Genomic DNA, 72089 nt, shown 5'->3' with positions numbered 1-72089 from the left:
TGAACTGAATTTGAAATGCCATAATACACTCACACTTTGTACCGCCAGGAAAAGTCATTGACGTGTGCAGCTTGAATCAATGTTCTGGTTTTAATATTTGCCAAAAAGCAAACAAAGTTATGGCTGCTTTCAATTTTCATTGGGAAGAGACATTCTTCTGAGGTTTCACCTGTCCATGGTACTGAAAAAATATATAAATTCGGATGTTTGCGCATATTGGATGGAGCAGAAGTACATATTATTATGAGAATGCGTCTTCCCAACTTTTGTCATGCAACTGGAAAGTACAGTATACAGTATATATTGACATTCTCCAAATATCAGTGTGTTAAGTTTACTTTGTCTGAGGTAAAAAGATTATTCACTATGCATTTATGTAACTTCAGAGTGCTGGTTGTTGCTTTTGTGTGACCATTGTGACACAATGTCAGACCTGAAGAGAGGGATTGATTAGTCAGCCCCAATTAATCACAGTCATGTCAGCTGCAAAGTACAGTTTTGGTGGCCATACATATGAATAATTATTAATAATTTTTAATGCAAATTTAATCACTGTGAATTTACTTTCCTACTACTGTATACATTACAACGTAGTGGAGTATATTAGTGGGGTCTATTTACTAAGCCAGGGTTGGGGAAGCCTTTTTCTGCCGAGGGCCCATTTAATATATATAACATTATTTGCAGGCTTGATGCTGGCCACGCCCCCTCCATGTGATGTCACATGGAGGCGGAGTCACAATCGCTGTTGGTTACAGCAATGCCCGGAGCATCCTGAGGATGCTCCGGGGAGCTGTAAGGGCAACGGTGTGACCTTGTGAAGCATGCTAAGGTTGCTAGAGGCAGCACTGCTGCATAGATTCTAGGCTGATGAGGCTAGCAGAGAAAAACTCAGAGGGCCAGACCAAATGATTACGCGGGCCTTATACGCCCCCGGGCCTGAGGTTCCCCATCCCTGTACTAAGCCTTGGATGGAGACAAAATACCAACCAACTTTCATTTTTCAAATCACTTTATCTCCATCCAAGGCTTAGTAAATAGACCCCACTGTATTCCTTACATGCACTAGGGTTGCTATTAAGATTAGTTGTTGTTTACAAGCTGGTGATTACTAAGGGGCCTATAAATGATGTTAATTATCGAGGTCCGAACGGCCCCCGATAATTAACAAACTGACTCGTCACGGAAGCCGGAGGAATTCATCAATTCTCCGGTGCTGAGACAGCTGATCCGAAAATCAGCTGTCCCAGCGAGCGACTTCACTGCTCCGGAGAGCAATGTGCATGCGTGACCTACAGGTCACGCATGCGCACAAGAGCCCCGACGTCCGGCGGAAGGAGCCGGAAAGGGGCGGAGAGATCCGAAAGGATACCGGGTAGCGGTAGCAAACGCCATCTGAAGATGGCGAATGCTACCACAATCAAGCTCCGAAAAAAATTTGTCCTCATACTAGTGTATAGGACAGCGGGCAACTCCGCCATAGGATGGTAAGTAGGAGATATCTGTGATATCTCCTGCTTTACCCTCATGATGAATGGCCCGTTAACTTAAATTTTTCATTTGCAGATGAAAATGTTAATTTTCACCTGCTTTTGTTAAAATTAAGTGATAATGAATAGGCCTCTAAAACATACACTGCACAATTAGATGTAATCTATGACACTGCGCTCAGCTAAAGTCTAAAGGAAGAACATTAACACACATTTCTCGATGGATTCCCATGCTTTAAAGTTTTCCTTAAGTATGCATATTTTCATTAACATTTTCTTTAATTAAATTATATTTATCGGGAATATCCCACAAGCTACCACGGGAAATCCCCAAAACATGACCTGCTAGGATAAATGAGGATATTCTGAATTGAGGATATCATATGTCTTCTTGACACTTCCATTCATTATATTGGCCAGATAAGAAATATACTTTGCACCTTTTTTAATAAATAAGGTCAGCTAATGTTATTAGTGTAGCCTACCCAAGGCAATGTAGTTTTTCCTCCTGCAGTTATTACCTTGCGGAAATTGATCTGTGAACGCCTGCAGGAGCACACTGTGACTTAGCCCAGCCTATTGTGTTTTCTTCCAAATGAACTTTGGGCCTGATTCAGAGCCGGACGCTCTGACCAGAGCGCTCGCTCGGAATCAGGGCCCTCCTACATGAAAATGGAGCGGCCTTATGGACGCTCGCATAGCTGTGGGTTACCACCCACAGCTTATGCGAGCGTCCATGATGATGGTCGCGATGGTCAAGCCCATCGCGACCATTGCGACAGAGACCCTGCGGTAGGGTCTTGCTGCCACAAGCCCTGGAGTGATTTTGGCTCTATCAGAGCCCAAATCACTCCCACTGACATCACTAGTGATGTCAGTGGGGCCGGCTTGAGACGGTAGGCGTTCCCATGGGAACGCCTCCGTCTGGTGGCCACGCCCCCGGCACGCCCACCAAAGGGGGCGTGCTGTCAATCAACATCGACAGCACGCCCCCTTTGGTGCGAGACGCGGAGCGACGGAGAGCCCGTCGCTAGCCGGGTCTCGCGCATGCGCACGACGGAGCTCCCTCCGTCGTGCGCATGCGCAGTGGGGCGACATCGACCCGCTTGCGAGCGTCCTGCGCTCGCGAGCGGGTCTGAATAACCCCCTTTGTTCAAAGCTATGAAGGAGACCTGTGGTCAGTCACCGCTGTTACACTGGGCTTGTAGTCATTGCTACATTACAGTCGCTACACAGTCTTTCCTCAATATATATTAAATACATCAAATGTTTATTGTCCGCTATCAGTGTGTAATGGTAACCTAAAATAAAGCCTCCGATAGGTAGAAAACTATGATGGTAGCAGTTCTCTAATTTCAAAAACCCCTCAGCCAAATGTAATGAAAGAATTACCTACCTGGCTTATTTCTGTTAAGGCTTTCCAAACATTAACAACATTTGCTGTTAGAATGAGGCTGGTCAGAGTAAAACATTGAAGAAGATGAAATTGTTTTGGCCCAATTCTTTGGAGCCTTTAATGATTTTGACCTTGGAAGTGTAATAATATCGTATTTCAAACCAAAATTTACTATAAGTTTTATTTGATCTCAAAAAACAAGTACACTATTCGAAGATATTAGTGCTGGTGTGAGCACAACGTTAGTCTGCGTAGCATAATTTGCATGTTTTTGCTCTGCGCAGGATCAGATAAGTGAGTGCAATGAACATGCGCCCATGATTGATTCTGTCACTTACGCCTGTTTATGCGGCACAGGTGCACAAAGGGTGTATTCGTAGAATTAGAAACACATGCAGACCAGGAGAGACACACATATACTGTATGTGCCTGAGAAAGTATATTGTTTGTGAAACGTCAGGGCTAGGTGCAAACAGTGGGTGATGACTGACTGTTTAATCAAAATGTATTGATGCCTAAAATAAAATGTTAATAATATTAAGTGCATGTGGGATGTGTTTGTGACGGTTTTCTGGCATTAATCAGGGGCCTATATACTATTGCTGCTGACAGGCATGCATCGATAGTTGCTGCTTTGCATATGGCCGCAATTGCGGCTTTTTTTAATGAGCGCAAACTCTGTATGAGCCCTGTTTGTTTTAAATTCCACAAATGGAGTAAACTAGCTTCTTCCAGCTTTATTTGTTTATCCTACGTCCCCATTTATGGTTCAAAGCAAAGTTTAATTTCTTCAAAAGTTGAGCCAAATTGACTGTGCAGCTACGGAGGCCAAACAACACATTTCACTTGCTTTGATTTATCTAAAGCAGTTGCTGTTGATTTACCATAGAAACATATATACTGTAGTTCATTTTCCGGATAGTTTGCTATAAAGATCAAGTTGACCTCAGCCCCCATGCCGGGTGCAACACATCTGTCTGAAATTGACGTCCACTAAGAATATGATGACACTCCCACAAGAAGATTCTCTTCTGTGCACCCGCCTATTTAACATGGTAACGTTGTGATATTTAGTGTTAGGGTTAGGTTTATGGTTAGGGTTAGGTTTAGGGTTAGGCTTCAGGTCAGGGTTAAGGTTAGGGTAAGCCTTAGGGTTAGGCTTAGGTTTAGAGTCAGGTTTAGGGTTAGGTTTAGGGCTAGGTTTAGGGATAATGTTAGGATTAGACTTCGGGTCAGGGTTAAGGTTAGGGTAAAGCTTAGGGTTAGGTGTAGAGTTAGGCTCCGGGTCAGGGTTATGGTTAGAGTAAACCTTAGGGTTTGGCGTAGGATTAAGGTTAGGGTTAGGCTTCGGGTCAGGGTTAAGGTTAGAGTAAACCTTAGGGTTAGGCTTAGGGGGAAAGGTTTAGGGTTAGAAGTTAGGCTAAAATAAGAAAAAAACAATATGTCAACATTTTGGTGTTGATATTCTGCATGTGTGGACATTTTAACCATGTGGACCTAAGTGTAGGTCGACATATTAATTGTCGACCTAACATCCATGTAGACATTCTGAATGTCGACAAGTTATACCACACCCTAAATGTATATAAAACAAGAAATGCATCATATTTGGGTAATCAAGCGAATTGGAATTGTGTCTTATAATATAATAATGTTTAAACTTGGAGATTATGGGGGGAGATGTATTATAGCGGCACATAACGTGCCGCTATAACGCTTCCTGCTTCGCCTCTTTACCTAGGTGAAGCAGGAAGCACTAACTATGAGATGTATTAACAGCTCATCGGCCAGAGAGGGGGAGCAATAACCCCCCCTTCCGGCGATCCCTGCTTGAGGACGCAGCGCATCATCTCCACTGAGCATGCGTGGGGTCTCGCAAGTATCGTGAGATCCCGCGTGCAGCCCTGGAGCCGGCAGCCACCGCGGCAGGGACAGCGCTGTCCCTGCTTTGGGGATAGGGCATTGCCAGGCTGCAACTGTTGATAGCGACAGCTACAGCGGGAGGAACGGTCAGGCGTTCTGACCGTTCATACATGTCCTGCCGATCAGCGCTGCTATCTTGTAAATGGCAGCGCCGATACCGCGCAACCCCCCAATCATACATCAGGGGAAGCGGTATCAGCGCACATAACCTGCGCTCATACCGCTTCTACGCTTCTTACATCTCCCCCATTAGCTCATAGATACCACCTATCATAGAACTGTAATACTGTATACAAATTTAAACTTAAATCAGTGAAGCAGCAACACCCAGTGCTCTGGAGATAGCAGTAATCAGATCCATGAAGTTGATGGGGGACAGACGTTTACTGTGATATTTAACATTGCTGGATAGGTAAATATGTAAATAAAAATGACGGGTGTAAGCATCAGAAGCTTTATAGTGTATATGCCATAACTTTCTTGATATTAATCTACAGCAACTGCAGATGACACTTATATTTCTATATAAATACACTACACATGTATATGGAAGTATACTGTAGTAGGTTAGAAGGGCTTTAAATTGTTAAGGCAGTCAATATTTTTAGTTCTGTAAACCTACTTGATGGGAGGAGTTCAAATGTTTTTAGGTGCCTGAAGCATTCTTCTAAAGTGACAGGAGCTATTTCATTTGTTTGCCCAGCTGGGAGCGAGTGCCGCAGAGGCGCATTCATTGTTGCGAATATCTGGGCGCAGCCTCCTTAGGTGCGAGCAGAAATCCACCCAAAGTAGGGTGTTTGGATGCCTTATCCGCATTGTACCCGGCTTTTGGACACCTTCATTGTCTCTTTAGACTGAATTAGCCGATTTTATGTGGCTAACCCCTTGCATTTTGGGCGCAACATCCATAGTGATTGGCGCCTCAAAAATAATTGAATAGCTCCCGTCACTTTAGATGGCAGCTGTTGGCGTGATAAAAAAACTTGAAGTCTCTCCTATAGTTTGTTCCAATAAAAAAACCTATCATATACTATACAGAAAAAATAAATGAAAACATTATACATTGAATCAAAACACAAAGATTTCACTTTGTTTCTGACAATTTAACAATTTGTATAAATGTATTAAATATTGAACTTGTATAATAAATTTTTTCAGCATAATATGTACTTATCTTAAATATTTTCTTATCGTAATACAGAGTTATTGTTTCCATCAGGTTAATTGGTTGTTTAGATAATTTGAATTAGAAATTGACATTTTGGATAAAAGCAGCCGAGCAGTTTATATGGGCTCTGTAAAGTGCTTCTACAATGTGTTCTACACAGCACAATCTCATCTCACATTTGCCGTCATCACCTAAAATAAGAATTTACATTTGTGCAAATTGGAATTTCTAGTTGCTTTCTCTGCTGCCAAGTCCTGAGCTGTTGGAAAGATGATAGGGGACAGATTATTGTTTGAAAAGTTTTGTTCTGTCTTGGATTTTCTGCAGGGAACCAAAGAAGCAGATGTAACTATTAGTTGTCAAGGAGAAAAAATATAACTGGAAAGAAACATTTGCAACATTATTGGTAAAGTTAACTTATAAGTGATGGCTGAAAATATAGATCACAATAATAATTTAGAAACTCTACAGTGTCATTTCTCTCTTTTTATAGGTAATCTATGTGAATCCATCCATCCATCCATCCATCCATCCATCCATCCATCCATCCATCCATCCATCCAGTGCCATAAATGTGCAGAGCAGTAAAGAAGAATTAACCATTTCAAATAAATGTATATTTTTTGAGAATTCAATAAGAACACAATGCTGAACACTGGAGAGTTAAGGTGCCTACACACTTGGCAATGTGCTCACGATCCGATCGTGTACAATTTCCCTTGAATTCTCCCCGGGAGCTCCCCGACAGTCGTGGGCACGATTTGGTCTAAAAGCTGCCAAGTTGATACACGATCTCACGATCTATCGTGCATCGTGTCGGATGTCCAAGTCGTGAGATCGTGCACGATAAATCGTGAGCTTACCAAACAACACACGAGGATCATCACGACTGCATGGAAATTTAAATAATGGGCGGGGCTAGCTAGGGGGTATAAAAAGCAGGCACCATTTTAACTCTGTGCAGCTCTGCTATTAGTGAAGCTAGGTGTATACCTGCTGAACCCTGTACATTGCTACTGTGCTCTGCTTTGTATTTGGCTTGCCTTTTACAAAGTGTGTTCTACCTGCAAGTGTGTGCTACCTGCATTCTATCCTGTTCCTGAATTCTGTGCTGATGGAGCCCTATCGGTATAGAATGTTGGTCGCCTATGATGGGGTCAAGGGGATGAAGAAGAGGGCCCAGTGAAGGACGAGAGCATGCTGGACCAAGGAGTGGCTGCTGCAAAGGGATACTAGCTCTCACATGTCCCTGCTGATGGAGATCAAGGAGAACAACCCGGACAACTACCGCAACTACCTGCGCATGGATGACGACACCTTCCAGTGTTGCTGAGTATGGTGGCTCCCCACGTCCGGAGGCAGGACACAAGGCTGCAGAGGGCAATCCCTGCTGAAGAGAGGCTGGTGGCTACCCTGAGGTACCTGGCTACAGGAAGGTCACTGGTAGACCTGAAGTTTGGGACCCTCATCTCCCCTCAGTCCTTGGGCGTCATCATCCAGGAGACCTGCAAGGCTATTGTTAAAGTGCTGCAGTACCAGTATTGCAAGGTAAGAAAAAACAAACACAATACACATTTGTGAAAGAAATACTTTTTTTTTTCACTCTGTAAATACCAATATTGTCAGCCAATAAGGCTGCATTAACAACTTGGCTGGGGGACCTCACAGAGGCAGTTTGGGCAGGTGAGCACATAAGAGGGTCTGCTATATATGTGGAAATATGCAGATTAGAATTTAGAGCCCTAATCAGCAACTCATAGACCAGTCTCTGGAACTCCCTCTGTGTTTGCCCTATCATTTGGTGCATTAGTGGAAGAGCATTGCTGAAGAGTTTGAACAACGTTGGAATTTCCCTAACTGCGGAGAAGCCATTGATGGAAAACATATACACATCAACCCACCTGCCAACACTGGATAATATTACTACAACTATAAAGGCTTCTTCAGCATCGTTCTCATGGCAGTGGTGAATGCCAACTATGAGTTATGTTTGTGGATGTTGGCAAGAATGGCCATGCTTCGGATGGTGGGTCCTTCAAACAGATGGCATTCTACCAGAGACTCACCAACAAAACCCTCAACTTGCCGTCACTGGACGAGACAAAGCACGGCCTATATTACGTTTTCGTCGCAGACAAGGCTTTTGCTTTACATGAACATGTGATGAAGCCATTTGCACAGAGAGGCCTGACCAGAGAGAAGAGGATCTACATCTATCGTCTATCCCGGGCACGGCGCATTGTGGAAAATGCGTTTGGAATACTGAGTAACCGGTTCCACATTTTCCACACCACCATAAACCTACGTGTGGACAAGATAGACTGGGTCGTAATGGCGTGCTGTGTGCTGCATAACTTTTTGCGAAGAAAAATTACACAATGGGGATGAGTCACAGCTAGGCCAGAAGATGCAGGACTCCGGAGGAGATTGCCCAGTTTACATCAGTGTCTGCACCACCAATTCAAACAACATCAACAGCACTTGCCAAAGAAGTGAGGGAGGAGTATATGGCCTATTTCAATGGACCAGGGGCCTGATTCAGACCCGCTCACAAGTGCATAGCACTCGCAAGCAGGTCGCTGGTGTGCCAGTGCGCATGCACAGCGCGAGCCCCAGCCCACAGGAGCCCGGGCACTCCAGTCCGGGCACTCCAGCCCACAGGAGCTTAATGGCATCCTGCTGCTCGCCCATGTTCCCCACGCCACCACCGTACTTCATATACGGCCGCCGGGCCGGCCACTTCATGATGTCATGACGTAGCCGCGTCATGACGTCAGTATGCCATAACGCAGCCGCATACCAAACCCGTTGTGCTTTGCGCCTCCCAGGAAGCGGTGCTGCCAGCTCGGTAAGCCTACGCTCTGCCTCTGCTAGACCGGCCCATCACGCCATCGGCCCTTCTGGCATTTGCCAGAAGTGCCAGATGGCCAGTCCGGCCCTGGCCAGAGGTGGTTCTGGGCACAAGGAAACCCCCTTAAAAGCACCCTTGCAAGTGGTGGTCAGGTAATAATACAATAAAAGAATAAAAAAATTCATGGACAAACATAAGGCAATGTCTTTCAGATCTCTAATAGTAAAAAGAAAACTAATAAAGAATACTAAATAAGTAATAATAAAAAAACCATATGCTTGAAAGTACCACTTTATTTAATAGATAATAAAAATAATAGAATTATAAAATAAAGCTCAATATACCCTGATCTGTAAATTGCAAGTATGTTTAAATCATCAAGGAGTTCCATGTCCATGTAAAGGCATTAGGCCATAAGTTGGATCTCCATGGTAACAATAATTCCCATTGTAATTTACACTTAAGCTGGGTACACCTGACAGATATATTGGCCAATCAATTGATCGGCCAATATATCTGCTGTCCGTCGGCCAGTGTGTACACACGATATGCCTGTGAACTGCGTCATTCACAGACATATCGCATTGGCTGTGCTGCCATGCCGATGGACAGATATGTCTGCAGATATTTCTGTCCATCGGCAAGTGTGTATGCAGACCGCCCGTACACGCACTGCGGCAGCCATGTGGTGGGGGGCGGGATACGCCCCCGACCTGCCCACCGGCCGCCGGGTCCCGTTCGTTCAGTGTGTATGAATGACCATCATCTGCAAATATATCTGTCAGGTGTGTACCCACCATAAGAGACATGCTCTGTGACCCTGGTCATCTGGTGTCTGTAAAATGATAGATGCCAGTTTACAGTGCACATAGAATGCTGGGGTCGCAGAGCATGAGCCCGGCAGTCAGCTGACCGAAGTCACAAAGGAGCTCACTGTATGACCGGTCACTGGTCCCTGGGTTCAGGTAAGCATTTTTTTTTTCTTTACATTTTTTTTTTCACAGTGATCAGCTTGTGGTCTATTTAGACACAAAGGGGGCGATTCAAATGTTTGACCGGCGGCTTTTTTTAAGACGCCCGACAGAGCAATTCAATCTTTGCTCTATCAGGGGACGATAGCCACCGGCGCCGGCATTTCTGCACGCACTCAGGAGGGCGCAAGCAGAAATGTGTGTGAAACACCCTGGTTAGGGTGCGCTAACCACATATAGCGTGCCCTAACCAGAAAATAAGATGGGTTTAGCAGTTTTACACAGCTAAACATGTCTCATAGTCGGCGAAGAGGGCGATAATTAATGAGCGCCCAGAACAATTGAATAGCAAACTGGGAGCTCTTTAATTATCACGACCAAAAAATATTTGAATCGCCCCCAAAATGCTGATTACAGGCATCGGGACCCAGCTGTGCTCTGCCTTTCAGAGCACAGCAGGAGTTGGTAAAACAGCGGGAAGCCCTAATAATGCCATCTCCAGGTGCCTTTTGTTATCACAGGGCTCCCCCTGTTATTTTCTTACAGTTTTATTTTAGTAAATTTGAGAAGATCACATTTCCCATTATAAGTTTGGGTAATGCGATCTGATTACTAAAATATTGCGAATTTAAGGACTTGGAGTAGTTTTTATAAAAACTTCACCAAAGGCCCTTTAATACATTTAAGTGATGCTAAAATAATGTAAAAAGAGTGTGAAAACACCAGTTTATTTTAGTAAGAGTAATATTGATAAATATCCCCGTAAAACATATAGTGCCCCATTTAATAATGAAACATAACCCGCTCGCTAATGGGGTTATGTCATCCATTCTGTATTCAAAAACAGTGGTAATCTAAGATTACTGCTTTTTGACACAGGATTGTTCTCACCATCTTTAGAACGACAACAGATGTAGACAGACAATATATGGTTGACAATGCAAATGGTCAACAGGTTCAAATGGTCGACAGGGACAAATGGTTGACACACATATGGCTGACACTTGTTTTTGTAATTTAAGCCTAATCTTTACCCTAACCCTAGTGATAAAGGCTAAACCCCCCTCCCCGATGCCTAACCCTAACCTTCTCCCAAGTGTCTAAACCTAACCCTAGCCTTATCCTAACCCTCCTCCAAGTGCCTAACCCTATCCATCTCCTTCTGTAGCCTAACCCTAGCCCTCCAGCAAGTGCCTAACCTTAACCTTCACCCTAACCCCTAACCCTCACCCTATCCCCATACCTTAAAAATGTTGAAAAATCATGAAAAAACATGTGTTGAACATTTTTATGTTGACCATTTGTGTGTCGACCATTTGTACCTGGCAACCTTTTGCACTGTCGATCATTTGTCAGTCGAACTTTTGTACCTGTTGACCTTTTGTCCGCGGCGAACTTATGCCTGTGTCTGGTGTCGACCTACTAACATTGTGGTTTGTGATCTGCCAATTTGGAAAAATGTAACTTGAAATATGACTTTTAGTTTGAGCAACTGCACAGTTTGAGGCATAATATGTCGCTTTTTAAATTGTGGGCAGGAGAAACTGCACTTGGATCCACCACGGCAATAGCTGCTATTTGCTAGTGAAGGAGTTAAGCCTGATCATTTTGTTGCTGCCCTAACAAATAATTTGCCTTTGCCTTTTTGCATTTTCATACATTAGGTTGAAGAGCAAGGCACTAAACAATCAGAAACAGATGTCCAACTCCCGAGTCATCTACATAAGGCATGAGTTCAGTTAGCATGCAAATTGCCATCTCAGAACTCCCCTACTGAACCGTAGGAGCAAAATAAAAGCCTGACCTTGTATAAATAGCTAAAGTGATTGATAAATGTGCCGGATTAAGTCAAATGTTTAATTACAACAAACCACAATTATTGGTAGCCATTACTATAACATCAATATATTGAATATTTGAGAACAAGTACTTGACACAGAGCAGCACTTGACAAGAGGTCTTTGTTTGATCAGCTTGATCAAAGGATCAGTCAAAACACAAATAAACAGATCTGACACTTAGCAAATGAAATGATTTATGTGGGATTTGTGCAAACACGTTATATGGACTTTTCCCATTGGACAGAAAATCTGCATATGTTATCATGATAAAGTATTTATTTTTTCTGAAAGCTTAAGTGTAATGGCTCTTCCACCTTTTTAATTACATGTTTTTCCTATGATCCCATCAGAATTGTTTCCATGCAGAAATAACAAAGGTATTATTACGGAGAAAATTTTACTTTTTACTGACTTTAGAAGCGTAGGAAAAACAAATTTGAATAAGTGGTTTAGAAAGATTAAAGTCTAGAATCTCACTTGATGGAAGGATGTGTGCTCCACTTACATTTTTCACTAATGTACCTGTTTTTATTGCTGTGATAATATTACACTGGAGGCATGTTTGCAATCAAAATAAAGTGCCCCCTTAGAACAAGTCTATATGGGCGTCTTAGTCACTCAGCTAATATCCCAGGAATTGCAGTTCCTGCGCTAGAACAGAAAGGCTTAATCTTAAAGGACCTATTTAAAGATCAGGTCCTGATGACAGTTTAATACAATAATCAGTTCTAAATAAATCTGTAATAACTGAATATTTTTAGTGATAATATAAGTTGTTGCTGTTTTATGGCTTATGTTTATACCTATTAATTTATTGTCATTCATTTCCAAACAGCGACTTTAACTTTACATTACTTTGGGATGTTACAAAGTCAGATAGCGACTATTTTACTGCAGGTGCCTGTCCTTTGTTTTCATTTTTTATGAGCCAAAAAAGGTGTAAACTAATATTAGCGGCGCTGATTTCTGTATAAGTTACGTTTTTTAAATAATACACACAAAGTTTATTGCATCTCTATTGCCAACAAAAACCAGAGCACTGTCATTTATCAGATTAAATTTTTTTGCCTTAATGTTCAAATTTGTCCTTTTTTACTGTGGCTTCAATAGCGCCAAATAGCCCCTCTGGGCGCACCAGGTCGTATGCGACTAGGCAGTACCATGCAACATTTTCACTCAAAATGTGCATTTCATTTACAGTAATAAACAAATGGAGCAACAGAGCTGCATTGCTGCTGTACGCTGATCAGTGGGGTATGGGACATTTGTATGGGGCTCCGTCGCTAGGGGTCTCGTAGCAGATGGGGGCGAGCTGTCGATGTTGAGTGACAGCTCGCCCCGTTTGCTGGGCGGGCCGGGGGCGTGCACGGCCAAACGGAGGAGTTCCAGTCGGAACGCTTGCCGTTTGGGGGCGGCCCCACTGACATCATTGATGATGTCAGTGGGGAACTTCCTGCTCAAACAGAGCAGGAACTTCCCTGGGGCTTACTAGAGCCCAGACCCAACCTTAGGGTCTGGTCGTAAGCCCCGATGGTTGCGATGGTGATGACCATCGCGACCATCACCGTGATCGCAAGCTAGGGTTAGGCACCACCCCGGGAGTTTAGGGTTAGGCACCCCTAAGGGAAGGGAGGGTTAGGTGACTTACCTGCCGCTGTCAGGATTTCCTCCTGTTTGACTGGCGCTGTTGGGATTTGAACCGACAGTTAAACAGCCGCCGGCATTTCAATCCCATTTCCTTTACTCACCCATCTAGGGAGAGTAAATATGTATGTATCTGGGAGGAGCAACAAGAGTGTCATAGAATAATAAAGTACAACTGGTAACCTTATCATTAATAACCAAATGCTTATGACATAACCCAAACAGATTTAAAAAATGAATTATTTATAAATGGCATTTTTATAGTACATTTCTGTTCTGTCCTGGACAAATGTTTTCACTATAATAAAACAGTTTTCGCTATAACAGCCAGCCAGTATGCAGCTAAGTATAAAATCATACAGCATCAAAAAATAACATATCGGCATAAAATCATATAGCCTAACAAATAAAATAAAGTAAAAATAAAACATAAGAATGACATAAAATATTTCTCACTGATAGGTAAAACTGGATGTGTTTTATGGCTCTTGACGGCTTCCTCAAGCAGTATAAGAGTGATTGAGAGTAGTGAGAAAGGACCTAACGTATTCTTCTAGGGGTCCCACTCTAGTATGATTTTTCCTGCCTATTTTAAAAATAGTTTCCATGTAACATATTCTGTGATCGATTACTCTAGTCTAATTTTTTCAATTAAAAGTCCTAGTCAGGAACTTTCTCAGAACTTTTACTGCTTGAGGAAGTGGCCAGGAACCATGAAACGTGTTCAGTTTTACCTATCAGTGAGAAATATTTAATCTTATTCTAATGCTTTATTTTTTGGTCTATATTATCTTATGCCTATATTATATTTTGTATGCTGTTGGATGTTTTTTTAAATAATTGTTATACTTCCAGTAGTTGCATACTGACTGTTACAGTGAAACTTTTTTTTAATATAGTAACACGTTTATACAGGACAGAACAGTAATATATAAAAATGCCATTTATAATTAAATAATTCATTTTTAAACCTGTTGGGGTCATTCCTATGCTATAAACATCTGGTTATTTATTCTGAGGTTACCAGTTCTACTGTATTAATCTGTGATATTCTTGTGGCTCTTCCCAGATACATGAATATGTGCTCTCCCAAGATGGGTGAGTAAGGAATTTAATGTACTGCTTATCTTTTCTGTTGGCAGTTTTCTGTTAGTGCCCAACATCTGGCATTCTAGTTGTTAGTACTGCTATATTTTTAATAGTTTCACTTGTTTATGGTGATTAAATCAATATATATATATATATATATCTTGACAAAGGTCCATTGATAGGACCGAAACGTCGATCCTGTAAAACAGTGTATATTTCCTGCTGGTATGTAATAAATTGATTTTATTAAGAAGACTGGTGAGTGCACCCCTTTTCCATTTTTTTGTGTGCATGGACCAATTGATCCTGCTTGGGTAGACACCCCAGCAAATATTTGAGATCTACGACGTGAGTGTGGACCTCTTTGGATTTATATATATATATATATATATATATATATATATATATCCAAAGTCCTAGGAAGGAACAAGGCGGCACTCCAAATCCAAATGTAAACAAAGTGTTGTATTGAAAGCATTACAGTGATAAGAACATCATCGACGTTTGACTTTTTCTTCAGGATGTATCACACAAGATATCAACAACAAACAAACATTATAGTGTAAGTGTCCTACCTTATATGTGCACACATCGCGCCATATCTTCTCTCCACGCTGCACTGTCAATGGAAGAGGGGGCGGGGCCTCCGCGATCCCGAAACAGGAAGTGATGCAGGCAATGACAATACTGGTTGCATAGAAACCTCTGAAGCCACTGCTCTCCACACAAGCAGCTCAGCGCTGAGGGGATTAAACAATGTAAACATAAAACAGTGTGTAATAAAATAAGACCATGTGTACCAGTCACATGGTGAATAGTGTTACATAAGTGACAAGTGTATGTAAAACAAAGAAAATAGAGAAAATATCCTAATGTTGACAATACTACAATATGAAATATTAAATATCAAATCTAAAAAAAATTTTTTATTAAATGACTAATAGTTTATATTAAAAATGAATGCATTACCACAATTAATGCTATGTGCTTTCTTGATTACACTCCTTTGGAAAGCTGCTAATGATAGCCCAGCATGCTGAGCTATCATTAGCAGCTTTCCAAAGGAGTGTTATGCCAAATTGGTTTTAGAAACACCTGGTCAGTGGATCTGCAAGCTAAGTTTGCTTACTCATTACGTTCCCTACTAGCCGAGTACTGTGCTGCGGCTCTTCTGGTTAGCATTAGGACTGTAGACTCAGTCATATGATGATATACCCCTGATGAAGTCCTGGCTCAAGGACGAAACGTGTTGGGTTTCATCTGTTTCTGTGATTTTACAATTGATGTAAGCTACTCCATATGGAATTCATCATTTTTATAAAATAAATATTACTTCATTTTAATACAGTTGTGGAAGTGTTTTATCCATCACTGATAGTGGCCTTTTGGCCCTTTTTTTGGGTGTATATTTGGTGTGAGGGTATCTTTCAGCCACGATTGAAGGAAGGAACATACAGTATATCCTGAAAAACTGTGTTTTCATCATTCCATAACATTCAAAGATAGACAAGATTCCAAATTCTAAAACATCTTGGAAAAGGAAAGAGAACCCACTATCTGTATATACATCTAGGACTGATTATTGGAGTACCAAGATTGCTGATAGTATTGTTTATACTTTATCTAAAGCACGCAGTTAATTGCTATTATTGATTGTTCTACAATATATACAAATTTACAGTGTCAAAACGAGCGCCCTTTTTCTCTTTTTTGATATATATATATATATATATATATATATATATACATACACACACACACCATTTTTTATCCTATTTGTGTCAACTGAAGACACTGTTCCAATAGTGATCCAATCAGAGCAAACAAAATCATTCTTTCAATTCATGTTAACATTGCAAATTTGTAGCATAATACAAACAAAGCCGCGGAAATGCTGGTAACACACTGCACTGCGGTGATCCAGTTACAGTGAAGTCTATTCCATCTGTAGAAACATAAGATTAAGAAGAGCAATATGACTTACTGAACAGCAATAGAAAGTATTATTAATTATATATATATATATATATATAATATATATATATATATATATATATATATATATATATGTCTTTATTTCCTGTGAAATCCCATTTGAAATTAGCAGCTGTGATCCTCGAATGAATAACGGCTCCCTGCTGATCACTTTCCATCAATTCTGAGTTTTCTGTGGTGTAACTGGATACGCGATGACCAGACAGCGGCGCAGCTCTGTGCCATATAGTTCTCAAATATCAATGTCCTTTTCTTGAAGCACACTCACATGCTTTAGCCATTTCTTAAATTCTAATGTGTACAGAAACAAACTGGTAAACAGTTACCCGCCAACAGCTTCTCAGCTTCAACAAAAAGTCATGAGCGTGTTGCTGCTTGTTTGCCTGCCTTTCACATACCTCTACTGTAGCTATTTATACTCTTGTTGTTGACGAATACTTTCTAACTATGAAAACCCCTCCATGGCCTGTTAGCTACGGCCTGACATAGTGGTACTGCTAAGTGAAATCCATTTATATTTATTTACAGTATGTATAGAAGTTGTTTCTCAACAGGCCTATCATCAAAATGTAGGAATCTCTACAGTCTAAAGAAAAGCTAGATAAATGGATGTAATGTACGTGTACAGCAATGTAGTTATTTATCAACGTGTAGTCAGTCTGAAAAGTTGTAAAGTTAAAATTCAGATAGAAGCACATTTCCAACTATTCTGAGATAATTCTTGGGATTTATTTATTAACAAGTATTTATATAGCAGAAGGATAAAATCTGCAGCACTTTAAAATCTTGATGAAACATAGTAGTGTTTACCGACCGGCAGAGAGGTAAGAGGGGCCCATTGCAAGCTTGTAATCTTTGGTGCCAAGAAAAAAGAATACTACTGTACCTTTAGCGTAGATCAGTTGTTACAATCAAGTTTTAGAGCCGTTTTCAATTTGAGGCGAAAAGTCAGTTTTCGCGTGTTTTTGGCGGAAACTTTTCGCCGATGGCATCATTTTCGCCTGTTTTTACTCCGTATTCAATTTGAAAGACTTTCCGCCTCAATGCAATGTAATAGGCGGAAAAGTTTCACCTATGAATAGGAGACGGAAAAATGTGCAGAATTGAGGTTTTGGGGTGCAATGTTGCAGGAACCCCAGTGCAGCCTTCAGACAATCCCCCAAAGGTAATCTGTGTCAATTAAAAAAAAAAAAAAACACTTAAGGACACTCCAAAAAATCACTTTGAATTTGAGGGCGAAAAAAAAAAAACGTTGGGGGACAAAGATAAAAACTTGCGAACTTGACTCCGGGGGGGTGTTTTTTTCATTTCAGGTGCTTGCGGCAGGTGGATTTTTCACGTTTTTTTCAACTTAACTTTATCAACTTTAAAATATGCTGGCCCCCATTTTCAAGTACCCCAAATTTGCAAAAAAAACCTCCAGAATACTATTCTGCACCACTTATACAAAAATGCTATTTAGCAGCTATTGAGGCCGTTTAAAAACACCAAATACCTTCAGCAAGCCAAATCAGGGGTAACAATAGTGAACCCCTATGTCAGAGCATGTTTTGGGGGGTCTCAGGCTGTTTTCCCCAAATCTGACAGTACTTTCCGCTTGTTTAAGTTTCGCTGGGTCCCGTTTTTGCCTACTGTCAAATTGAATACGGGGTAAAGCGGCCACGCGTGCCATACATTTCCGCCTACAAAACACGCGATGTAGGCGAAAAGTCTGGGAGGCGGAAAAGTATCGCATGTACGCTCAAACGGAATACGGCTCTTAATGGGTTGGCTTTGATATGTTGACATGCAGAATGTTGACATTCGTTATGTCGACGTCATAATGATGACATGTTCGGAATGTCAACATTCAGCATATCGAGAGATGACATGTCAACTGATGACATGTCGACATCCACTATGTCAACATCCTCTAGGTCAACAGTGACGTAATGTTGACATTTTTAGAATGTCGACAATGTGATGGCGACAGTGCTATTTTAATCTAAAGCTAACCCTAACCCTAATTGTAGCCTGTGACTGGATGACCTCACTCCGCCAGGTGATCACAGAGTTTTGACACTGATAGGATAGAGGGTGGTTGCACGTTCCTGAGTAACCTGAGTGGGCTTACATCACCACTCCTATGGGTTCCCTCTCACCATCAGTAACCACCTGTTACTGAGATCTCCCACTATGTAGTGGGCAGGTGACTTGCTGCTGCCACCAGGCTCTAACACAGGCACCTGGAACTGCTTATTCCACCTAGGCTCCCACACTGGCACCTGGAACCACTTCTCCCAGGCACCTGAAACTGCCTACTTCTGGGTATATGTGGACATGCTGCTGCAACACTTTCTGGGTAGTGTCGGCTAATTCCCATTGGTTCACCACTAAGGACCAGTCTACATGGTAGCTGGCAGAGGGTTCCAGCTTGGAGACATTGGGCTCAATCCAGAACTGCCAGATAACAGAATAGTGTTTTGTGCTATTCTGGTGGTCACAGGATACAAGCAGATGCAAGCAAGATGTTTCTTAAAAAAGACAATTACCCTTGCTGAAGGTGGTTGGGGTAATCACAACATACATTACAGAAGTACAATCCATTTTGATGTTCTAGAGGATACACATTCAGGGCTCATAGGCCCTGTTTTTATACAGTTCTAACATGCAATACCATAGCGGGTATGCCCGTTTTGGGTCTCTTAACCAATCAAGCTAAGTGCATGTGCCGTGCATGCACACATTTAACATTGTCCTTCATGGACAGTGAGGAGTGGTCACTCCTCTATGTCTGAGACCACCTGGACAGTTAACTGCAGCCCAGGTGCCGGCAAGTCTGGAGGGGGGAATTGTGACCTCCAAAACTTTACTTCCAGAATTTTGCTAGGGGACCTTATCACCTTCTCTGGCTATATTTGGGCTCCAGAAGCAGGGATAAAAGATCACCAGGCAGCAGTCTCCTGGCCTCTGAGTGTGAGCTCTCTGGATTAGCTGGCTATGCTAGTCAGCTCTCTCTGCATCTCCTCATACCAATCTGATGCAGGAGGCTGCCAGCGAGGGCAATCCAATTCACTGGGAGAGAGCTGGGAAAACCAACAACCCATGGAGGGCTTGATATCCCTTAGATAATCATGGAAGAGATAAGTACACATTTCTTTAAATACACATTTCATATTAAACATAAATGCATTAAAAAATGTTAACACTGTGCCTGTGCAAAGCATCAGACCTAACACACTGCAGCACTGCAGCTTGGGATCTGCTTTCTCGGCTCAGTGCTGCACATACATTATAAAACATAACGTTTGCTAACACAGCCTTGCAGTCTAGGAACATGCCCTGGCTGCAGTGGCTCTTTATTTACACTTAATTTAACTGCAGACTGCTGCATGAGTGCTACAGCCGATGCACTGTCCCGGTCTTTGTGCTGGGGTACCAGAAGCTGGTACTCTCGGTCACCCAGTGTTAGGCCACTCAGCCGCCCTGTACTGCTGGGGCACCTGGAGCTAGGCTCCCGGTCCCCAGTGATCGGCACACAGCAATGCGGCCCAGACCTATGGCCCAGCTGCAGTAGCTCTTTGTGTACAGTCCCTTTATGCAGTAGCAGCCGCCATCTTAGACACATGGGCCGACCAATTTAATGATTTGGGAACCTATGCACATCAACAATATCTTGCATACACACATACCAATCGGCAGCACGATATGTCTCTTCAGAAGAACCCGTTTAAATATGCCTGCCCAGTTTGGATGAGATTTCCAACATATGGTAGTTGTCTGTACACACAACAATATGTGGATGACATATCTATATGATATATCGCGTTTTCCTTGCAGCACGGCCAATGCAATACTGTATATCAGTAAAAGACGTCATTCACAGATGTATTCTGTGAACACACTTACAGATGGTACACTGGGCCTCATTCAGACCCACTCGCGAGCGGCTGTCCGCTCGAAAGTGGGTCGATGGTGTGCACTGCGCATGCGCACGACGGAGGGAGCTCCGTCGTGCGCATGCGCGAGACGCGACGAGCGAAGGACTTTCCTTCGCTCGTTGTGTCTGATCAAAAGGGGCGTGCTGTCGATGTTGATTGACAGCACGCCCCCTTTGGTGGGCGTGCCGGGGGCGTGTCTGCCAGACGGAGGCGTTCCCAAGGGAACGCCTACCATCAGAAGCCGGCCCCACTGACATCACTAGTGATGTCAGTGGGAGTGATTTTGGCTCTGATAGAGCCAAAATCACTCCTGGCCTTGCGGTTGAGAAATTCAACCGCAGGCTTCTGCTCGCACTGGCGATGGTCGCGATGGTCAAGACCATCGCGACCATCATCCTGCACGCTCGTATAGGCTGTGGGTGGTGACCCACAGCTATACGAGCGTCCAGGAGGACGCTCCCTATTTATGGAGGTGGGCCCTGATTCAGAGCGAGCGCTCTGGTCAGAGCGTCCGGCTCTGAATCAGGGCCACTGTACGGACAATATATCATCTAGTGTGTACCCAGCATAACTCTAGCCCTAATTACAACCTAATAACCCTAATTATAGCCTAATCCTAAACATAACTGCATGTGTCGATATTCACAAAGTTGAAATTGTGAACATGTCGACCTTATTGTATGTTGACATTGTAGATCTCGACGCATTATCTTTCGACAATCATATAAATTCACCCAGCGCTTAGATTGTACTTCAGATATATAGATTTATATCTGCTACAGTTAAAGGAGGTGTTGCCTACCTCACATTAAATCGCATGGCCAAAGAAAAATGGCTGTGGTGATATAACCTCTTGTGTTCAGCTGTTTAACCAATGTATGTTTGGTGCTCAAAAATTAAAAGATTCTGATACTCATCAGTTACAAATATGCAATTAAATATTTAGCACACAATATAAATGAACATCAATTACATCTGATAAGTACCAGACTTATTCATAGATATAGCAATACAAGGAAAATAAACTATTTTGCATCAGTGAAAACACATAATATCAATCTAGTATTGAAAATATTTTCATATAAATCTGTATTTGTTAACAGTACACAAACTTGCATTATCAGCAACATGGAAGAAAAGTTCATAGACAATGCTTTGGTATTTTTTAAAAAGTTATAAATCAGCAAAATCTTTGTATAAATCAGCAGTAATCACCATTTATCTTCACAGATATTAGGAAGGAGATTCAATGGATGTGCACAATACCGTGCTTATTCCACAAACATAGGCAGCTGAACTCAACAGATTTTTGGGTTTATGTACTAAGCCTTGGAGAGAGATAAAGTGGACAGAGATAAAGTACAAGCCAATCAGCTCCTAACTGCCATCTTTCAAACACAGCATGTAAAGTGACAGTTAGGAGCTGACTGGTTGGTACTTTATCTCTGTCCACTTTATCTCTCTCCAAGAGGCCTATTCATCAACACTAAAATAACGTTTTTAAGGACATTTTCCTTAATTAACTTTATTTTAGTATTCATAACGAGACTTAACACAGGAAATATCACTGATATCTCCTGGTTAAGTCCCCCTGCGTTAATTTCCACACTCCCCATACATTAGTATGGGCATGTGGAAATTATGGTATTCATCAAATTCCGAAATTATGTATTTTCGGAATTTGAGTCACTATTCGCCACTGTGAGGTGGTGAATAGCAGGTGACACTTACCTGCTTTCAGCTGGACAGGTCCCCCTGCGTCTCCCTCCGTCGCTCTGGTCCGTCCTCTGGCTCCAGCGGCTGCTCGGACACTGTGTTCTCCCAGCAGATCACAATAAAGTTTAGAAAAAAAAGTGTTTTTTCTTTCTTTCTCTAAACTGTACAGTGTGCTGGCGGGAGACCACGTGTCAGCATAGCCACCGGAGCCTGTGGCGCTGCAACGGGCAGGTAATTGTGGGAACGGGGGGAGGTGAATGGAGGGGAGAGGGGGGGTGAGGGGGATACAAAATTACCACAGCTGTTAGGTAGTGCTGCACATGTGCTGGTTTTACAGATGTAACAGCGCAAGCGCAGCACGGATTCCAGCTGCGGTAAGTTAGAGCAGGCAGGGAAAACTATCTATTTTCCGAAAAGCTGTCATTGCAAATATGTCAGCTATTCTAAATAGATAGTTATGGAGAGGAGGAATGATGAATTCCTCCGGTAATTAGGTAGAACTCCATGCGAGTTCTAAACCTAATTACCTCCATCGATTTTTTAGGTATGATGAATAGGCCCCCAAGGCTTAGTACATGGACCCCTATATTAGTGAAAGTACATTTACCACCTGTCAGTCGCTTCAGTGGTCAGCAATTCAGGGTTAAATGCCAGGAATATTCTGATGCCAGATGCCAGCTCCCCCGCTGTCAGTGCTTACTGTGGACAGCTACTCCTAAAAGGTAGCCAGTGTTCCTAGGAGGTGGGTGGTTTAGTGGTCCATGCACTTGCTGCTGGATGACAGTGTGTGCTGGATGGACTCAGTAGTTGCCAGGAACTGGATACTACGTTGGTTGCCAGGCACGCTGCTGGATATTGTCAGGCTGAAGGCAGGTACACACTAGACTATGTCTATTGTGTACTGACCTCATTAGCGATGCGACCAGGCGGTGTGCCAGCAGCGGCAAGTACATACACACTTGCCAATGCCGGCAGCAAGAGCGGGGGCCATGCTGCATTCGGCAGCATGGCCCTCGCTAACGATGTCAGAGCATGCATCGTCAGCGACATAGTGGGTACACACTAGATGATGTGCCCAATATGATGTCCAAACCGTCTGGATCGGATGACATATTGCCAAGTGTGTACCCAACATACGTCCTCTGCCAGGACAATAAAAGCTAACTGACCTCAACCCATGAAAAAAGCATAGTTTGTGAATAAAGTCTGTGTCATTTTATAATTGTTAGGGATATAAGGATTTTAAATTTTTTTAATAACCCTAACATGTTCCTGGATCCCCAAGTTTAGTGGACGTTTGGCTTTCCCTACATATTAGAGCCCACTAGGGCACTCTAACATATATTACACACAAAGTATTACAATTCATAAAATACTGTATTTAATCATAAAACTTTTAGTATTCACAGCATTTAAAAAAACTTTGTCAATTTACATATGTTACATTGTCCACCTTTAAAAAAAAACAAAAAAAAAACCCCAAAACATTTTCTACACCATAGATTATTGGCCTCAAATGGTTTAGATCTGAGCATACTAAATGCCAGGATATCCTTAAAGTTCCTGGGTTTTGTAAAAATAATGAGGTTTTTCTGGAAAAAAATTACAAAGTAATGAGTCTGTCTTCAAAATGTCTTTGAGCCTCACGAAAGATTTTCTAACATGTTTTTCTTGGTTATTATAGGCCATAATGAAACTAATATTATCTTCTCTACTTTCCCTTGTCTTGTATTTCTACCATTCATTTCTATCAGTATCCCGAGTTTTGTGCAAAGCCTGCTTAATTAATTATTGAGGCTACTCTCTATGAACTTGTTAACATATATTTCCAATCGATCTTCACATGTTCTCACGTCACTACGATTTCTTTTAATGCTGCAAAATTGGGTATACAGATACCAAAATATGTGTAAGCAACCTGCGCCCTGAGACTGCTGTTTAGTCCACACTCAGGAGCACCACCCCTCCAAATACACAAACAGAAATATGACTGGTCCAATAAAATGCGCAGTCCCATACATGGAATGTAGAGATCTTCAATTAAGATCACTTGGTGATTAAAATTAACAATAATGATATTGTTCAATCGCTCATTAATCGTGCACAAATCAGGCATGAAAATGTGGGAAAAGACCAGCGATGCGCGCTCCCGCTGGTTGTTTCCGACATCAACCATCGCCTGAACATGCTGGCCAATCTGCCGATAATGACAGATTGACCATGTTCAGGGATGAGGGAGGATGCCTACACTGAATGACATATCGTTCAGTGTAGGCACTGCAGGGGAAGAGGAAAGACTGTAGGATTACAATGTTGTAAACATACAGTCGTTCCACTCTCGTTTAGTGGATACGCACTTTTAGATCTAACATCCCTGTTGTTGGAGATAAGACATACACAGCATTCAATAATTCCACACAGTACATAACGACACCACAGTATGGTAACAATCCTTTCCAAACTCACCTAAATAAGGTGAGATGCATTCACATAAAGGTATCTTTAATGCTTCAAAAACTCATTATCTAGTTCTCAGATCGGTCTTGTTGTGAACCAGTATAGAACCGCTTTGTATATATAAACTCACCTGGGTACAAGTATAAATGTTCCTCAAAAGGTTTGTTTTAGACCAGGTCACAACGTCACAACTGACAGGTCCTCATTCAGGTAAGTGAGCACAGATGACATCAACAGGTTGGATTTTCTTATATCTAATATCTGTTTGGAACAAAATCAACCTGTTGATGTCATCTGGCGTACTCAAGACACACCCTGTTGCCTCCCCCAAATGCTCCCTGGCTGTCAATCACACTGGCTCCCTGGCTGCAAGTAAACACTCGGTAATGTACCTTGATGCACGCGCAGTGCGACTTAGACGCATGCTCAGATGCCAATAATCGCTCAACTGCGAAAACATCGACATAGCGTACAACTCTGAACCAGGGCCTGATTCAGAGTTGGGAATAGAGAGAGAGATAGCACTTAACTGTGTACCTGGGAAAACCATGTTGCAATGCAAGGGGTGTATGTAAATAAATAATTTTTTTTGCATGTAGTGTAAATACTGGCTGCTTTTGCATGTAGCTCACAAATACTGCACAGCTTTATTATTACACTGCACTTTAGATGTCAGTTTGGACACGTCCCTCCCAAATCTAAATCTCTCTGCACATTTTAAATCTGCCCCACCTGCAGTGCAGCATGGTTTCACCAAGATGATCAGTTGAGAGAGATATCTCTCTCTATTCCCAACTCTGAATCAGGCCCTCAGTTCCAACATGCAAAGGCAGCCAGTATTTACAGTACCCCTAAGAAAACTCACGCTCCAATCCAGTGGTGCTGCAATAACTGCTAGGGTGGTCACTAACACCCCTTTAAAGATCAAAATATAAAATACAGTCCTCTGAGGAGCGCATTTGACTGCAGCCAGTATTTACCCGGAATGTATAACAAAATCCAAGTTTTTGCATCCTTTGCACTGCTATATGGTTTTTCCAGATACAATTACTGAAATTTGCTGCCGAAGATTCTGAAACTGAAATAGTATTTTTGGCACTGATAGGCAAATTAGTGAGATCCATGTGAGATCAAAATAAATATTCTATAATCTTTCCACTAATTATCAAAAATGAAATAAACAAAACAGAAATGATTAATGTAAAAAGTACTTTCTAGTCATATTTGCACAGTTGCAATGCATTAGCTAAAAAAAGATCACACAAATATTTTCATTGACTCCTCTATGTAATGCTGGGCATACTGTACACTCTACAATCATCTGTCAGATATCTGTACAATCTGTCTGGTGGGAAGGAAAACCTTGTCCATTTTCTAGTGTTTGGGAGCAAATTTATATTGTTATTTGCTCCCATACATTACCAGGTTTTCACTCCAACCAGCCAGATTGGACAGATATCTGACAGATAATTGCATAGTGTATGTCCAGCATTAGAAATTAGTGGATCACCTGCTGTCAATTTATTAGTTACTATAAATACCCATTTCTTTGTGAGGTCCTACGGGAAGGTAGAGAAATTCAGACCCGCTCGTGAGCGGCAGTACGCTCGCAAGCGGGTCGATGTTCCCCCACTGCGCATGTGCACGACGGAGTGAGCTCCGTCTTACGCATGCGCGAGACCCGGCGAGCGACGGGCTCTCCATCGCTCTGGGTCTCGCACCAAAGGGGGCGTGCTGTCGATGTTGATTGACAGCACGCCCCCTTTGGCGGGCATGCCTACCGTCTCAAGCCGGCCCCACTGACATCACTAGTCAGTTTGATAGAGCCAAAATCACTCCAGGGCTTGCGGCAGCGAGACCCTACCGCAGGGTCTCCGTCGCAAGTCCGATGGTCGCGATGGTCAAGACCATCGCGACCATCATCATGGACGCTCGCTATAGCTGTGGGTGGTAACCCACAGCTATGCGAGCGTCCATGAGGACGCTCCAAAAAAATGTAGGAGGGCCCTGATTCAGAGCGAGCGCTCTGGTCAGAGCGTTCAGCTCTGAATCAGGCCCAGTGTTCCAAAGAAGTGAGAAATCTGATTACAGCCAGGCATGAATCTGGAGGAGGAAATAAGGCCAGTGTATAGGCACTGGACATCAATACCTCGGGCAGGAAGTAACACAGACACTATAGAGGAATGGAGAGTGTGTTTGTAGCATATGAGAGCACATGAATAGATCATAATAGTAGATTCCATGAAAAACACAACTTTTTTTTTAATGTAGGACTCGTATTTGATTAACAGTGGACTTGGCTCAGAAGCAGCTTTTACTTGGGACTGAGGAAGGGCATGGAATAATTCACTATGTCGGAAAGTCCATATAATACCCTTTCAGTCCTGGACATGTTGTAAATTCTTCACTTGGCATAAGGCACAGTAGTTATCCTTCACTTAGGCAGGATGCCCAGTTATCTCTTCAGCTGTCAAACTGTCTGCAGCAATCCTTATTAAACTTTTACAAAGGTATCTTATTCATCCTATATAATACTCCAGGGCTTTCATAGTGGGGGAATAGAGGGTACATGGGTATTGGGGACCTGACCCCTGTATCACAATCTTTTGACAGTGCTGGGTATTGCCAGGAGCGTGATGCAACTGTTAAGCTACCATTTCCTCCTTGTAAGTAGTTATGTCTTCTATGTAAAAATTGTCAGCAGTACAATTCTGGGGCAGATTCTCAGAGGGAGTTGTGTATGGGATGCCGGGGTTCGGGATCTCGGCGGCCAGAATCTCAATGCCGGCATCCCAACTAGCTTGGCATCCCATTGGCTCAACATAAGTATTCCTAACCTAACCCCTACCCTAACTCTAATTCTCCCTCCTCGGTGCCACCTAACCTACCCCCTAGTGCCCAAACCTGACCCTCCCTCCCCTGTGCTTAAATGTAACCCTCCCACTTTAGTGCCTAACCGTAACCCTCCCCTAGTGCCTAACCCTAACCCCAAACTCTCCCCCCAACCCCGCTACTTACCTTCGGGATTCCTTCAGTCTGGATGCCGGCGCCCAGTATTCCAATATGTGTCGGGTTTCCTTCGCCGGAATTGTGACCGCTGGAATCTCCGCTGTCAGGATAATAAATGTATCCCATCAGAGGCAATTTACAAAGGAAAAGGGTGAAAACAGTCGGAGTTCTAGCTTTAGTTTTTATTTACAGAAAAGAAATATGCATATTGTACACGGCACCAGCTGTGTTGCAATATTAATGCCATATAGAAATACAAAACAAAAAGACAGTTGTCAGTGCTTATCACCACCACTCAGGGCTTGACTGGCCAATTGGCGCTTCAGGCAAATGCTAGAAGGGCCGATGGCCTGATGGGTCGTTTGGGCCATACGGAAGCCTGGCCGAGCAGCTCCACCCCTCCCCCCCGTGCTCTGCTCAGCCAGCATGCAGAGAAACAGGGCTTGCCACGAGGATATACCCCTGTGAATCATGACACTCCTCTTTGTCACACGCACTCAAAGTAAGGGATACCGGTGCCGAATTACAGCCCCAGTCTGTTCCTTATGCCACTACCAATCTGTATGTATCTAGCAAATAAACTAATGGGAACTTTGTTCATATTTTGATCAAAACATTTAACCTTTCTACCCAATGTCAAGGGATCTGCTACCTCTGCAAGTTCCTTCAGTAGCATATCTTCCCTGGGGTGTATCTAGTGGTCGGAGGGCCGCTGGTAAAGTAAGGGACTGGCACCCCTCCATATTTGAAATAGGGAAGGCGCATGTGCCGAAAAAGGGATGTTGTCTTGTGGGGAATGGGTGTGGCCACACTATAGTACCCCCAATTCAAACTACACCAGGGCCGGCCGGCCCATTACACTAGGTACGCAGCCACGTATGGCGCCTAGCTGTAAGGGCGCCATCTTCCTGAGTCCCGCTGCGGTCCCCCGCAGTAGCCGGCTTTTCAATAAGTCACACTGACTTATTGTATTGTATGCCACTGCGCTGCCCACCGCCAGTGCCGCAGCCTGAACAGTGAACACCGAACAATGATTGACACTAAAGTAAACAGACACGGCTGGAGGGGGAGGAGGGACCACTCTCTTTACTCCTCCCCTCTCCTCAGCTCCTCCCCCCAGAGTTATATAGCCTAGTTACTGGAGTCCGTGCCCGGCTGGAGAGGGAGGAGGGGCCGGGCTGTTCCCTCTCTGTTATGTTCCCTGGCTTCCTCCCCTCTCTGAAGGCTGTGCTTGGGCGCCGGGGATCTGACGTCACATTCTCGTGACCGTCCCCGGCGTTACGTCTAACGAGGAGCAGCTATCCACATGCTTGCAGGGTAATGTCTAAATCCCCTTCATGGAGAGGACCCTGACGTCATCAGCCAGTGTCTAAAGTCATTCCCTACCATACAGTTCTGGGCCCAGATAAGAAAATTGAAACACTGTACATTAGTCATCCACTGGCTGTCACCCTCTACCTGTCACCCTCTCCCTGTCACCCACTGCTGTCACCCTCTCCCTGTCACCCATTGCGGTCGTTCATCCTCCCTGTCACCCACTGATTTTACCCTCTTTTGCCGTCATCCCCTCCCTGTCACCCAGTGCTGTCACCCTCTCCCTGTCACACTCTCCGTCACCCCCTCCCTGTCACCCTCTCCCTGTCACCCACTGCTGTCACTCTCTCCCTGTCACCCAGCGCTGTCACTCTCTCCCTGTCGCCCACTGCTGTCACACTCTCCCTGTCACCCAGTGCTGTCACTCACTCCCTGTCACCTACTGCTCTCACTCTCTCCCTGTCACCCAGTGCTGTCACTCACTCCCTGTCACCTACTGCTCTCACTCTCTCCCTGTCACCCAGTGCTGTCACTCACTCCCTGTCACCTACTGCTCTCACTCTCTCCCTGTCACCCAGTGCTGTCACTCTCTCCCTGTTACCTAGTGCTGTCACTCTCTCCCTGTCACCCTCTTCCTGTTGTCACCCACTGCTTTCAGCCTCTCTTGGCGCCACCCTCTCCCTTTCACCCAGTGCTGTCACCCTCTTCCTGTCATCCATTGCTGTCACTCTCTCCCTGTCGCCCATTGCTGTCATTCTCTCCCTGTCACCCACTGCTGCCACCCTCTTCCTGCCGTCATCCTCTTCCTGTCATCCACTGCTGTCACCCTCTTCCTGTCATCACCCTCTCCCTGTCACCCAGTGCTATCACCCTCTCCCTGTCACCCTCTGCTGTCACCCTCTTCTGATCACCCAGTGCTGTCACCCTCTCCCTGTCACTAAGTGCTGTCACCCTCTCTAATATGTATCTTTGGGTATAATTGTAGCTTAGCACCCAGGGTGGTCCTGCTGTATAAAGACTTCATACATTTTCATGTGGGGGCCTATGTGTGTTTTATTTTCACATGGGGGCTAATGTGTTCTTTTTTCATGTGGAGCCTATGTGTTTTATTATTTTCATGTGGAGGGCCTATATGTTTGATTTTTTCATGTTGTGGCCTGTGTGTGTGTGTGTGTGTTTATTATTTATCACGTGGGCCCCTCCACAGTGGGGGTTCATGTGTGTGTTTTTTTTCCTTTTTGGGGCCATTGTAAGGATTCTGTATGGTCTGATTCAGGAGAAATACCATGCGGGTTGACACCATGAGTTACTGCACTCGGTTACACCAACCCTAGTGACGCCACTGAGTATAGTCTTAAATTATAGCCATATGTAGGTCTTTTGATCTACAGATTCCCTTTTGTAATTGTTATATCATTACATGTACTCCCAATATTTCACACACTGAAATATGAGCATTTATTTCACCAAGTGGCGCCAAAATCTATAGCCACTTACCAAAAAGATTATGCTCGGGACGGCCCTGAATTACACCATACAGTAGTGCCCCTTACTCACATCACACTGCATAGTAGTGTACCATATTCACGTTACGCCACACAGTAGTACCCCTTATACACATTTCTCCACACACTAGAGCCCCTTACTAACATTACTCTACACAGTAGTACCCCTTATACACTGTGTGTGTGCTCCAGCTCCCGCCGGGATGTCGTCACTTCCGGTACATGCGGGGACATAGGAAGTGTCATTTGCCTGTTTTCCCTCCCCATTCCCATGGGCGGAGGCAGCAGTTCACCACCACCGCTGGCACTGAGCTGTGGCTGTAAGGCAGGGGTGAGCAGTTATTTCAGTGAGTCCCCCACACGCTACTCACTCTCTCTCTACTCCAGCTTTACTTAAACAATTTGTCCCTGACTCCCCTCTCCAGCGCACTCTACCTTAAGAGATCTGTTCTCTGGGCCTGATTCAGACCCGCTCGCGAGCGCTCGCAAGCGGGTCCATGTTGCCCAAGTGTGCATGTGCACGACGGAGGTGGCTCCGTTGTGTGCATGCGCGAGACCCGAATAACGACGGTCAAGCCGTCGTTATGGGTCTCGCACCAAAGGGAGTGTGCTGTCGATGGTGATTCCCATGGGAACGCCTACCGTCTGGGGCCGTCCCCACTGACATCACTAGTGATGTCAGTGGGAGTGCTTTTGGCTCTGATAGAGCCAAAAGCACTCCAGGGCTTGCGGCAGCGAGACCCTACCACAAGGGTCTCATCGCAAGCCCGATGGACGCGATGGTCTTGACCATCGCAACCATCATTTTGGCCGCTCGCTATAGCTGTGGGTGGTCACCCACAGCTATGCCAGCGGCCGGGAGGCCACTCCAAAAAGTAGGAGGGACGGCCCCGATTCAGAGCGAGCGCTCTATCAGAGCATCCGGCTCTGAATCAGGGCCTCTGGGCCTGATTCAGAGCCGGACGCTCTGACCAGAGCGCTCGCTCTGAATCAGTGCCCTCCTACATGGAAATGGAACGGCCTCCTGGCCACTCGCATAGTGTGGGTGACCATCGCGGCCATCGGGCTTGCGACGGAGACCCTGATGTCAGTGGGGCCGGCTTCAGACGGTAGGCGTTCCCATGGGAATGCCTCCGTCTGGCAGCCACGCCCCCGGCACGCCCACCAAAGGGGGCGTGCTGTCAATCACCATCGACAGCACGCCCCCTTTGTTGCGAGACCCGGAGCGACAGCTTGGCTGTCGTTGTCCGGGTCTCACACATGTGCACAACGGAGCTCCCTCTGTCGTGCGCATGCGCATTGGGGGAACATCGACCCGCTTGCGAGCGTCCTGCACTCGCGAGTGGGTCTGAATGACCCCCTCTGTCTCCAGTGCTTGTTGCTGGCTGCCCTACTTGGCTCTGCTCTTTGATAGCACTAATGTGCCTTATTTGCGTATGATAAATGGTGCTCCAGCCAATCAGCTCCCAACTGTCATTTTTGAAACATATGACAGTTGGGAGCTGATTGGCTGGAGACCCATTTACCATACGCAGCAAGTTTTATCTCTCGGTGTGAATGATAAAACATGTTCATAAATAAGGTCCTATGTGTTTAGTGCAGTAGAACATGCACTGTTAGTGGTGTCGGGGTCTGGCACCGCACTGCACTACAGTGATCAAACTCAAAATAAACTATAGCTCCCAACAGCCCTTGCTGCCAGGAGCCCTCCTTGGCTGGCGACCCTGGTGAATGCTGTCCTGGCCAAGGGGTAGGTATGCCCCTGTATTTGCTTAACTTTAGATTGTAGTTAAAATGTATCCACCTCCCAGATACAGAGGGTAATATGGAGACAGAGGCCCTGATTCAGAGCCGGACGCTCTGACAGAGCGCTCGCTCTGAATCAGGGCCGTCCCTCTTACTGTTTGGAGCGGCCTCCTGGCCGCTCACATAGCTGTGGGTGACCACCCACAGCTATAGCGAGAGGCCAAAATGATGGTCGCGATGGTCAAGACCATCGCGACCATCGGGCTTGCGACGAGACTCTTGCGGTAGGGTCTCGCTGCCGCAAGCCCTGGAGTGCTTTTGGCTCTATCAGAGTCAAAAGCACTCCCACTGACATCACTAGTGATGTCAGTGGGGCCGGCCCCAGACGGTAGGCGTTCCCACAGGAACGCCTCCATCTGGGCAGCCACGCCCCCAGCACGCCCACCAAAGGGGGCGTGCTGTCAGTCACCATCGACAGCACGCCCCCTTTGGTGCGGGACACATAACGACGGCTTGGCCGTCGTTATTCGGGTCTCGCACATGCGCACGACGGAGCCGCCTCCATCGTGCGCATGCGCACTTGGGCAACATCGACCCGCTTGCAAGCGCTCAGCGCTCACGAGCGGGTCTGAATCAGGCCCAGAGGCTGGCTTGTGAGCCATACCTAACTAGGCCTTATATAGCCTTGACTGACAGCAGTCCTGACAACACTAGGGAAAAGTTTCATACAAAAACACAAAAGAAATATGCCTGCACTAGGTTTGACCTATTTCTTTAAAATTTAATTAAATCAAGTAAATTCTATGAAAAATATAACTAGGGCAAAGAAATAAAATAATAGCGCAAACACATATTTATTTAGTGCAAGATTTTAACACAGGGCCTGATTCAGCAAGGAACGCACGGATGCAGACGCACGCACCCGTCCGCGGTAAATGCATAGGCACGCATAACAAGCTTACTCCCAGCACTACATAATACCACCCACTTCCCTTAACGAGCGTCCTATTATACCACGCAAGTCAGCGGAAACATCGAGAACCATTGAACACATGAGCATAATAGTGGTTGACCTGACTTCACTCAGGATTTCTGCCACTTCCTGCGTGCAACTAAACCTCAGGCTTCGTCCGTCACCGCAAAGGCTTAAATATGTACACCCCTTAAAACGTCATCCAAACGCACAGGCACGCCTGCATTTGCCTAACAAACCCCCAACAAATGGCACTTCCTGTCAATCACTGTGCTCTGGATCTGCGTAGCCTCTGCAAACGCAGTTTCCATTGCATACGCATGCGCAGTACGCAACAATTGGCCGATTGCGTGCGTCTGCATCCATGCGTTCCTTGCTGAATCAGGCCCACAGTGCAGTAGTTACAGTATTACAATTGACTATAGTGGGCTGGTTCAATTATCTGCGAGGAACCGGTAGTAGCACCTGTGTGAGGTTTAGGTCATGATCTTCCCTGATTTTTGCTTGTACCTCATAGGGCTGTGAGCAAGAATGAGCAATGTCTTCATTCGTAAATTGCCTGTATTACGCGTAGAAACATAATGCACGTGCTAAATGATAAAGCTCCTCAGGGCCGGCCTGGGAGTAAAAATAGGCCCTTAAGGTGCCTACACGCTAGACGATATTTTACACAATTTGCCTGATTTTGATGCATCAGAACGACAAATCGTGTAAAATATGTCCAAATCGTGAGTGTCCACTCACGATCACGATGCACGTACCCGCTGGTCGTACATCGCATCTTCAGATCTTGCCTACTGCAGGCAAGATTTTCCTTTCTCATACAAGATTTTGTGCAATAGATAGATTTTGTGCAAGATAGATCTTAAGTCAGATTGGACACTTTTTAGTATAATATCGTGTCCTGGAGTGCCAGGGAGCTGCCAGGGAGAGTTCGAGGGAAATAGCTCATGATATCGCATCGTGAGCACATCGTCTAGTGTGTAGGCACCTTTAGATTTAAAACACATAGGCCCACATTGCGTCAGCATCTGACTCCTGGCAATGTCTCTTATAACACATTATGCCACACAGTAATGGTTCTTATAACATCATGCGACACACTTATCCCTCTTTTAACACATTATGCCACATAGCTCTACCCCTGACACATATCTCTTACACAGCTCTCCACCTGACACCTCTCCCCCGGGCCCTCACACAGTTTATCTCCACTCATGCAGTTTATTTTCCCTCATGTGGCTTCCACTCTCATGCAGCTACCTCCAACTTACCTCTCTCTTGCACTCCTCATGCCATCCTCAGAACTCCTCCTTCACCACTTATTCACAGTCATCTGCATGAGTCTGGTCCTCTCACTCTTCTTCCAGCAGCTCCTCTTCATGTGGCAGGAGAGACAGACACGCGATGACTTCAATGCGTCATCTCATTCCTGCCAGCACAATGGGAGAGGGACTGAGGGAGGCTATATGAGTCACTGTGGCCGGAGGCCGACCACACGTGATTAAAATGGCTGCCCTAGGCATTGAGGGGATTAACCCTCATGCCTTTGCGCCATTTTTAAAAGGACAGTGTAAAAGCACACTGCACATGGTTTATAATAAACTGTACTAAAGTATATATGTATTGATGTCATGCACTGCAGCTGATCTGCAATGCATTAGTTCATGAAGCAATGTATATTTAATAGGCTATGCACTATATCAGTGTTGGCTAACCTTGACACTCCAGCTGTTATGGAACTACATAACCCAGCATGCACTGCTACAGTTTTGCTATTAGGGCATGCTAAAACTGTGGCAGGTCATGCTGGGATATATAGTTCCACAACAGCTGGAGTGTCAAGGTTAGCCAACACTGCACTATATGGTTTAAATTAGGGGTGTGCACCAGCCACTTTTCGTGTTTTGTGTTTTGGTTTTGGATCTGGATCTTTCTTCGTGTTTTGGATCTGGATTGGTTTTGCCAAAACCAGCCTTCGGTGTTTTGGGTTCTGGGTTTTGTGTTTTGGATCTGTATTTTTTTTTTAAAAAGCATAAAAACAGCTAAAATCACAGAATGTGTTGATTTTTCTGCTCCTATGCTATTATTAACCTCAAAAACCTTAATTTCCACTCATTTCAAGTCTATTCTGAACACCTCACACCTCACAATAGTGTTTTTATGTCCAAAAGGTTGCACCGAGGTAGCTGGATGACTATGCTAAGCGACACGAGTGGGCGGCACAAACACGTGGCCCATCTAGGAGTGACACTGCAATGGCAACCAGGATGGCAGTTTGAAAAACTGGGCCGCAAACAGTACATAATGCAAAGAAAAAAAAGAGGTGGAAGATGGAATTGTCCTTGGGCCCTCCCACCCACCCTTATGTTGTATAAACAGGACATGCACACTTTAACAAACCAATCATTTCAGCGCCAGGGTCTGCCACACGACTGTGGCTGAAATGATTGGTTCGTTTGGGCCCCCACAAAACAAGCTGGCAATTAATCTGTCCCTGCACAAACTGGCTCTACAGAGGCAAGATGTCATCCTCATCCTCCTCATTCACCGATTCCTCACCCTCTTCAGTGTTGTGTACATCCTCATCCTCACAGAGTATTAATTCGTCCCCGTTGGAATCCACCACCACAGGTCCCTCTGTACGTTCTGGAGGCTGGTCTCCCTGGAAGAGTTGATAATTCATTTTTATGAACATCATCTTCTCCACATTTTGTGGAAGCAACCTCCTACGCCTTTCGCTGACAAGGTACCCGGCTGCATTAAACACTCTTTCGGAGTACACACTGGAGGGGGGGCAACTCAGGTAAAATAGAGCCAGTTTGTACAGGGGCCTCCAAATTGCCTCTTTTTCCTGCCAGTACAGGTACAGACTGTCTGACATGCCTACTTGGATGCTGTCACTGATGTAATCCTTTAACAGACAGACGCACGCTTGTCGCTGCTGCTTTGAGGATGCAGGTGCGGCTACAGCCCACACATTTCACAAAGAAAGAAAAAAAAAAGAATTTTTTATTTTTTGTGGAGCGCACTTTGAGGGTTACACCACCCTTTAACAGACAGACGCACACTTGTCGCTGCTACTTTGAGGATGCAGGTGCGGCTACAGCCCACACATTTCACAAAGACAGAAAGAAAGGAAGAATTTTTTATTTTTTGTGGAGTGCACTTTGAGGGTTACACCACCCTTTAACAGAAAGACGCACGCTTGTCGCTGCTGCTTTGAGGATGCACGTGCGGCTACAGCCCACACATTTCACAAAGACAGAAAAAAAAGAAGAATTTTTTATTTTTTGTGGAGCGCACTTTGAGGGTTACACCACCCTTTAACAGACAGACGCACGCTTGTCGCTGCTGCTTTGAGGATGCAGGTGCGGCTACAGCCCACACATTTCACAAAGACAGAAAAAAAAGAAGAATTTTTAATTTTTTGTGGAGCGCACTTTGAGGGTTACACCACCCTTTAACAGACAGACGCACGCTTGTCGCTACTGCTTTGAGGATGCAGGTGCGGCTACAGCCCACACATTTCACAAAGACAGAAAAAAATAAGAATTTTTTATTTTGTTTGGAGTGCACTTTGGGGGTTACACCACCCTTTAACGTACAAGCCAGCCGGCCCTTTACTTATGACACAGGCGCACGCAGTCACTGAATGGCGAAAGTGGCCTGAAATTTTTCGAGCCACCCAAAGCGTCTCCTGCACGCCCCTGTCGCTTTTTAGAGAATTCTGCATCACCAAGTTTATTGTGTGAGCAAAACATGGGACGTGCTGGAATTTGCCCAGATGTAATGCCCGCACAATATTGGTGGCGTTGCCAGATATCACAAATCCCCAGGAGAGTCTAAGTGGGGTAAGCCACTGGGCGATGATTTCCCTCAGTTTCTCTAAGAGGTTGTCGGTTGCTGTAAAACCCCCAAATATGCAGCTTTTGGGGCTTTTACCGCATTTCCCATATGTACTAAGCACCATAATGCGATGTATTCCAGGGCTTTGTCCCGGTGGGTACCGTTATCTTCAGGTGGTGTTACCCAATAGAAGCCTATAGGTTTCTTTTCGGGACGCCCTCTGAGAGGGATGCAATCGGATACCTCCAATCTCCCCCCGCGACGCAAGCCTCCTTCTGCGCATGCGCAGAAGGACGCCAGAGGGACTTTTGGGTGATAAACTCGGAAATCCCTCTATCCGAGGGTATAACAAAAGACAGCTCTTATCGGGAGAGCTGTCCTTTGCAATTTAAATTTAATTTATAAGTACATACCGTGGTAATCAACTGCGATATGCACCCGATAAGAAGCAGGATGTGCCGCAACACTGAGGCGATACTTAGTACATCCCACCCAAAGTGACAACCAATCAGCTCCTAACTGTCAATTTTCAAACACAGCCTGTAATATGGCAGTTAGGAGCTGATTGGTTGGTGCTTTATCTCTTTCCACTGTATCTCTCTCCAAGCTTTGATACATCTCACCCATTGTCTCTTGTCACACTTTTGTACAATACTGCACAGTACTGGAATACTGGAGGAAAAACACAAAGCTGAATGTTACTGCAGTTGAAGCAATGGGTCATATGAGTTAAAGTCATCAGGGGCATTACCCGAGTGCAGATGCAACTAGAGACAATTCTACTTTCATGTAATAAAAGCATTTAGAATTTTTTTAAACTCTTACCAACATTTTTTGCCCTAATCATACATTAGTAAATATGAATTGATGTTATCCACACTACAGTGACATGCATGCTGATATCATATTCAGATCCCTGGAAGACACTAGTAGTCCATGATGGCAATAATAAATCCTTTACATCCTGAAATGAAGGTTTAATAGGAGATTAGCTGTCAACCTGTCACACAAACAGACAACTTCACCTGAGGCTGCTAGTTCATGGAGTCTGGGAGTACAGGTCATTCTCACACTCTCCTGTTTCATACAGGAGCGTGTAATCTTTATTTTAAAGCAGGCTACTCTTCCAGTCCCCAAGAAATGCTACAGGGAAGAATGTGACATTATAAAGAATAAAAACAAGGTTTCCCAGGCTTTGTTTTCTGTCTCATTGCCAATATCTACGTCTGTAGTTCTAGCAGCCATTAACACTCTCATAGATTTTCACAAGCTTCAAAAGATCAGGTAAACAAAAGACATGTGACTGGAGGGGGGTTAATCCAGCCAAGAGTCTATTAACAAACACATCTTCTTGATGTTAGAAGCGTTAGTTTAAATATTTTACAAGAGAAAAGGATGTTTTCAAAGGTAATATCCATTTTAGTGACTTTAGGGGCTGCACGTAACGCCTGCAGATATCTTTTTGTTCTTCAAACACCATTGAGATGGATCACTTTTTAGAATTTGCATTGAAACTTTTTGTCTTTTATTTAATTTTTCCGAATATAATTTTGTTTTTGAAGGCTTTTTAGCACTAGTCTTAAACATGTGCTATACAGTTAATTAAAACATTGTACTCTGCACTTGTATTTGTTCATTTTATATTTACTATAACCTTTTTCATGATCTAGTGCTGATTGAGTATATTGATTTATTACATTGCATTGTTTGTGTATTTAAAAAAAACAAATTAGTAACTCTTGCAGGTTATTTGGATAAGATAATATGATTTCCTTTTTTGTTCCATGCTATATACAGTAATATCCTAGTATTCTGCAGTGTATCTGAAAATTGTACCAAGTTATTTTCTTTACAAAACTATTCAGACTGTGGACGGTATGTATAAAGCATTGAATTTTAAATGCGATACATGCCGCCACTTACTGCATGCATAGCTGCGTTTATTAATGCCGTTATGCATGTACTAATGCGATTAAAACTGCAAAGGACAGCTCTTCTGATAAGAGCTGTCTTTTGCGGTGTGTGGACTTCCGTGTTTATGACCTGGGAGTTCTACTGCGCATGCATGGTCGTCGGCCAGCTGCGGGGGACCCTGGGAGGGAACCTAATTTTATCGGGATGCGTTTATGATGCCGGCGGTCGCTATGCCGACCGCCGGCATCTCCACTACAGAATCCCGGCGAGGGTTAATTAACCTACGCTGGGAGACCGGCGCCCGGCATCCCGATCAAAGGGTTGCCGGGCGCCGAGCGCGGACAGCCGCGTTAGGTTTAGGGTTCCGGGGGGGGGACTTAGGGTTAGACACCGCCCGGAGGTTAGGTTTAGGCTAGGGGGAGGGAGGGTTAGGGTTAGGCACCCCCCTGGGGGACTTAGGTTTAGATGGCGGGGAAAGGGGGGGTTAGGTTTAGGCACTTAGAGGGGGGATTAGGGTTAGGTACAGGGGGGGAGGTTAGGGTTAGGTGGTAGATTAGGTTAGATCATACTTACCTTATAGACGATCGGGATTTCCGTCCACGTCGGGCTGGCGCTGCAGGGTTTTGAAACGTATGTATTCCATTTTTATCCCTCTCAGGGAATGCTGCTATGTATATATGGCGTTGCCTATCAGATACAAGATCCAGAAAGTTTTATTTTCTGGAGCTGAATCATATGATTCGTATTGGAGGTCAATCCTCCAAAACGTCAGTTTTTGGAGGTTTGACCACATATCAGTGTTAGTACGTCCCGCCCTATGTGAACCAGCAATATTTGTATTACAATAAAAATAAACAATTCTTTCCTTCCATATAAAAAAAATATTGATCACGTTTATAGTTACTTAAAAATGTTTTTATCTATATGTACAAACATACAGGGTGAGGGCAGAGCAAGTGATTCAAGATTATGCATTAGGTTTAAAGCCCCACTAATACTTCTAGTGCCTCACCTGAACCCCTGCAAGTTGATGTTATTGTGAAACCTGTCTTTATTAATATAAAACTGAAACATTGTGCTGAGAATGTGTGTGTATATTGTGGTAGTGCGGGCATTATGCATTTAGCTGTCAGAATAAGATTTGTGGAATCATTGCTAAGACAGACTTTGATCAAGGTATTTTCAAGGATCCCAGTGAATTAAGGGGGAGATGTATCAAAATGTGGCGAGAGATAAAGTGGAGAGAAAGTACCAACTTATCAGCTCCTTACTGTAAGTTTTCAGACACAGCCTGAAAAATGGCAGTTACTGTAGGAGCTGATTGGTTGGTACTTTATCTCTGTCCACTTTAGCTTCCTCTGATGTTTGATACATCTCCCCCTAAATCTCATCATATCTCCCCCTGGCTCAAGGAGAAATGGACACTCTAAAGCGGAGCCATACACGGTGCGATTTTTTTTACACGATCTGGACGATTTAGATCGATTGTAACGATCATTCGTGCACATCTTGTGTTGATTTTGGTCATTTACGATGACAATGCGCGCCCCAGCCGTCGTAAATCCTGCATCGTACATCTTATGGGAAAACCGTAAGATTACGACCTGTTCTGTACGACGTGACACACATCGTGGTGGTTTTTGTGTATTTACGATCCGATGTACGATGTACGAGGTCTTGCAAAATCCCTGGCCACTCCCCTTCTCCCTTTGGGATTGAGAGACGACAGAACAGAGAATAGCTAGCAGCATCGTGAGCCTTGGCAAGTGAGTATATGTACTATACAGGCTACCCTGTAACCACTGTGCCACCAATGTTTATTCCCCTGGCACACCCTTGTTTATACCACTGTGCCACCAATGTTTTATTTAACTATTTAACCCTGGCACACCCTTGTTTATACCACTGTGCCACCAATGTTTTATTTCACCATGGCACACCCTTGTTTATAATCCTGTGCCACAAATGTTTTATTTTACCCTGTCACACCCTTGTTTATACCACTGTGCCACCAATGTTTTATTTTACCCTGGCACACCATTGTTTAGATATTAAGGACCATTATGTTTTTTTGGATGTTATATTTACTTTTTAAACTATTCAACATTAAAAACTTTAGAAATTAAACCGTCATAAACATTTTAAAAGCATAATTGTTTACAGTTTTGTATGTGAAATCCTATATCTTAACGCAGTTTTTGTTTTTTGTTTCACCAGAAATGACAAGCATTAGAGAACGGCACTTCATCATGGGTTTTCTGGAGTTGTACAGGGCCCAGGAGTGCCTTTGGAAAATTAAGTCCAAGGATTATAGCAACAAGCAGAAAAAGGCTGCTGTGATTGACAGCATGGTGACCTTCGGCCTCAGGTACCATGACGAGGCAACCCCCAAATGGGTCAAACTGAGGATCCAAAACTTGTAGACCGTTTCCGTGAGGGAGGAAGAAGGAAAGTAACTCCCGAGCATCTGGAGCGGGGGCAGATGACATCTACACTAGTACCTTATGGTACTATAAACTTCTGGAGTTCCTCCATGAAGTGGAGCCCCAGCGTCCATCCAGAAGTCTTTTAGTGGACACGGCCCATGAGGAGGAGTCTTCTGAGAACCCAGGGAGTGAACCACCATCCTCTTTGGATCTGGTAAGTTATTGTTTTTTAAAAGTACTTTATCATATACTGTCCTCCTGCCATGGTACTGCCCCCACTCCATTAAAGTAGGCCAGGTATTGCTCCCTCACCTGTTTTGCCCATGCAGTTGGTAGTGTCTCCCTCACTGTGGGTGGTGCGACAGAGGGCATTTGGGCACCCTTGTGTGGTTGTTCCTGGTCGTCCATGGTCATACCCATTGGTCCAAGTTGTTTGGAGTTTTTGGCCTGCAAAAAATTGTGTAGGACACAACAGGCCATGACCACAGAATCAATTTTGACCACACAAAGGTTTATAGTCATATGTAATATCCTGAACCGACTACACATAATTCCAAAAGCATTTTCAACTATGAGCCGGGCCCTGGATAGGCGATAGTTGAAAATGCATTTCTCTTTGGGCACCCCAATTTGATAATTTTTCATAGCGAAAATTTCTTCTGTATCAGGCAGTTTTTGGTTGGCCAATACCTGCTGCAGGGTATAGGGTGCGGACGATGCAGTTTGGAAAGGGTGACCAAACGTATGGCGCAAGGGCAGATTGCAGGGGCCTCAATCTGCACTTGCACCATTCACTTCTTGTCCTCTTCGATCCGTCATCTGACACACCCTATACCCTGCAGCTGGTTATCTATTGGGCATCCAAAAAATGCTTGATACACCTGTTGTATTATGTGAAATTTATATGTGTGTTCCTGTAAAGGGAAAAAGTTTCATGAAGGAATATTTCCTCGTCACTGTATCAGCCAGTGTTTGTTGATATACTAGTTTGGCTAAAATAAAGAGCATGTTAGTTTTGTTGTACAACAAAAAAACAGTAACGTTGGTTACACACCGTTAAATACAGCCATGTTGGTTGTTACATATGTGTTTCCAAATAAAAAAAATAAAAACTTTTACACAAAAATACATTGTTGTGTTTTTAATCACCTTGAAGTAGTGGAACTTCAGGAATTTCACAATGGCCTCACATGTGTCCGGGATGATGCACCCCAATGCCTGGGCGGAAATGAGAGTCCCAAACTTCAGGTCTTCAAAAGACCGTCCTGTAGCCAGGTACCTCAGGGTAGCCACCAACCTCTCCTCAGCCGGAATGGCCATCCTCATGCAGGTGTCCTGCCTCTGGATATAGGGGGTCACCAGACGCAGCAACTCCTGGAATGTGGCGTCATCCATCCGCAGGTAGTTGCGATAATCATCCGGGTTGTTCACCCTAATCTCCATCAGCAGGGGCATATGGGAGTGACTTTCCCTCCTCATCAGTCACTCCTTGGTCCAGCAGGACCGCATAGTCCTCCTCTCCTCAGGTCCTACACCTTTCAGCCTCAGGTAGCCATAGGCTAGCAGAAGCCTATGGCAATAGGAATCAGAAAGAATAATACACACACTTTGTAGTAGGGGTGAGCGGGTTCGGATTTCTGAAATCCGAACCCCCCCGAGCCCCCCCCGATCCGAAGCTGATCCGAGTCAGGCTTGACTTTTCCTGCCTGACTCGGATCTGAAATCAAGGCAAAACGTCATCATCCCGCCTTCCGGGTCTCGCGGGTTTTGGATCCTATATAAGGTACCCACGTTGGCGCCATTTTCTCACTCGGCTGTGGACAGTGAAGAGGGAGGGTGGGAGTTAGGGCTGGCTGGGCTGTGTAGTGTAGTGTCGTGTAGTGCAGTGTAGTGTTGTGCTGTGCTGCGCTGTGCTGCTGTTGTCCATAGGGGCTGTGTGCACTCCTCCAAAGTCCATAGGGGCTGGCTGGACTGTGTTGTGCAGTCAGTTGTCCATAGGGGCTGTGTCCACTCCAAAGTCCTTTGCAGTGTCCCAGTCCTAAAGGGGTGCTGTAGTGTTGTCCAGGGGGTGCTCTGTTCATCAGGGGTGCTCCCCCCCAAGTGCAAAAAAAAAAATTTTTTTTTCTGTGTTTGTGAATTGTGTGCACTGTAGCCGCACGTGCATCAACAAAGTAGTGCCAAGCGTGCACCTGTGTCATAAGTAAAGGGCCATCTGGCTTGACCATTAAAGGGTGCTGTAACCCCCAAAGTGCACTCCAAACAAAATAAAAAATATTTTCTGTGTTTGTGAATTGTGTGCACTGTGGCTGCACGTGCATCAACAAAGGAGCAGCACCAAGCGTGCGCCTGTGTCCCATTAGTAAAGGGCCGGCTGGCTTGTCCGTTAAAGGGTGCTGTAACCCCCAAAGTACACTCCAAACAAAATAAAAAAATATTTTCTGTGTTTGTGAATTGTGTGCACTGTGGCTGCACGTGCATCAACAAAGGAGCAGCACCAAGCATGCGCCTGTGTCCCATTAGTAAAGGGCCGGCTGGCTTGTCCGTTAAAGGGTGCTGTAACCCCCAAAGTACACTCCAAACAAAATAAAAAAATATTTTCTGTGTTTGTGAATTGTGTGCACTGTGGCTGCACGTGCATCAACAAAGTAGTGCCAAGCGTGCACCTGTGTCATAAGTAAAGGGCCATCTGGCTTGACCATTAAAGGGTGCTGTAACCCCCAAAGTGCACTCCAAACAAAATAAAAAATATTTTCTGTGTTTGTGAATTGTGTGCACTGTGGCTGCACGTGCATCAACAAAGGAGCAGCACCAAGCGTGCGCCTGTGTCCCATTAGTAAAGGGCCGGCTGGCTTGTCCGTTAAAGGGTGCTGTAACCCCCAAAGTACACTCCAAACAAAATAAAAAAATATTTTCTGTGTTTGTGAATTGTGTGCACTGTGGCTGCACGTGCATCAACAAAGGAGCAGCACCAAGCATGCGCCTGTGTCCCATTAGTAAAGGGCCGGCTGGCTTGTCCGTTAAAGGGTGCTGTAACCCCCAAAGTACACTCCAAACAAAATAAAAAAATATTTTCTGTGTTTGTGAATTGTGTGCACTGTGGCTGCACGTGCATCAACAAAGTAGCGCCAAGCGTGCGCCTGTATCATAAGTAAAGGGCCGGCTGGCTTGTCCGTTAAAGGGTGCTGTAACCCCCAAAGTGCACTCCAAACAAAATAAAAAATATTTTTTGTGTTTGTGAATTGTGTGCACTGTGGCTGCACGTGCATCAACAAAGGAGCAGCGCCAAGCGTGCGCCTGTGTCCCATAAGTAAAGAGCCGGCTGGCTCATTTCTTAAAGGGTGGTGTAACCCACAAAGTGCACTACTCTCCAGCAAAAATAAAAAAACTATTTTCTGTGTTTAGCCGCACATATATATCAAATCAATATAACATAAATGGAGGACCAAACTTTCTCAGATAAAAATAAAATAGGGAAAGATCAAGAACCACTTCCTCCTAGTGCTGAAGCTGCTGCCACTAGTCATGACATAGACGATAACATGCCATCAACGTCGTCTGCCAAGGCTGATGCCCAATGTCATAGTAGAGGGCACATACAATCCCAAATGACAAAGTTCAGGAAAATGACCTTAAAAAAACCATTTAAATCATCTGAAGAGAAACGTAAACTTGCCAATATGCCATTTATGACACGGAGTGGCAAGGAACGGCTAAGGTCTTTCCCTATGTTCATGACTAGTGGTTCAGCTTCACATGACGATGGAAGCCCTCCTCCCGCTAAAAAAAATCAAACGAGTTAAGCTGGCAGAAGCACAGCGAAGAACTGTGCGTTCTAAGAAGATATCACAAATCCCCAAGGAGCGTCCAAGTGTGGTGGTGGTTGCGATGCCTGACCTTCCCAGCACTGGACGGGAAGAGGTGGCTCTTTCCACCATTTGCACGCCCCCTGCAAGTGCTGAAAGGGGCACAGTCCACTTGCTGATATGCAAATTGAAGATGTCACTGTTGAAGTACAACAGGATGAGGATACTGGTGTAGCTGGCACTGAGGAGGAAGTTGGCGAGGAGGATTCTGATGGTGATGTGGTTTGTTTAAATCAGGCTCCGGGGGAGACAGTTGTTGTCCATGGGATGAAAAAGCCCATCACGGTAATGCCTGGGCAGAAGACCAAACATTCCACCTCTTTGGTCTGGCAATATTTCTATCCAAATCCGGACAACAACTGTCTTGCCATATGTACCATATGTAAAGGTGAAATAAGTAGGGGTAGGGACGTTAACCACCTAGGAACATCCTCCCTTATACGGCACCTGCAGCGCGTTCATAAAAAGTTACTGTCAAGTTCAGAAACTTTGGCTAAGACTGTAAGCAGTCCAGGGACACCTAAATCCTGTTGTCCTGTTGTATCCAAGCGCCTGCAAACCACACCATCAACTCCCTCCTCGTCAATTTCCTCCTTAGTCAGGATCGGAAGTAGTCCTGCAGGCCATGTCTCTGGCATGACTGACTCTCCTACTCGGGATTCCTCCGGAGGATCCTGCATTGCTACGCCTACTGCTGCCGCTGCTGCTGTTGCTGCTGCTGGGAGTCGTTCATTATCCCAGAGAGGAAGTAGGAACACCACTACTTTTACTAAACAATTGACCCTCCAACAGTCCTTAGCGAGGAGGATGAAGTATGACAGCAGTCATCCTGAAGCAAAACATATAACTGAGGCCTTGACTGCTATGTTGGTGTTAGACGTGCGTCCGATATCCGCCATTAGTGCAGTGGGATTTAGACAATTGATGGAGGTAGTGTGTCCCCGGTTCCAAATCCCATCTAGATTCCACTTCACTAGGCAGGCGATACAGAGACTGTACAGAAACGTCAGAAAAAGTGTCCTTAGTGTCATAACCACGGACATGTGGACAAGTGGAACAGGGCAGACTAAGGACTATATGACTGTGACAGCCGACTGGGTAGATATATCACCTTACGCAGCAACAACAGCTGCGTCACCAGTAGCAGCATCTCAGAAACGCCAGCTCGTTCCAAGGCAGGCTATGCTGTATGCTGTGTATCACCGGTTTCAGTAAGAGGCACACCGCCGACAACCTCTTAGAGAAACTGAGGGAAATCATCGCCCAGTGGCTTACCCCACTTAGACTCTCCTGGGGATTTGTGATATCTGACAATGCCACCAATATTGTGCGGGCATTACATCTGGGCAAATTCCAGCGCGTCCCATGTTTTGCTCACACAATAAACTTGGTGGTGCAGAATTTTCTGAAAAGCGACAGGGGCGTGCAGGAGACGGTTTGGGTGGCCCGAAAAATTTCAGGCCACTTTCGCCATTCAGCGACTGCGTGCCAAAGACTGGAGCGCCAGCAAACACTCTTGAACTTGCCCCGCCATCACCTGAAGCAAGAGGTTGTGACGCGGTGGAACTCAACCCTCTATATGCTTCAGAGGATGGAGGAGCAGCAAAAGGCCATTCAAGCTTATACATCCACCTATGACATAGGCAAAGGAGGGGGTATGCACCTGACTCAAGTGCAGTGGAGAATGATTTCCGTGTTGTGCAAGGTTCTCCAACCCTTCGAACTTGCCACACGTGAAGTCAGTTCAGACACTGCCAGCTTGAGTCAGGTCATTCCCCTCATCAGGCTTTTACAGAAGCAGCTGGAGAAAGTGGAGGAGCTAATACGGAGCGATTCCGCTCGGCATGTGGAACTTGTGGATGAAGCCCTTCGTTTGCTTTGCCAGGATTCCAGGGTGGTCAATCTGTTGAAATCAGACCACTACATTTTGGCCACCGTGCTCGATCCTAGGTTTAAAGCCTATGTGGTGTCTCTCTTTCCAAGCCGACACAAGCCTGCAGAGGTGCAAAGACCTGCTGGTGAAAACACTGTCAGCTGAAGCGGAACGTGACACGTCAACAGCTCCTTCTTCATTTTCTCCCGCAACTGGGGCTGTCAGGAAAAAACTTAGGTATCCTAAGCAACCCGCTGGCGGTGATGCAGGGCAGGCAGGACAAAGTTTGGACATCTGGTCTGGACTGAAGGACCTGGCAACAATTTCTGACATGTCTACTGTCACTGCATATTATACTGTCACTATTGACAGAATGGTGGAGGATTACATCGGTGACAGCATCCAAGTAGGCATGTCAGACAGTCCGTTCCTGTACTGGCAGGAAAAAGAGGCAATTTGGAGGCCCCTGTACAAACTGGCTCTATTTTACCTGAGTTGCCCCCCCTCCAGTGTGTACTCCGAAAGAGTGTTTAGTGCAGCCGGGAACCTTGTCAGCGAAAGGCGTAGGAGGCTGCTTCCACAAAATGTGGAGAAGATGATGTTCATAAAAATTAATTACCAACTCTTCCAGGGAGACCAGCCTCCAGAACGTACAGAGGGACCTGTGGTGGTGGATTCCAGTGGGGATGAGTTAATAGTCTGTGAGGATGAGGATGTACACAACACTGAAGAGGGTGAGGAATTGGTGGATGAGGAGGATGAGGACGACATCTTGCCTCCGTAGAGCCAGTTTGTGCAGGGACAGATTAATTGCCAGCTTGTTTTGTGGGGGCCCAAACGAACCAATCATTTCAGCCACAGTCGTGTGGCAGACCCTGGCGCTGAAATGATTGGTTTGTTAAAGTGTGCATGTCCTGTTTATACAACATAAGGGTGGGTGGGACGGCCCAAGGACAATTCCATCTTGCACCTCTTTTTTTTCTTTGCATTATGTACTGTTTGGGGCCTAGTTATTCAATCTGCCATCCTGTCTGCCACTGCAGTGCCACTCCTAGATGGGCCACGTGTTTGTGACGCCCACTCGTGTCGCTTAGCATAGCCTTTTGGACATAAAATCACTATTGTGAGGTGTGAGGTGTTCAGAATAGACTGGAAATGAATGGAAATAAAGGTTATTGAGGTTAATAATAGCATAGGAGCAGAAAAACCAACACATTCTGTGATTTTAGCTGTTTTTATTCTTTTTTAAAAAAAAATACAGATCCAAAACACAAAACCCAGAACCCAAAACACGGAAGGGTGGTTTTGGCAAAACCAATTCAGATCCAAAACACGAAGAAAGATCCAGATCCAAAACCAAAATACAAAACACGAAAAGTGGCCGGTGCACACCCCTACTTTGTAGAAGGCAAGCCTTAAAACAAAGCAAAACACACTAGCAAAGTACAGTGTTCAGCAGGGTATAAAACCAAGCCTCACTAGTCACTGAGCAGAGTATGCACAGATCTAAAATGGATGCTGCCTTTTATACAGCCCTAGCTAAGCCCTCTCCTATTCAAATTCCAGGAGATTTATCGTGAGGTGTTTAGCAATAAACGATGCATTGTTAACTATTTGAAATCGGAAACAACACATCGGATCGTATGATCGTATGACCAATTGTACTCCATTTGTACACATCATAGACAGAATTTCAAGGGAAGAATTACACTTTGGGGTCTATTTACTAAGCCTTGGATGGAGATAAATTACCAGCCAATTAGCTCCTAATTGTCATGTCACAGGCCGAGTTTGAAAAATGACAGTTAGGAGCTGGTTGGTTGGTACTTTATCTCCATCCACTTTATCTCCATCCAAGGCTTAGTACTATTTGACTCTGGTCCTGGAGTAATTTTTGTGGACATCACCATCCACGTGGCCACAACTGGGGGGGGGGGTGCTGGAGGTGCACCCGCCACCAGTGTCCTCCAGCCCGGTGCCGCAGGGAGGCTCCAAGCCGGATGCCCACTGAGATTTTATTACCAGCAGGTGCCTGGCTCCTTCCCTGCTGCACCGCAGTAGGGTAGTGACTAGATCCCCTTCACCAGAAGGACCTTTTCGATGTCAGGCGATGGGCGTAGCTGAGGGCGGGTCCAAAGGCAGTGGCACCATGGCGGGAGTCTGAGTGACAAAGCGTCTGTGGCTCCGTGCAGTATGGCTAGTGGCCAGGTGGAAGCGTGACTCCAGCGGGGCAGTATGCAGCAGCAGTAGTGGGACCCCAGAGAGAAGGATGCAGCAGAGCAGTGGGAATCCAGGAGTGGATCCAGCCAGTGACTGTCCGGCTGGTTGACAGTAAGGAGCTTGGGCTGCCTGGCAGTGGGGTGGAGGGATGCTGTAAGAGGAGCTTGGTCTGCCTGCCAGTGGGGTGGAGGGATGCTAGGGCTGGCAGGGGGTACTATATCTGCCTGGTAGTGGGGTGGAGGGGTGCTAGGGCTGACAAGGGGGTAGAGGGGTACTATATCTGCCTGGCAGTGGGGTGGAGGGGTGGTTTCTTAGTTCCCCTTTGCCATAAGGACGGGTCCTTACAGCGAAGGGGAAATCGCCACGGTAGCCGGAGGTTGGAGTTCTCTCCTGAACTCCAGCTTCCAGCTCTCTCCACGGGCACTATAGGAGAGAAGTCATGATGTCTCTCCCATAATTCCGGGGAGCAGGGACCGGATGGCGGTGGACGCAGGAGCGGGGTTTAAGGTATTGTTTTTTTGTGTAAGAGGCACTACAGGGGCATTACTATGGGGGCATTACCATATGGGCACTACTACAGCGGCTTTACTATGGGGGTATTACTATATGGGCACTACTACATGGGCATTACTATGGGGGAATTACCATATGGGTACTACTACAGGGGCATTACTTTATGGGCACTACTACAAGAGCATTATTATGGGGGCATTACCATATGGGCACTACTACAGGGGCATTATTAGATGGGCACTACTACAGGGGCATTACTATAGGGGCATTACCATATGGGCACTACTACAGGGGCATTACCTCAGGGGACATTACTATAGGTGCACTGCTGAAGGGGGCATTACTATAGGGGCACTGCTGCAGGGGGCATTGGTATGGGGGAATTACCAGGGAGGGACGCCAAATTACTGTATTGCCCCGGGTGACAAAAATCCTAGTTTCGGCCCTGCCATCTACAAAGGATGACCACATTGTGACCAGAAAGTGCTGTGAATCTGGGATGATAGATGGGCAGTCACAAAACCATTGAACTCCAAATGATTGCAAAGCCAAGATATCATGAAACGATAAGCTTTCATTTGTTTGCATCACCGAAATACCTCAATATTTTTGGAATCTTGGAAAAAGTTTAACTTTCATCCAGGGACGTTAATCTCTGAAGCCAAACAGATATTTGAACTTTCTTTTAAAGAGTTGGATTAATTGTCACCACAATACAAAGATGAGGTTGCAACAAAAAATGAAAGCAGTTTAATTGTCTCGCAATTGCCCTTATGACTGTCACAGGAGGCTTTATTTGTGTTTCCCTGTCTCCTGCCGGTGCAACTTAATTTTTGTTGGAAAGAAGGATTCTTCCTCTTCTAGGGAGTTAAATAAGATTCTGGGTTAGAAGAACCCACTTTTTTTAATTTACAAATTGGATGAGACTATAAAACAATAAGATTTTGTTTGCCTTCAGGACCAAATATGGAAAATGTAGTATTTGGTCATTACTTTCCGTCTGTATAATGCCCCCACAACTTATCAGCATTTTACTAGAGAACTACTAGATTAATTCGTTTTAAATATTAAAATTGTTTTAAAGACTTTGGAAAAGCCAACTATACCTGTAAATTAGAGAAGTATGAATTTTTAACAGGGCTAAATTCAATGCTTAGGGTATATTGTCCCCACAGATGGTCCACGCATAGAGCCCTGCAAAATTGATGCAGTTGTTAATGGGTCTGTCCCTAGGAATGAAAAAGAAGTCTAACATTTAATTGGTATTAAAAATTTCTGCTGTATATTCATAAGAAATGTTTCCTTTGATTGTTGGAACAATCATCTCTCAATATGTGAGTGAGAAGACTTTATTAGATCCTTGAGCTTATTTTTCTTGCCAAATGACTATGGCAGACTAGATATTGATATTGGAATTAAGGAGCTAATGGCCATCAAATATGCATTTTCAGAATGGAGAAATTTGGGATTTATGCACCGATAAACATGTTCCCTAGACAGACCATGTGGACTTTAGTTTTCTATTGCTTTACCTTTATAATTTCATACAGTACTAACCTGGATACAGAAATGGAAAATCTGATTCTCTGTATAGATTTCTGAAGTCCATATGGAAGAAAATTCTGAAAATATTATTCTCACAGAATAAAAAAAACGTTTTAATGCCAGTATTTCTAAGCACAATATTTCCTTATTCTTCTGTAAGAGGGGTAAGATAATGACACTATCTAAATGTATTTCTGTAGATGTAATTTTGCATTGCGCATTGGCTATTGAACTCGGCTTTGTTACCTCACTATGAGTAGAGGTGTTAAACATTTTTACTGACTCCAAAAATATAAAACTCAAGAATTGTTATCAGGTGACAAACTTTTTGTAAACATGCTGCAGGCAGACACCATAGACTTAGTCCCAGTTTTTGAGTTGGAGACAAACTCTGACTCTTCACTAGCCTCAAGACATTCAGGGCCATCAAGAGCATTAATGGGCCCAGTTAAAGGAAGAGGGCATGCCAAATCTCAAAGGTGTGGCCAGTGGCATCACAAGGGGGGTGCGGGCTGCACCCAGGTGTTACCAGCAAAGGGATGACATCAAAGTGCCGACTTCTCCTCAGTGACAGGAGCCGGGTGCTGTACTGTAGCATTATGTGAGGGAGGTAGCACTGCACACAGACTGGCCCCCGGGGGTAGTCCGCATCTCCGGGACCCCTGGAGTTACTAAAACTGAAGTTCGGGCTGTGAGGCCATAGCCCTTACCCGCGTTGCCACAACCCCCTACCTGCAAGCCCATGCCCCCTATCCGCGAGGTCACTACCCCTTTTTGTCGGTGTGCAGCTTCAATGCTCGCACTATAATCCTATTCGTGCCATGTGTCAACATGGGGAGGTATACCACTGGGAATGGCCATGACCGCTCCCATTTTTATTTTTTTTAAAAGTCCAATGCACACTGGGAAAGGGGATACATTTGTGCCATTTGCCCAGGGGGAAGATCCAGGGGGGCACAGCAAACAGTGTGATCGCCCACCCCACCATAACACTTGCAGGGAGAGAGAAGAGACTGCTTAGCAGCAGCAGCTTCCCTAGACCCTCTGTAGCCCAGAAACAGCAGTGTCTGTTGGGCTGGGGAGAGAGACTGTTGCCTATTTTTCCCTGACCAATGTGCTACTGACCCAGGCCACCACTGGCACCCTCCAGCCATTCCTGACCAGCTAAGTAATACCCACTCACCTGAAGACACAAATACCTTCTCTCGACCTGGTTCAAAAGTTTTCTGGACAATTTAAAATTTAATCTCAAATTCCACTTAAAACTTCTAGTATCAAGTACATCAAATACATCAATTTTTTCACGTTTCACTGCTTAAACCATTTCACAAGAATCACTTTTAGACTGCCACTACCAGTCTGTTAGGACGATAACTTTAGAGAGATTACTTTTTTATGAGGACTTCAACTTCAGTAAGCAACATTTACTTTAAATTTCAACACACATATTGCCATGGTTTAAAGATGGACAGGACACAATACAGGATATAAGTGCTGAGAAGTAGTGACTGGACACAGAAAGTAGGTGCAGGTAAGACACAGATTTTACAGATGTCAGATAACCTTGTAAACAAGCTAAGGTCAGGTCTGATGGCAGACCAGCTATAATGATTATGCCATGCTCTGTCAGGGCTGGCAGCAGACAAACTATGATAATTAGGCAATGCTGGATCAGGGCTGGCAGTAAACAAACTCCTAATGTAAGAACAGGACAAGATCTAGGAGGGGACGATTGTGGAATCCAAAAGACAACCCAAATCTGCAGCTAGTAACAGAATACATGAATGCAGATGCAGCTACCAACAAAACAGGCACAGGCAGAACTGAAATGTGGGTATATAAACCTGCACTAGCCAATGGGCTGAGAAGTGAGAACCCAGTCCCCCTAATGATATTGCACAGCAGCTGGGAAGAGCAGAAGATGGACTAGATGCTGGAAGGAGGCACCATGTTATAGCAGCTGTTGCCTAGCAACAGACAAAAGTGTGACAAGAGGTGCCACTACTGCTAAAGCTGGGGACACATTGGAGCGATGTCATTCTGATTTAGCTGATTTGACCAAATCGGAACGACAAATCAACAAATCGCTCAGTGTCTATGCCCGATTTACACGGTCGTATTCAATATTGTCCGGTCGGCCATGCTGCACGCCCAACCAGATGATATCGCATGATTAATGAAGGAGGGAATGAGTGATCCTTCTGTCCTGCATTACCAGTGCGTACCGGCAATCATGTGATGTCCAGGGTGTTCCTGGACATTGGCACAATTGCCGGTTGCTAAAGTGTGTACCTGGTATAACACAGACATAGTTGAAAAGGAAGAAAATATATGCAGATAAGATCCTACTGAAGTTGGCCATACACCAGACCAACTTTCCTTCAACCATCCAACTAGTTGGTTCATTGGAATGAAAATCTGGTAATGCATGGGAGATAATGACAATCAGCCATTTGCTCCCAAACACCAGAAAACACGAAAAAGGTCATTCAGGCAAGTTGGTTACATCTGTTTGATTGAAACAACTTGTCTGAACAACAGCTTTCATACGTTTTCCGGTGTTTGGGAGCAAGTGGCTGATTGTCATTTGCTCCCCTGCATTACCGGATTTTCATTTCAAACAACCAACTAGTTGGATGGTTGGAGGAAAGTTGGTTTGGTGTATGGCCAGCTTTAGTCTAGTTAAATGAAACAGTTAGTGGTCAGAGGAACATTTTTGGGATTTAGCATAAACATTTATAAAGCTAGAGAGTTGCACCAGAAACATTCCACTAAACGAGTCTCTGAATAATCCCATGGGCTTTAAGGAAGAAGGTGTGCATTGTCGGGGTTCAAATTTAGGGTTAATACCTTTGGAGGTTGCCAATGACTGGGCTTTTCTAGTTGTTGGATAGCTTCTTGCCTTTGCCGTTGGTCAATTCAGCCCTTATCTTACAACATCTTATAGTGCCACCCCCTGACATCCTATATAAACCAAGTACTGTCACTTCTTGTCTTGCCTTATTGTTGTTGCTCAGTAATCTAGTTGCTGCTCTTCCTGCACATTCTGACTTCAGTTATTCACTTCAGGTGCACTATAACCGGTTTTTGCTCAACTACGTCTTTGCTTCACTCTTTGGAATTGATTTTGTCCCATTGGAAACCAATACCAGCTGCCTCTGACCATTCCTTGTTATAGTTAACATATACTAGTCTGCGTTTCTTTCCAGCTACTGGACTCTGAACTTGAATTCTAATGATTACACTTATGCATTGTTTGCTATAAAAGTCTGATTAGCAGCACCATCCTCCTTTAGCAGTAACAACAGCACCTGAAAATCAGATAATGTCCTCATATAGTATCCCTACTGACCAAAACTCATAAGCAACAATAACAGTACAGCAAGATTTTATTAAAAAAAAGCAGGAAATGTCTTTTCTGGTGTGCGGTATATAGACAAACCACACTTATCAATGTGATAACTAAACAAAGTTAACAGCTTTGATTTAGTAACGTTACAGTACAGTATATATTATATATTGTCTGCACTGTCTTGAATTGGCATAAGTGGATTGCTTCCTGTTGGGAGGTAAGTAGAGTATTCCCATCCGTCTAAATCCAAATCAATCAAAAAGAAAACTTCTGATGTTATGTATATGTAGTAAAGTAAAGAGAATTTTTATTGGGGTCTAATGTCTAAAACAAATGCATACACATGAAAGTAACCAATCTGAGTATCTGTTTTGTATTAACTTGAATAATGTACTGTAAAGTAATCTATTGTGATGTCTTTGCAAAATGGTCTGCAAATGTAGTATATATACAATTAAAGTTTCTTTAGACTGACTTTGCGGTCTTATATTTTATAGTTGTTTGTTCCATTTTCTTTTCGTGGTTTTGGCTGCCATTTTTGTTGCTGGATCTTTTCTGTGTGCAGGGCTTTCCTAGCTTACAGTGGCTGCTTGTGCTAATGAGGCCTTTCTGTGTGCAGGGCTTTCTCAGCTTACAGTGGCTGCTTGTGCTAATGAGGCCATTCTGTGTGCAGGGCTTTCGTAGCTTACAGTGTCTGCTTGTGCTAATGAGGCCTTTCTGTGTGCAGGGCTTTCCCAGCTTACAGTGGCTGCTTGTGCTAATGAGGCCATTCTGTGTGCAGGGCTTTCCTAGCTTACAGTGACTGCTTGTGCTAATGAGGCCTTTCTGTGTACAGGGCTTTCCCAGCTTACAGTGGCTGCTTGTGCTAATGAGTTCTCTCAGTGCTAATACGTGGTTTATGTGTGCAGGGTTTCCCCGACTTGTAGTGGATGCTTGTGCTGATGATTCTTTTCTGTGTGCATGGTTCTCCTGGCTTGAAGTGGTTGTTTGTGCTAATAAGTCCTCTGTGTGCAGGGTTCCCCCAGCTTGCAGTGGTTGCTTATGCTAATATGACCTTTTTGTGTGCAGGGTTCCCCCAGCTGGTAGGCAGTCGGGAAGCCGGCGGACCTAGGGCCTCATTCAGAGGCAGTCGGAGGATGCAAGCAGTCGCTCAGAAACTGGGCGGCCACTTGCATCCTAACCTCCCGCCTCTGTTGCGGTCGTTAGGCTGTGGGTTAACACCCACAGCTCTAACGACCGCTTGGGTGATGGTTGCGATGGTCAGAGACCATCGCGTCGATCGGGGCTTACGACGAGACCCTAGGGTAGGGTCTCACTTGTCGTAAGCCCCGGAGAGCTTCTGGCTCTGTCTGAGACGGAAGCTCTCCACTGACATCACTAGTGATGTCAGTGGGGCCTCCCCCAAACGGCAGGCGTTCCCATAGGAACGCCTCCGTTTGGGCTGCCACCCCCCCGGCCCGCCTTCCAAACGGGGCGAGCTGTCAATCAACATCGACAGCTCGCCCCCTTTGGAAAGAGGCCCGCTACGACCAGCGCTGTCGGTCATAGCGGGTCTCACACATGCGCACAAGGGAGCCGACTCCCTCGTGCGCATGCGCACTGGCAAAACATCGAGGCGGCCGTGCGGTCGTAGACCGTACGGCCTCCTCTGAATAAGCTCCCTAATCTCGACAGCCGGCTTCCTGACTGTCATATCCCGGCAAGTGTCTAAAGACAGGCGTCGATATGCCGACGCCTGTCATTAGACATACGCCGGGAGGCCGACGCCCGGCATCCCGATTGAAGGGACGCCGAGCGCGGATAGCCGCGGGAAGGGGAGGGTTAGGTTTAGGGTTCCCGGGGGGGACTTAGGGTTTGGCACCCCCTGAGTGGTTAGGTTTAGGCGGCGGGGAAGGGGGGGTTAGGGATAGGCACCCCCGGGAGGAACTTATGGTTAGGCACTCCCCCAGGGGACTTAGGTTTAGGCGGCGGGGAAGGGGGGGTTAGGTTTAGGCACTTAGAGGGGGGATTAGGGATAGGCACAGGGGGGAAGGTTAGGGTTAGGCACCCCTAAGGGAGGGTTACGGGAGGGAATTAGGTTAGTCAATACTTACCTTAGGGACGTTTGGGATTTTCACCCATGTCGGGCAGCCGCTGTCGGGATTCCAACCGCCGGACATGCGTCTGGCGGTAAATCAAACCAATCCCCCCCAGCTTGCAGTGGCTGCTTGTGCTAATAAGTCCTTTCTGTGTGCAGGGTTGGTTTGCAGTGACTGCTCATGCCAATAATTCCTTTCTGTGTGCAGGGATCGTTCTTATTGCATGCACGACTGTTGTCTCTATTCTTTTTAGCGCATGCTGCAATTGATGTTAGGTAGTGGATGATGTTGCTTTTAATCAGAGATATTTAGAAACTTCCATTAGTGCTTACAGATAAATGTTTTATATAAATGTCTCTTTTTCTCCTCTTCTGCTCCCATCTTGTGCCAGCTAATAAGTGCTGGTGTGAGGGGGCAAAGCAATATTGCTAAGAGCTCTGGTGGATGGCAAATTCAAACAGCTGCATGCTGATTTGCAAGCTCTTTGCAGCCAGAGAAAAGGATATACTCACTGTGGTCATCCTCTCCCGTGACGGTGACCCCATCCTCAGCAGGATGTAGTCAGGATGCAGGCGGCTGGAATGCCGACACTGGAAAGCCCAGCATGGGGCTAAAGATAGGCGTCTAAATACCCATGCCTATCATTAGCCCCACGCCAAAATCCTGACGCCCGGCAAACCGAAAGTAGGTAAGCTGGGCATCGGGAGCTGTTAGCCGTGGGGGGGGGGGGGCACGGCTGTTAGGTTTAAGCACCCTCCGGGGGGCTTAGGGTTAGGCACCCCCCCAGGAGGGTTAGGCTAGGGGAAGGGGGGTTAGGGTTAGGCACCACCATTGCTAGGTTAGGGTTATGCACCCCCCAGGGAGGATTAGGTTTTGGGTGCGGGGGAGGGTGTTTGGGGTTTGGCACCACGGTGGGGACTTAGGTTTAGGCACCCCCAAGGGAGAGTTAGGGTTAGGGGGGGGGGAGAGGGGAAGGTTAACTATACTTACCAGCCAGCATCAGGCTGCTGTCGGGCTTCCAGGGTCGAGATTTGAACCGGCGGCTTTTAAGCTGCCGTATTTCATACCCAACCCTCTTCAGCGACGCAGAGCAGATAAGTCTTCTTCATTCTGTCTTCTGCAAACAGCTTCTCCTCCAGCACTGGGCAGGTCACAGCACTAGCAGCCCTCACCCACCTCGTTGCAAAACCACATTGCACTGGGGCAGATTTAAAATGTGTAGAGCGATTTAGATTTGGGAGCAGCAAATCTAAATTGCAGTGTAAAAATAAAGCTGTCCAGCATTTGAGGGCTATATGTAAAAGCAGCCAGTATTTACCCTGCATGCAAATAAAAATAATGTTTTTGTACCCCTTGCAGTGCAACCTGGTTTGTCCAGATGCAAAGTCATTGCTCATTGCTTTGCTCTCAACTCAGAATAGGCCCCAAAATGTATAAAAATCAGACTCGGACTGAGCTGCCAGGGATCGGGTATTTCCACGGTGGGCCCCACTGATTTCAAGCCATGCCCCTTTTCAGGAGGGGTGGGGCTTAGCAGGCTGTGATCGGGAGGGGTTGCTGCCCAGCCTGTGTAAGTGCCCCTTGCCCTTTTGTACTAGGCAGTGCACTGCCTTTCAATACCTGCACCATGTCCCACATCCCTGCCTAATGCTGCTATGGAGCAGCTCAGCAATGAGAACAGAGCCTAATGCAGGGGGCAGCCTATCACCCGGAGCAGTTCTGTGAGGATCAGAGATCTCTGCTGCAGTCAGCCTAATACTGATGTTCAATTGCCCCTTGCCCCCTCTCTCAGGGTCCCCCTAAGCCAGGTTTGCCTGCCAGCTTCTGCCCTTTGTCCCTAGACTTCTACCACATGCTGCTCTGCTCTACAGTTAGAGAGCTAAGCTCTATAGTTGATGGATGGTGTGGACTCACTTTGCTTTCCACGCTTCGGGCGAGTTGGCTCAATTCGCTCGCCGCGTCCCTTCACTTTGCACTGCTCCAAAATGCTTCCTCTGCACCTCTATTCCTCCTCCACCTGCCCATAACCAGCTCATCCTTCACCTCACCCAGTTTCCTCCACCTTACTCCTCTCTGATACAAATTTCTTATGATATATATTGCTACCCTTAGTTACATCCCCTCACCTACCTACTCTTACCACAATACTCCCCTCATCTATAAATCTTCCTCCTATGTCCTATTCCTAGTACTTCTCCTGGTTGCTGGTAATTCTGCTACATCTCCCCACTTCCCTCTCCAACATTCTCGGGCACTTTCTGGATTGCTAGATCTGTCTGCAGTAAACTGGCCTCCATTCATAATACTTTTATCTCTAATTTCCTAACACTCTTTGGCTACACCCCTACAGTTAATGACCACAACTGCCTATTGGCTGGTCCGGCCCAGAACTGGGCCGGGGGGCAGGATGCCATTTGCCCCCCGGGCCACACCTTCTCCTAGTGTCCTGGGCCGCTTCCTCTACAAACTTAGGTGGCCGTATCCAGTGGCGGAATCAGGAGGGGCGGGACACCCAGGCACATGCCCCCCTGTCGTTTAGATTTTTTTTACTGGAATTGCAGCTGCACGGCTGCCATGTGGATGAGGCTGCTGCTGTGTCAACCCGCCCTGGGCCGTGCAGCTACTGCTCTTATTGAGGATGTGCACTGCACCATCCTTACATCACACGTGCCACTGAAGAGAGGAGAGGACAGGGGAGCCACTTCCGCTTGCCTTGAGCAGCAACAAGGTAAGAGGGGTGCACAGAAGGGGGCCTGCTGGGGAGTGGGGACATAAAAGGATGGGCCTGCTGGGGAGTAGGGATATAGAAGGAGAGGGGAAATAGAAGGAGGGCTGCTGGGGCTGCCTGGGATTGGGGACAGGGCTGCTGAGGAGTGGGGACATAAAAGGCTGGGGAGTGAGGACATAGAAGAGGGGCTGCTGAGGAGTGGGGACATAAAAGGCTGGGGAGTGGGGACATTGAAGGGGGCTGCTGGGGCTGGCTGGGGAGTGGGGACAAAGAAAGAGGCTGCTGGGGCTGGCTGGGGAGTGAGGACAGAGAAGGGGGTTGCTGGGGCTAGGGGACATAGAAGGAGGGCTGCTGGGGATTGGGGACATAAAAGGCTGGGGCTGGCTGGGGAATGTGGACATAGAAGAGGGCTGCTGGAGCTGGCTGAGGAGTGGGGAGATAAAAGGCTGGGGCTGACTGGGGAGTGGGGACATAGAAGGCTGGGGAGTGAGGACATAGAAGGGGCTGCTGGGGCTGGCTGGGGAGTGGGGACATAGAAGGGGGCTGCTGGAGTTGGCTGGGGAGTGGGGACATAGAAAGACGCTGCTGGGGCTTGCTGGGGATGGGGAGTGGGGACAGATTAGGGGGCTCACGGGGCTAGGGGACATAGGAGGGCTCCTGGGGATTGGGGACATAGAAGGAGGGCTGCTGGGGATTGGTGACATATAAGGCTGGGGCTGGCTGGGGAATGGGACATAGAAGAGGGCTGCTGGGGCTGGCTGAGGAGTGGGGACATAAAGGGCTGGGGCTGACTGGGGAGTGGGGACATAGAAGGAGGGCTGCTGGGAATTGAGGACATAAAAGGCTGGGGAGTGAGGACATAGAAGGGTGGCTGCTGAGGAGTGGGCACATAAAAGGCTGGGGAGCGGGGACATAGAAGGGGGCTGCTGGGGCTGGCTGGGGAGTGGGGACAGAGAAGAGGCTGCTGTGTGTGGCTGGGGAGTGGGGACATAGAAGGGGGCTGCTGGGGCTAGGGGACATAGAAGGAGGGCTGCTGGGGATTGGGGACATAAAAGGCTGGGGCTGGCTGAGGAGTGGGGACATAAAAGGCTGGGGCTGGCTGGGGAGTGGGGACATAAAAGACTGGGGCTGACTGGGGAGTGGGGACATAGGAGGGCTGCTGAGGAGTGGGGACATAAAAGGCTGGGGAGTGGTGACATAGAAGGAGGGCTGCTGGGGCTGACTGGGGATTGGGGACAGGGCTGCTGAGGAGTGGGGACATAAAAGGCTTGGGAGTGAGGACATAGAAGGGGGCTGCTGAGGAGTGGGGACATAAAAGGCTGGGGAGTGGGGACATAGAAGGGGGCTGCTGGGGCTGGCTGGGGAGTGGGGACAGAGAAGGGGGCTGCTGGGGCTGGCTGGGGAGTGGGGACATAGAAAGAGGCTGCAGGGGCTGTCTGGGGAGTTGGGACATAGAATGGGGCTGCTGGGCCTAGGGGACAAAGAAGGAGTGCTGCTGGGCATTGAGGACATAAAGGCTGGGGCTGGCTGGGGAGTGGGGACATAGAAGGGGCTGCTGGGGCTGGCTGAGGAGTGGGAACACAAAAGACTGGGGCTGGCTGGGGAGTGGGGATATAGAAGGGGGCTGTTGGGGCTGGCTGGGGAGTGGGTACATAGAATAGGGCTGCTGGGGCTGACTGGGGAGTGGGTACATAAAAGGCTGGGCCTGCTAGGGAGTGGGGACATAGAAGGGGCTGCTGGGGCTGGCTGAAGATTGAGTATATAAAAGGAGGGCTGCTGGGGAGTAGGCACATAAAATGCTGGGGCTACTGGGGAATGGGGGCATTGAGGGGGGCTGCTGGGGCTGTCTCTGGACAGTGTTGTTGGGTCCGCAGGTGATCACCCCCGTGGCTAGGTGAGAGCTATGATAGGAGGACGGTAATCTATGATAGAGATGTGGGAAGGTGATCTGTGTTAGTGAGGGGGATCTGTATGGGTTTAGCTCTGTATGTGTGTGAGAGGGTGATCTGAGTGAATGGGAATAGTGTAAGGTAAATTTCCCCTTATGTATTTGTACCTGGAAGTGACGTGCAGTGAGGGCGGAAGTGCAGTTCCCTGTCCACAAAGTTCACTAAAAAAATTAAATTGTCCCCTTGTGGGATCGCTTCGCTCACCTCACTTTGGGCTCAGTGGCTCACTACGCTCGCCACAAGATTATATTCCCGCTCTATGCCCACTTGGATGGTAGGAAATGACGTTGGACAGTGGCTGATGACGTCAGGGTACAGAAACTGAAAGGGATCTAGCTGTAACCAGGGTATAGCTGGGTGGGGCATCTGAGAGAGGGGGAGATCTGTGGGAGGGGGGATCTGAATGAGTTGAGTGTTGTATGTGTGTGTGGGGAGCTGTATCTACCTTTTTTCACTCACATCAAAGCACTGTTGCATGGTATGCAAATAGGTGGTATGATGGCCCTTAATATGCGTGACACTTGGTCTGTATATCTCCAAGTATCTTTGGGTTAAGCAATACCATGTCTCGTTTTGTTTTATAAGTATTTGTTATATGTGAAAACCATCTAAGGATGGGCCGTCATAGCCAGTGCTCTGACTTGCAGTGGCAAACGCAGGATTTCTAGAAGGGGGTTTCCAAATGCTTGATTTTAGAGTGAGTGTGGCCAGTCTATGAAGAGGGCATAATTAGCACTTATCCAGCTTTAATATGTTACATATAAAGTATATTGTGTTGCATAATTCCAGCATATGCAGTACCAGCAATCACAGTAAGCCATTAGATGCGGCTATAGGGCCACCCTGTCTGAGCAGAATGTTTTTCTTCAGATTTGGGCTCCATTCCAGAGCATTGGAGCAAATCTGGGGTAGCAGCAGAAGAACCTAGCACTGCCCTGGACATATATGTACATATTGGTCTCCTTATGTACTGGATAGAGTATTATACAGTATTAATAATTAACCCTATTGATGGTCTATAGCAGGGCACCCCTAACAGTGCTTGTTTTCCACATCTGGTGCACAGGTATATTTATTACTGGCTGACACATTTTAAAAGATCCACAGGTGGTGCTAATCATTTCATTTGTGATACTGAGAACATGCAGCACTAGTATCATACTATTATATTACTATTTCTATTGTGGTCATGGTCTGTGCTGGGGATCGGGGTTTCCAGGCAGATGGAAACCCCCCTGCGTTTGCCTATGACTTGCCCTCCAGGCTAAAAGTTGCCTGCCATCCCCTGTTCACGCCCCTTCAGTGGGCCACTTCCGTTACACTTCCCTGGTGGGCCCTTCATGCCCTAGTCTGACACTGTATAAAATGACCACTGTTTTATAAGACAGAACACGTTTGTTAGGTAAGCAGCATATTGTGCTTATCCCTGGAATGAAAATATAGTGTTTTTTATTGTTTTGTAATAGACCTAACATTTTCTGTGATGCGCAAAGTGGTGAACCAGCCTAGAAAATTAATTTGCAGAAGATGTCCTTGTTATTATAGCTTTGGCATTATAATAAGCTTAGAAATGAGCAGAAAACCTAATCATTAGGATGTTTGTGTGATTTCTAAAGGTTTCTTTCCCAGCTGCTAAAACCAAGACAGCCAGATGGTCATATGTAATTGAAAATGATGGCGCAGAAGCCTTTGGACGAAGCACCTGGCTGCTATTCCACAGTTTTCAGTGCAGTAAATATTATAATGCTCATCCCATTCTCTCCACTATATAGTCCGGGATTAGCTCTTAATCCCTAGATTTTCTTAAGCAAAAGATCAAGGACAATACATTGTTTGGACTCCTTATAGCATAGACAGTCTATGAAGCATCTGCAAATAAATGGAGTTGAAGTGAAGTGAGATGGGAACAATGTACATTTAGTTACTTTGAGCCACTGATCTAATCATTTCATTGAATTATTTAGTAGACATCTTTCTTTTGTTCAGCCTGTGAAAAAAATGCAGCCTTAGCTGTTACTTCAAATGTTTTCTCACTTTGTCGTACTAGGTAATGTCTCACCTAGTTTCTTGGGGGCTCATATTCATAACACATATTTACCCCATGTTTAATTACTCATGAGCTACAGAAATTATGATAACTAAGTTGGCACCGTTTAAGGTTGTAGGGGTATATTTACTAAAGTGCGAGTTTATAGAAGTCAGGGGTGGGCTGGGCCAAGGGCCAGGGTGCCACCTGCCCCCCCCGGGTCGGTACTATTGTGCAGCACTAGGGGCACCACTGCACTCTGTATACATACCAATGACAGCCGGGAAGGTTCCTCTGCCTGTCTCCTGGCTGTCAGGGTCAGGAGTTGGCACAGTGCAGCTAGCATGAGAAGGGGCTGGCATATACACACACAGGTTCCCCCCCTCAGCCTCCCTCCACCAGAACAGCTTCCCTTTCTTGGCTCGGCAGTAGCCCCGCCCCAAGCTCTCTTCACTTCCTCTCTTCTCCTCCATACTCCCTGCTTCTATTGGCACTGCACAGAAGAAGGCCAACCCTACTTTACCTGCAGTGCACACCACAGAGGTTCTCCCTTTTCCCCTGCATGTCTCCCACTGGCCCCTTAACCTCTACAGTCTGTCCCACTGGCCCCTTATCCACTGCAGTCTCTCCCACTGGCCCCTTCTCCCCTGCAGTCTGTCCCACTGTCCCCTTATTCCCTGAGTCTGTCCTACTGTCCCCTTATCCCCTGCAGTCTCCCCCACTATTGCCTTCTCTCCTGCAGTCTCTGTCACTGTCCCCTTCTCCCCTGCAGTCTGTCCCACTGTCCCCTGCAGTCTCTCCCACTATCCTTTTCTCCCCTGCAGTCTCTCCCACAGTCCCCTTTTCTCTGCAATCCCTTCAACTGTCCCCTTCTCCACTGCAGTCTCTCTCACTGTCCCCTTACCCTGCAGTCTCTGTCATGGCCCCCTTTTCTCTGCAGTCTCTCCCACATTCCCCTTTTCCCCTGCAGTATCTCCCACTATTTCCTTTTCTCCTGCAGTCTCTCACACTATTATCTTCTCTCCTGCAGTCTCTCCCACTATATCCCTTTCTCCTGCAGTCTCTCCCACTATTATCTTTTCTCCTGCAGTCTCTCACACTATTCCTTTTCTCCTGCAGTCTCTCCCACTATTATCTTCTCTCCTGCAGTCTCTCCCACTGTTTCCTTTTCTCCTGCAGTCTCTCCCAATATTATCTTTTCTCCTGCAGTCTCTCCCACTATATCCCTTTCTCCTGCAGTCTCTCCCACTATTATCTTCTCTCCTACAGTCTCTCCCACTATTATCTTCTCTCCTGCAGTCTCTTCCACTATTATCTTCTCTCCTGCAGTTTCTCCCACTATTTCCTTTTCTCCTGCAGTCTCTCCCACTATTATCTTCTCTCCTGCAGTCTCTCCCACTATTATATTCTCTCCTGCAGTCTCTCCCACTATTTCCTTTTCTCCTGCAGTCTCTCCCACTATTATCTTCTCTCCTGCAGTCTCTCCCACTATTATCTTATCTCCTGCAGTCTCTCCCACTATTATATTCTCTCCTGAAGTCTCTCCCACTATTTCCTTTTCTCCTGCAGTCTCTCCCTCTATTTCCTTTTCTCCTGCAGTCTCTCCCACTATTTTCTTTTCTCCTGCAGTCTCTCCCACTATTATCTTCTCTCCTGCATTCTCTCCCACTATTATCTTCTTTCCTGCAGTCTCTCCCACTATTTCCTTTTCTCCTGCAGTCTCTCCCACTATTTCCTTTTCTCCTGCAGTCTCTCCCACTATTTAATTTTCTCCTGCAGTCTCTCCCACTATTATCTTCTCTCCTGCAGTATCTCCCACTATTTCCAATTCTTCTGCAGTCTCCTCCACTGTCACATTTCCCCTGGAGTCTTTTTCACTGTCTGAAAAATGTGACCTTTATCCCACTCTCTACATATGCCTGTACTCCCTCCCCATCTGCCCCTCTGCCACCTTCCCATCTGTACCTCTGCCCCCTCCCCATCTGTGCCTATGTCCCCTCCCAGCATGTTTCCCTCTGCCCCCTTATTACATGGCTGGTGGCTGCGATCAGAATTGGCGTGTATGGATGAAGGACTAAATCGCGTTCAGCGCCACAAAACTGACCCTAAGGATGGCAGGTAAGCACAATTGTCTGTTACTAAGGGGCTTATTTATCACAATCTGCATTTTAAATGTAGACATGATAAATATTTAACGCCCAAATTTGCAATATGTAAATTTATATTTTCTTGCAAATTCACTAAAATCCTCTTGCCAGAAGATGGGCTCCGATAAGAGCCTGCCCTGGGGAAGAACTAGAAGCAGTATGATAGCGTAACGCCATCACACTGCTTTTTGGTTCAGTTCCTCGGCACACACTGTGCATGCGCAGCTCTCAGAGGCCAACAGAGAGGATTACGGAGCACCCCTCTCCAGAAGAATTTTCAAAATAGTAGCCCAAAGGCTACTATAGGGTAACGCCATCTGGAGATGGCGATACCCTATCGGGGCCAAGTTCTACATAGTGCTGGTAGAAAAGCCATGGCCACTTGCTTGTGTTTTCCCCCAGTTAAAGTTGCCAGCCAGCCCCTAATAGAAGTGGAGGTAAAGCAACCAATAGGATTCTAGCTATTACCTTCTATAAGGCACACCTTCTATCAGTGCACACCACAGAGGTTCTCCCTTTTCCCCTGCATGTCTCCCACTGGCCCCTTAACCTCTACAGTCTGTCCCACTGGCCCCTTATCCACTGCAGTCTCTCCCACTGGCCCCTTCTCCCCTGCAGTCTGTCCCACTGTCCCCTTATTCCCTGAGTCTGTCCTACTGTCCCCTTATCCCCTGCAGCCTCCCCCACTATTGCCTTCTCTCCTGCAGTCTCTGTCACTGTCCCCTTCTCCCCTGCAGTCTGTCCCACTGTCCCCTGCAGTCTCTCCCACTATCCTTTTCTCCCCTGCAGTCTCTCCCACAGTCCCCTTTTCTCTGCAATCCCTTCAACTGTCCCCTTCTCCACTGCAGTCTCTCTCACTGTCCCCTTACCCTGCAGTCTCTGTCATGGCCCCCTTTTCTCTGCAGTCTCTCCCACATTCCCCTTTTCCCCTGCAGTATCTCCCACTATTTCCTTTTCTCCTGCAGTCTCTCACACTATTATCTTCTCTCCTGCAGTCTCTCCCACTATATCCCTTTCTCCTGCAGTCTCTCCCACTATTATCTTTTCTCCTGCAGTCTCTCACACTATTCCTTTTCTCCTGCAGTCTCTCCCACTATTATCTTCTCTCCTGCAGTCTCTCCCACTGTTTCCTTTTCTCCTGCAGTCTCTCCCACTATTATCTTTTCTCCTGCAGTCTCTCCCACTATATCCCTTTCTCCTGCAGTCTCTCCCACTATTATCTTCTCTCCTACAGTCTCTCCCACTATTATCTTCTCTCCTGCAGTCTCTTCCACTATTATCTTCTCTCCTGCAGTTTCTCCCACTATTTCCTTTTCTCCTGCAGTCTCTCCCACTATTATCTTCTCTCCTGCAGTCTCTCCCACTATTATATTCTCTCCTGCAGTCTCTCCCACTATTTCCTTTTCTCCTGCAGTCTCTCCCACTATTATCTTCTCTCCTGCAGTCTCTCCCACTATTATCTTATCTCCTGCAGTCTCTCCCACTATTATATTCTCTCCTGAAGTCTCTCCCACTATTTCCTTTTCTCCTGCAGTCTCTCCCTCTATTTCCTTTTCTCCTGCAGTCTCTCCCACTATTTTCTTTTCTCCTGCAGTCTCTCCCACTATTATCTTCTCTCCTGCATTCTCTCCCACTATTATCTTCTTTCCTGCAGTCTCTCCCACTATTTCCTTTTCTCCTGCAGTCTCTCCCACTATTTCCTTTTCTCCTGCAGTCTCTCCCACTATTTAATTTTCTCCTGCAGTCTCTCCCACTATTATCTTCTCTCCTGCAGTATCTCCCACTATTTCCAATTCTTCTGCAGTCTCCTCCACTGTCACATTTCCCCTGGAGTCTTTTTCACTGTCTGAAAAATGTGACCTTTATCCCACTCTCTACATATGCCTGTACTCCCTCCCCATCTGCCCCTCTGCCACCTTCCCATCTGTACCTCTGCCCCCTCCCCATCTGTGCCTATGTCCCCTCCCAGCATGTTTCCCTCTGCCCCCTTATTACATGGCTGGTGGCTGCGATCAGAATTGGCGTGTATGGATGAAGGACTAAATCGCGTTCAGCGCCACAAAACTGACCCTAAGGATGGCAGGTAAGCACAATTGTCTGTTACTAAGGGGCTTATTTATCACAATCTGCATTTTAAATGTAGACATGATAAATATTTAACGCCCAAATTTGCAATATGTAAATTTATATTTTCTTGCAAATTCACTAAAATCCTCTTGCCAGAAGATGGGCTCCGATAAGAGCCTGCCCTGGGGAAGAACTGGAAGCAGTATGATAGCGTAACGCCATCACACTGCTTTTTGGTTCAGTTCCTCGGCACACACTGTGCATGCGCAGCTCTCAGAGGCCAACAGAGAGGATTACGGAGCACCCCTCTCCAGAAGAATTTTCAAAATAGTAGCCCAAAGGCTACTATAGGGTAACGCCATCTGGAGATGGCGATACCCTATCGGGGCCAAGTTCTACATAGTGCTGGTAGAAAAGCCATGGCCACTTGCTTGTGTTTTCCCCCAGTTAAAGTTGCCAGCCAGCCCCTAATAGAAGTGGAGGTAAAGCAACCAATAGGATTCTAGCTATTACCTTCTATAAGGCACTAGATAAATGATAAGTAGAATCTGATTGAATCTGATTGGCTGCTATAGGCAACACCTTCCCTTCTATAAACCCGCACTTTAGTAAATAATATACCCCATAGTGTCAGGAGGATGTAAGCTAGGTTTAATAATTGCAAAATTGTGAGCAATATCCTTGTCTTTTGTGACTAGACATATAAAGTGACAAGACTAAAATTTATTTCACTGCTGTGTCCATTTTATGGCAAACTTCTTCCATATCAGAGAATCATAACTATATATTTCATACTGGTTTATTCATGTTACCCAAAAATCCAACTAAATGTAGTTTGTGTATATTGACCTATTAAGGGTTCTAGTATCTGGGCCAGACAGACGAAACGCTGCAAGACTAAATAGATATGTACTTCCTCTTCTCACACATCTTAAAGAATTACCTTGATTACATTGTTTTGTTGAGCAGGTTATGTCCTTATCCAGTATGTAGATGATTTGTTGCTGGCCTCATCATCTTTGGATGCTTGTAAAAAGTCCCCTCTTTCCTTAAAGTTAAGTTCCTTAATGTTTATGACTTGAAGTATCAGCTGGAGAACACATTCTCTCTGCTAAAAGAATACAAGACATACTCAAGGTACCAAGACCCCCTACTGTCTCTTAGATATGAACTGTGTTGGGTATAGCTGGCTATTGCCACCAGAGAATTGTGGGCTATGATTAGATATGTGCAGGGACAGTTTTCAGAGAACAGACAACAACCGAATTTAGAACGGAATCACTTTGGGGTACCGAGTCGAACCGAGTCACGATTCGGATCTTCCTGCAGTTCGGAACTCGGATTTAAGACCGAACTCAGGTTTTGGGTGGCCTGCCAACAGGCCAAAATTACATCATTTTAAGTGTTTTTTCTTTTTTAATTTTTAAAAGGAAACAGATCTTAAACCGAAACCAGAACACGAGGGTGGTTTGGCAAAACGAAAACCAAAACATAGGGGGTCGGTGCACATCTCTAGTTATGATTCACTTGTCAAACACCTTCACTCATATGAACACTCCGGAAATTCTCCCATAAAACAAAAACAGAAGAAGCTTTCATAGTCATCACTTTCTTTGGCATCTGTTCTGGGTTTTCCGGACTACTTTACGGGGAGATATATGAGTCTTATTTGCTAGATACAAACAGATTCACTTTGGTGGTGGCAACCCCCAACAACAATTGCTTGTTTACAGAGCAAAAGTAGCCTTGTGGGGTGCAATTTTGGAATAATTCTCTGGCCAAGGCTACAATTTTACAGTTGGGGCTCATCATTATGTAGCAATAATTTTAATAAAAATGTATTTCCATCCTTGAAGCATCCAAAACTTAGCAAATACTTGAAATAACGTCTTCCTCTGCCCTAATGCCAAAACCATCTGTTGAGATGAGTTTTTAATTGAAAATAATTTTTTTACATGATGGTAGAGAATCACATTAAGTTGTCACAGCCTTTTTAGAAAATATTAATGAAAAGAAAACATATCACACTGTTTTAATACCTGGAGAAGCCATAGAGACGCTGCAGACGCATCTGGCTCATTCTAAGGATTCCAATTCATCGCCAAGAATCTGGAACCTGATACAACTCATCAAAGCAATGAAAATGACATATTGTGTTCTAACAATTTTTGTTCTGTGTTCTTGCCATGTATAAATATTAATGATTTCCTAGGAAGATAATGACAGCCTACTATATTAATAATTTTATATAGCACGTTATTAGAATGTAAAATGAGGATATCCAAGCAATTTCAGTTTCCAATCTAAAAGTACCTAAAATAATTGTAGATTATAGCAACTTTTTAACCTTTTACTGTAAAAACTTACAATGGCAAACGCAGGATTTTGAAAGGGGGGTTTCCAAATGCTAATATACCACTCAGCCTATGAAGGGGTACACACACACTGACTGACACAGACACACACCTCTATCATTAAAAAACATGATTGCGTCAGACAAATAAATACAACCTTGTAGAGAGATAATGGAGATAAAGTACCAACCAATCAGCTCCTGTCACTTTACAGGCTGTGTTTGAAAAATTAAAGTTAGGAGATGATTGTTTGGTATTTTATTTCTCTCCACTTTATCTCTCTCCAAGTCTTAGTACATAGACCCCCAAATGTTTGAGGTCAGCACACCAGGACCACAACAAATCTGTAGTTATAGTAGGTTAAAATCTTGTTGCTTGATTAATTCGCCATGAAAATTCATGAGGAACCTGACAATGATACAAACCTTATCAGATGAAATGTTTATAGATCCATCTTCAAATAAGGAGACCTCCCTTAGTAGTAAATTTGCGTACCCTCCCCCTGTCCCCCCCTAACCCTAACCCCTCTCCCGGTGGTGCCTAACCCTAACCTACCCTTGGTGGTGCTTAACCCTAACCTCCATCCGATGGTACCTAACCCTACCCCCCCCCCCACCCCACACCCTAAACCTAACTCTCTTAGGTTGGTGTCTAAACCCTAAACTCCCCCCTCTGGTTCCTCAACCTATCCCGCCATGCCCGGGCTAACACTAAGTCTAAGCGGCATACTTACCTTCGGGATTCCGGCGGTCTGGATGCCGACGTCAGTATCTTCATCCTCTTCGGCATAGCGGTGTCGATATCTTGATCCTCTTCGGGATTCCGGCGTCGGTATGTCAGATCCCAAGATTAACAGCAGCAGATCTAATTAAACCTCCTGTGAAGGTTTAAAGTAACCAGAACAAATATACTATAGATGATCTGCGCTAAAAAATCAGATAGGAGATGACTAAACAACTATAGCTATACAAGAATAAATAATATAGACATGACTGACATAATCATATTATGTTTAATAGAAAATACATATAATAAAGGGTATGTGTATTATATCACTGGAAATGTAAACCAATAAGTTTGAACTGAGGATTCTCCTGTTATATAAAGGAAAATTATATGTATCTAAAAAGATAAAAAATAAATGAATGAAAAAATAAATATAAAATAATCGCACTGTAACAATATTGAGCAGACACAATGTGGTAAAAATTTAGCAAAATATAGCAGCAGCTTTCCAAATAGTGAACCTTGGCATGTGAAAATTGTCACTGTGGCAGTATGCAGAAAGTTATTTTGGTGACCAGGACAATGCTCCAGAGAACATGATGACCATCACCCCTTTAGATTAGGGTAGAGCGGCAGGCTGCCTTTGCGGTAAACCCCTTAGCTTTTGTTAATGATATTATATTCCTGTGTGTTTCTGTAAATACAGATATATATATATATATATATATATATATATATATACAGATACAGATAAATCCATTTTTGGGTATGGTATGATATGTCGACAGCCATAATGTTGACATCCATCATGTTGACATGAGAATGTCGACATGGTCATGATGTCAACATTGACAATATGTCAACAATTATTATGCAGACAGTAATGAAATGTCAACATGTTAGAATGTCGACATATTGTCCATGGTGGCCCAGCGGTGACGGCTGCAGCGGCTCCATACGACTGTCACTTCCAGGCCAGATCGCTGATCCTACAACTCTGACATTAATCCCTTCCCCTAACCCTCCCTCGAGTGCCTAACCCTACCCCCGATCCCTGCAGCCTAAACCTAAGCTCTCACAGCCTGACCCTAACCCTTCCGGCCGCAGCCTATCCCTTATGTCAACATTTAGACAATATTGACATTTCATATGTCAACATTCTGAAGAAGTTAACACGTTGCCCTTTGACACTTTAAAATTGTGATGTCAACATTATGAGTGTCTACATTGTAAATGTCGACCTAATGACTACATCCCCCTATTTTTTATAAATTAAAGCTACTATTCTATCTTTCCACTTGTTTACCTAAGTGATTCCAAACTCACGGAGGTGTTGGCATCTTCAGGTGACACATAAGGCAGATTCAGGTGGCCAGACAGCACTGAATGGGCAAGAAGAGCTTCACAAAAGCCAGTTATCTTCATAGGAAGAACAGGTCAGAAGGAGTGAA

The sequence above is a fragment of the Taudactylus pleione genome, unplaced genomic scaffold (genome assembly GCF_031769625.1).
Source record: "Taudactylus pleione unplaced genomic scaffold, aTauple2 ptg000114l, whole genome shotgun sequence".
Classification (NCBI taxonomy): domain Eukaryota; kingdom Metazoa; phylum Chordata; class Amphibia; order Anura; family Myobatrachidae; genus Taudactylus; species Taudactylus pleione.
Note: the sequence above shows the minus strand (reverse complement) of the source record.